Source organism: Euprymna scolopes, chromosome 28 (genome assembly GCF_053919585.1).
Source record: "Euprymna scolopes isolate OS-2025 chromosome 28, ASM5391958v1, whole genome shotgun sequence".
Classification (NCBI taxonomy): domain Eukaryota; kingdom Metazoa; phylum Mollusca; class Cephalopoda; order Sepiida; family Sepiolidae; genus Euprymna; species Euprymna scolopes.
Window position 1 is genome coordinate 6,635,172 of NC_136509.1, and position 72,089 is coordinate 6,707,260.

Here is a 72,089-nt window from a genome sequence, read left to right on the forward strand (position 1 = left end):
ATAACGAAAATAGTATTTTTTGACATAACAGAAACATTTCTATAAAAGTATATAAAAATGAAAAAAAGAATACAGATTTATTTCTATGAGTCGTTCTGTTTATTATAATTGATTATTTTTGAAAAAAGACTACAGTTACTAAATTATAAGTGGTTGGCCATACTTATGGGAAAATGTTCACTGAGCACATAACATAATACTCATTATAGTTTAATTCAAATTTTGATATATCTGGGCTCTTTTACATTGTTCATTTCTGTATTACGTTTAAGTTATTTTAAGCCCCCCTCTTCCCATGTGAAATAATACTTTCGAAATAATAATGTTAATATTTCAGCGTCCCAATTGATTTTTTTTTGTTTATTTTAAATCCCACTCTTCCGACGTAAAATAATAATTTCGAAATAATAACGTTAATATTTCAGCGTCCCAATTGTTCTTTTGGAGTTTTTTTTTTCGCGTTTAAATTATCCAAATAAATACTGTCTGCCGTTTTTTTTACATCGTTCATTTCTGTATTTTATTTCAGTAATTTTAAACCCAACTCTTCCCATGTCAAATAATAACGTTAATAATCCAGTGGGCAGGTCATGCGCGCATGCGCAACCGGATGTACCAAATCAGAAAGTGGGTTACATACATTGTTACAAGATCATTTGAGTTTTATGATTATATAGATTGTGTGATCTATAATGACTAAACTCACTTTATTTGTGGCATAATATTTTATCAATTAAAATATCAAAGGTAATATAATGTGGGTTATCGGGCTATATGCAAGTTATATTTAAATTTATGTACATGTGTAAATCTTGTAGAATTAACAACTGATTCCACGCTTTTGTTATATAAGGCATAATCACGTTGACACACCGGTTCTCGTCAGATCACCGAAGTTAAGCAACGTTGAGACTGGCTAATACCAGATGGGTGACTATTTGGGAATTCTAGGCGCTGTATGTGCTTTCCGCTTATCTCGGCATTGTTTCCAGTCGTCTTGTACCTCAATTTGCCACTGTTATGCAACAATGTTGACTCAGGAGAGGCGTGGTTGGAGATTGCGCACACATTTCACGCGCAGGCACCCTTACAGTGGGTATCCATAGTCTGTCAAGACTGAAGGAAGCCTTTCACACGCTTTTGTCACTAGGATGCTTTCGAAAAGAATCGTTATAAAAGCTGCAAACATGATATTTTCTTATTTCTTTTCAGTGTCTAATCGAAAAATCTTCTTCCACATACCGAAAGATCATCTTCAGCAATTGATTTGCTTTTCTTTTGTTGTTCAATATGAACTAATCTGAAAGCTTTCAGAAGACCATAGATTGAAGATAAAAAAATAATTTCTCTGTTTTCCCATGAACTCAAACCAATCTGCTTCGGTGTTCCGGCGAATATGTTTTATATATTTTATATTATTTTATTTCTTCCAATTTTGTTGCATATCTTATTTTCGAATATCGTTTCTAGTATTGTCTATTTCCCATGTTTAACTTTTTCATTATTTTATTTCGCCAAAAATCATTAGTGTGTTTTGCCTTCTCTTTTCGATACTCATCCACCTGTTATTTATGTTCTGCTCTCATTTACGGGTGTTTATATTACTGTTTAAATGCATACCATGTGCTTCTGTTTTATGTTTTAGGTTTATGTATTTCTTCCGCCCATTTCTATTATATTTACTATTTACTTTGTTCTTTTTATTTGCCAAGTTCTACTTAATTGTATTGTTTTGTATTGCCTTTTTAAGGATGTTTCCTTTTTCTTTCCTTTTTCAGTCTTTCCTTTTTCTATTTTATTTGTGCCGTCTTTTTCAACAGTCTATTTTTTTTTAATTTTTTTCTAGTTCTACTACCTCTGCATTTTCTATTCCTTTATGATTCTCTTTTTTTCTCTTAGTTTGTCCTCTTTCTTTTTCATTTTCTTTTGCTGATTATGTCATTTACATATTAATTAGGATGTCTCACGCAAGTAGATGCTATGGATTCTCACTGGGATAATTAGTTTCTCTTTTTTTATATCTCTAGTAAAAACAAATTATCAAAAGTTGCTAGTATTCATCCTCTGAATTCGTTTTACATTAAATTAAAAACGCTGACCAATTGAACATTGTATTTAATTGTCGATTGTGTCTTTTGCAATTTGCTTGATAATAGGTCTACTATGGTCTGAATAGCAAAACCCAACTCCAGACCAACCAGGGATATTGTTTTGGTTATTACCGTCGTTGCTCATCGTCTATAGTTACTCTTTGTGGTTTCGAGTAAAACGCCTGCAATTATCGAATTAGTTCAAAGAGATAATGATAATGATATGCCTCCTTATGTTTTCAAGGCATTAACACACATTTAATTGGCACGAAGCATGTGACATACACTTTTCACTCTGACGATGCAATTATAGAATATATTCTTCTCCTTCTCTTGTTCTTCTTCTTCTTCTTATTATTATTATTATTGTTTACTTATTAATAACATTTATACATGCCTTATTAATGACTATTCTTTGAGAGAATATTCGAGTAAACCAAATCCCTCCAAATTCCCCTTAGTCTCTGTGAGTTTTGATAACTGTTGCCAAATGATTTTCATTAGAGATACAGCCGTTATCTAGGAATTTCGCATAAGAACAAGCGCTGTTTTGAAATAATTAACTACAAAATTGGTTATTTTTATCGTCTTTGATTTTCCGTCAGCCTTTTACGCTTGAATGTTATGTTGTGCGCTAACAACGCTAGTGCGGTTCCTCCTTACCTGTGGGTTAATTTAGCAGACGTTTATTGCATGTCTGGTAGTTTTACGTTCTCTTTGGTCTCATGTGATGCTTTAATTCTATATATTTTGTTTTATTTTTCTTTAAACTTTCATGTTGCCAGTTAAAATTTGTACGTTTAAAACGAAAATGTGTCCACCAAAACATATGAAGATCTCTAAATATGTGCTTATATTTTGTTTTCCTTTATTATTATATGTTTTCTTTTTAATTCTTTTTTCAGTTAAAACTTTAAAATAATATTTTCATTAAGTTTCATTTTATGACTCAAAATTCATTTGATTCTCAATTTCCTCTTTTTATTTCATGTTTTCTTGATTATTCCTATTTTTACCACAATTAAGTGTATCACAATTATATTTGTTTGATAAATTATATTTCGTTACTGTTTGGAAATTCGAATGAATTTGCATCAGTTTCGCTCTCGTTTCTAACTTAATTAGAAAAGAAAAAAAGTCTTGTCTAGTTTGCTGTAACATCTCCCAGCCTTTCGCTACAATCTTTATATGAATATATTTTAAATACAACTATTTTCGTGATATGGAACGAATTCATATTAAAATACACCAAGCGCGCAAGACCCTAAAAGATCATCCGACAAAAACCATCATCCGACATCCGCACTCACACTTCCAAGGCTTTTTAGACACAGCTCGCACCCATTACGCAACTAGACTCAACCAAATCTCACTACATGACTAACAACAGCCAGAACTCACTACACGCGTACACACACATCTATCTCACATTATACGGCTGGAAAGTATAATTTCCCACAAGAGTAGACACACCTAGAACACATTACTCAGTTAAACACAAGTAGGTCTAAAACAAACGACTATACACAACTAGCTAATACAACACGGTTAGTCACAACACAACCACGTGCAACTAGCCAAAACAATACAACAACGGCAATTCTGCAAAAATATATCCGACACGAAATGTAACTTAATCTTCTCGATAACATAAGGACACACGCCTAAAATTCCGACTCGAATCGTATTTCACAACAACGGCGCTTTTCATAAAGTCCAATACAAATTGTATGTTTATTCTAACCACTTCTTGATGTCAAACTCGAATCATAATCTTGTTCTTCCATTTCCCGATGACGATGGGTTTCATAAAGTTCAACCTGAATAATAATTTGATCGCTCCATTTGATGGCAAAACATTTTTCTATATTTTAAACCCAGATCGTATTTTATTTCTCTATTTCAAGAATTTTCACAAAGCTGACTCTAGCTTCGATAGCATCAGCTTTGCAGTTCGGCCACAAATTAGCTTGTAATCTCATTAAGATAGAAATATTAGACAACATCCTCCCGACATTTTCATTTGTCTTTTTCTATCTGCTGCAAACAACTACCCCGTCCCATCACATACAGACTATTTTTATTGCAGCTGATTCATCTATATGCAAATTAATGCATATTAAACTACAAAAATATTGAAGATCTATAAATATATACATTTTTTAAATTATAATATTTTTTTAATTAATTTTTGTTCACTTTTTACTTCAAAATAACTTTTTCGTTAGTTGCCGTTATGTTTTTTTATATCAATTTTTCATTTTATTTCAAGTTTCATAATTTTTCTGGTGACAGTGCAGTTATGTGTACCACAAATATTTCATTATAGTCGCTGTTTTAAAAAATATCTGGCGATTTGAAAAAATTGCTATCAGTTAAGATTTCATCATATGATCTACTGTGACCACGAAATCTTCCCTCATGAGTCAAAAAATGGGGCAAGTGTGAAAGAAGGAAGAAATCGATTTTTCAATATTTTTCATTAATTTTATTTACTTTTAACTGAAAATTTCTATTTTGCAGATTTTTATTATTATAGCATATAATAATAAGTGAAAAAAATGTATCCTAAATATGAAAAGACCGCATCTTGGCGAGGATATAAAAATCCGAATAGCAGGATTAAGGCAGATATTGTCGGATGACTTCCTCATCTAGGTTGTTATCGTCACGATAATCTCAATCAATGAAAACACCTCATCTCAAAAATACAGACAATTACTAGGATTAAGACTGTCCAAAATAATTTTTGATATTTTAAGAAAACAAAATGTGAAAACATTTTTTCTGCAGTGAAGCGAATTGGTTAAAGATTTCAAATCGAACGCTGGGTAAAAGGGAAATCTGGAGCGGGTCGCCCTAGAGCATCCACTATGAAGGACGACCACAGGCTTTAATTTACTGGTTTATATGATCGAAAGAAAACTTATGTTGACCATAGCAAGGAATTCTAAAACAGCGGCTGAAAATGTTCTTTCTAGATATAAAATATCTTGACGAATGAAAGAATGTTTTGTCTAAATCTAAAAAGAACATTAATGATAGAATGATATTTTTTCTCGTGATATGGCAGGAAAGATATAGACTGGTTCAGGAATGTTTTCTGGTTAGATGAATCAAGATTTTAACTTGGTAGTGATGCCCTCGGTGCTCCCGAACGGTGCATTCGAAGGACTGGAGAATGATTTTCGACAAGTTGCACAAAAACCAGAGTTAAACAAAGGAATGGAGGGATAATGGTATGGGGAGCATTTACTGCAGCAAGAGTTGGGGAACGTATTAGATGTGAAAATCAATCAATGCAAAGGAATACATTCGAATATTAGAAAGTATTCAGAAGCTGGGAATATCCCAGCACCTTATTTTTCAACATGATTATGCCCCTGCACACACAGCTAAAGTCACAGAAAAATGGTTTTCTGTCAAGTCAATTGATGTGATATTTTGGCCTAGTCAAAGCCCTGATTTAAACCTTATCGAGAATATTTTGTTCGTAATATCTCATGCATTGACCGGAAAAACTTTTCTGAGCAATGACAAACTTTGAGAAGATGTTCAAAGCGAATGGAAAAGCGTTTCCTCTTAACAGTGGTCCACTTTAGTTGCGAGCATGTCTAAAAGGATTGATCTTTTAAAGAAATCAAAAGGGGATGCGATTCCAACCTAAGCATTTATTAAAGTAAATGTATTGTTCAATTTTCTTTGTTCAATATAGCTTCTGGTGCAATAAAATGTATAACATTTGTTTGGCCCACTTTTTGGAGTCATGACTGTAGTATGCACGACGTACAATCTTATTTTCCATATCTAATTTCAGTCCGTACTATTACCCTGCAGATATTTGCATAGTCTATGTTTCACGCAGTCGTTCGTGATATTATTAGCATTATTATTATTGGCCGACAAGAAGCTTTCACACAGGTTATCAAAGAGCTCCCCTTTAAAAAACGACCTGTTGTATTTCCTGGAAGCTGAGTGACAACAAGTCCGCCCAGGTTTTCAGTACTCTTCATCTCTTTCGATAAAATTTGCAAATAAATTTGCATTATCGCATCAGCTGTTTGCCATTGGTTTTTATTGGCAGCGGTTATTGGTCTTCACTGGAATTTGGGCAGCAACAAGCCTTCCTAATGTCCCAGCCCTCTTTGCACTCAGCCTGAAGAGGTTTGGTCAGTTCCTCGGTCGTTCCTTCCTCCTAAACTCTACTTGGTTATTTGGTCTCGAGGGAGGCAGTGATGTGGCAATGGGGGTAGGGTTGGGTTAGAGAACTTATAGATATGCGGCTTCAGCATTCTTGTTTCTATATAGTGTTTCAGGTTTTGCCTTTGCAGCGGTTTGTCTGGCCCCGCGCTTGTTTTTCCTATGTTACTGTTGTGTCGTGGAACAACAGTGAAAATAAGAACAATCAAGGCGAGGTAAAGTTAAGGAACAAGTGTATTAACAATAATTTACAAATATAACAAAACATGTATTTAAGCAGGCCAGTTGGCCAGCAGTTGAAGTCCAGTCGCATCTCTCTCACCGGTGTTGGAATTACTAGCGCAACTTATAGTGCTAATCGGTGTAAATTCCTCTGTTCAAGCAAGGCCGCTATAAGACCCTCCCCTTTGAAAATATCCCGTCTGGGATTAACAACGTTTTTGTTTTGGGGCAACCTAAATCAGTTCTGTTGATTTTCGTTTTCTGTTTGATCTTCTGTTCTCCGGAGCTGTCTCTGGTATGGGAACATGAAAAGTATCAAACACTGTGTCCATGATATCCTCCTCGGGCTGTTTGGTCACCTCACTGTTCGAGTATCTTTTCCGAATTCTGGTCCATTAATCATGTAGACCATGTTGCCTATTTGTTTCTCAACAATGCCGGACTCCCAGAAAGCCTTATTATATTTGGAATATTGTAGAAGACTCTTTCGTCAAATTATATATTTTTTCTCATCGTTGTTTTTAGGTTTCGCCTATCCTGGTTTGGTAACAACTTGTGAAAAAATCGATCTAACCTTGCGTCCGACCATAACCTCAGCATGTGTCTTCAACATTTCGATGTCTTTATTCGAAGTGACTCTGTAGACTTGTAAACACTGTTGGATTGACTTATCCGTCGGCGACTCACTAACTTTTGTCAGAGCTCTCTTGAACGTGGCAACGCATTTCTCTGCTTGCCCATTACTTCTTGGGTTGTTTGTCGGAATGAGATGGATACATCTGTGAGTATTTGTAAATGTCGGATTGGATCGCTGCTTTAATAAATTTCAAACTGCTTTGGAAGGGAGGAAAGCCGTATGTCCGTAGACAGGTCTGTACGCAGAAGCTTAGCGAGGGAGGCCTGGGGATGCCTGATCTGCGCAGCCACCAACACGCAGAAAGATTGGCGTTCCTGAGTCGGACACTGTTAGAGGAGGCACCCTGGGTACCGGCCGTGGAGCACGCTTTCCCACGGCTGTTAACCGACCCCGCCGCCGAAGGTCGCCGAAGACCAGCGGGGGAAGGGCGCTTTCTGACCGAATGCCGAGCCGCCCTTAGGGCATTGCCGGGGTCCAGTGACCTTGCACGGCCGAGGTGGAGGCTATATGAGGAGTTAGTGGAGGGTGCCGCGAACGATCCACTGGTGGAGCGGCTACATCTGCCGAGGGGGGAAGTTCTCTCGCTTTGGAGTTGGGCGCCTGCCAGTAGCTACATTAATAATGCAGAATTTTCGATAACGTGGAGGCTAGTCCGGGATGCGTTGCCTCTCTTCGACCGACTTGCCAGGGATTTAAGGGATGCGGATTATTACTATCCCCCGTGCCCACGCTGCAACGATGAGGACGAAGATGAAACGCGTGAACACGCGTTCTTTCTTTGCAGCGGGGTGCGGAGTCTCTGGAGGTATGTCGAAGGGGTAACGGCTCGCATCGACCCCGAGCGGTCGGTGCCACTTGATTTGGCGTACGTGGTTGACAATGTGGACCCGCCGTTTATCAGGGAGAAACGGGCGGTGTTTCTGGCGATACTGGCTGTAGCTAGGTTAGTGACGTGGGTTACACGTCTGGGCATTGTCTATGAGGGACGATCTGTTTCCGATCAGGATCTGGTTGTTTATTTTAAGCATCAACTTGAAATAAAAATCAGATGTGATTGGGAAGGATTGCCCCACATAGACTTTGATAGGAGATGGGTGCACAACACTAGTTTGTGCATCCGACGAGGAGCTAGGTATGAGCTTGTGTTTCCACCCTAGTATTATTCGTCTGGAGGTGCTGAAGTTTCGATTGTCGTGTACTCGGAACCCAGCCCCTCATATGTTAATACGGGGTTTACCCCGTAATCATGGGTAGGAGTAGGTTTGCTAGTTAGGCAGAGTAACCACCTAGAGTGGAAAGCATATACTTTATTTAGGGCTTAGACTAGGGTGTATGTGAGTTTGATCCTGTCCCCTATAGATCTTTGTATTTTGATAGATTGGCACTAGGAGAGCTTCCAATGATGCCCAAAGTCCACCAGTTTTATTTTGTCCTCGGCTTGCTTTTACCCCTAACGTACATTATCTTGGAAGACGCCATCCATCCCTGTTATCCTCGACCCCAAGTTATTTTTCTTACAAGTCCCTATTTCCTCCACTCCCCCCTAGGGAACGACCTGCTTGCTTTCACCCTTTCCCCCCGGGGAAAGTGGACCGGAAGACAGTGGGCGTTTCATACGACAGACCAGCCGTTAGGTAGGGAGGGCCCCTTACTAACCCGCCCCCATAGGCATTTTGTTGAGTTGTTTTCTTTTATTTCTTTTTGGGTGTATCTTAGTTTGCCCCCCTCCCCATCATCTCACCCCCATTTATATATATAAAAAAAATATATATTCTTAAGTTAGTACATAAAATTTTGTTTTGTTTTTTGTATATAATTTTCTTTTACAGTACGAGTGTCGCCCGCCATCCCGTTAAGCTGGGGAGCTGTCTTTTTAAGTAGATCCTGGTAAGCATGTAGGCGGATGTGTTATGATAGAAACTAGTATAGGTTTTATTTTTCTAAATAAAATACTTGCTTTCCAACGCAAGTCTAGTTAGCAAATTTAGCAAAGTCCCGTTTTCTTCCCCACCTCCCCCCTTACTGGCTTTGGTGCCTAAGTTGTATCGGACCCAAAATGAGGGCCTGGCAGTAGATAATGCCAGGTCCGGGCCCGATACGACTAGATAAAATCGCTGCTTTAATAATTGGTATCCGTAAATTAAACGTTTGTCCTAGATGTAAACAACATCTTCTCTTCAACCACGATTCCAGAAGTAGCACGGGTTATTTCAGGCCTATGTGCGGCAATGGATTGGTTGTTTTGGAGGAGTTCAACGTAAGCCAAACACCTTCCAAATATTGCATAAATAAAATACCAGATAGTTAACGATGTAGCCATACTCAAGCAATATTGATAATTCGTAGAAAAAAATTTCAGTAATAAGTATATATATATATATATATATATATATATATATATATATATATATATATATATATATATATATATATATACGAGTTTAGTGTGAGGGGGCTTTCGGCATTTTCCAGCGTATTGGCACTGACGTTCTAAATTCAGACACATGAAGTGTTGAATAAACGAAAATATTCATAGCATTTTGTTCGAAATTTCCTGTTGCCGATGTGCGGTCTTTAGGTAAGATATCGGTCAACGAATCTTATTCACGAGTATGAAAGAAAAAAAATGAAGTGATTAAAAAATAGATTGATATTTTTCCAATTAAAACAAAAATCAACACAAAACATTGTTTTGTATTTTTCTGAATATTCCGTTGAAGAAATTACAAGGAAACAGATGTCAATTCACTTACGCATTTTCTTTTCATTTTAAAAATAAACTATCAAAAAACAAAAACTTACGGTCTCCTTTCACAATGACTATTTTTTAATCATAAACAAAAAACGCCGGTTGAATAAATGCGCAAAAAATTAAGCAAAAAGCAATAAGAGATCCTATATACAGCAATTTAACAGACAAAATGATTATAAGAAAAGCAGAAAAAAATTTTAAGAAAGGAATAATTTAACGGAAACACTGGGGAGGCGCTATATGATAACGTATGTTTAAATGAAAACATGCTGCCTAAATCCACATACACTTATTCTATCTTTATTTATCTATGTATCTATCAATCTCTCTGTCTGTCTCTCTTTTAAGATGTACATTTGAGGATATTTTCTCTTCTGAAATCATAAACAGACAGGCATTTAAATAAACTTTGGAGGGGGGAATAATTTCAATGATTTTAAACTGATAAAGATCGACTATAAACGCGGAGTATTTTGTTAATTATTAATGTTTGCAATGGTGATGTTATTGAGACACTGGACGAATGGAGAAGTATATCATTTTTTAGGTAATCATTACAAGAAATATATATATATATATATATATATATATATATATATATATATATATATATATATATATATATATATATATATATATGCGTGTGTGTGTATGTGGGTACGTGTGTGTGTGCGCGCACTAGTGTGTGTACGTGTGTGTCCGTGTGCGCGCGCTGGTGAGTGTACGTGGGTGTGTGTGTGTGTGTGTGTGTGTGTGTGTGTGTGTGTGTGTGTGTGTGGTGTATGCTTTATCCGTAGTGTTTTTCAATAATATAAATATATTCCTTATTCATTATTGTTGCTTATCTCCACTCCTTATTTATGTTAAGTAAATGCCCCTCCCACTTCACTTTATCTTTTTTGAGATTGATTTTTTTCAAACAATGCCTAAGAGAGAATTGAACGTTTACTTATCATAACAACTGTTATTTACTTTTCTCGATTATACTTCCCGCCAATTTTGTGCTACCCATCTTTTTTTCTACTTGTTTACAATTAGCTTCATGTTACCGGCATATGCGCGCTTTTTTTTCTTCACATTTTCATATTCGATGTTTTAAACATTGTTTCACTATTTTTTTAAAGTCGTTTTGCCCTATGTCCGGCTTTCCATTCATATATCTCTTACTTTTCTGTTTTCTTTCGTTCGTCTCTCTCTCTCTCTCTCTCTCTCTCTCTCTCTCTCTCTCTCTCTCTCTCTATATATATATATATATATATATATATATATATATATATATATATATGCATATGCACGTACACACACACACACATATATATATATATATATATGCGTGTTTTAGGAAAATATAGCTTTCCAATTAATAAAACCCTTTGTGTATACCGCTCCTTTATTTTTGAAACTAAATGTATGGTTTATATACGAAAAGGAATATACGACTAATAGCGATATAGCTACATTCCAAGTTCCAAAGATTTTTATCATGCAGCATCACCATAAATTGCTGCTTTTTTATATATATGATGTTAATACTTCTAAAGACTTTTTCCGACATAACATGGTCACCTTTGTTTCTTTCAAATAATATTTTTTCGATAAATAAACGTTAATAGAACACCAGTATTAGCATATAATAAGCGATAGTTTCTGAGGAAGGAAATGCAACAATCTTCATGAATTGAAACAGCTAAATTCTAAGATTGATATTTATTTTTAATTGAAATGTATAGCGTTAGTGATATATATATATATATATATATATATATATATATTCATATATATATATACGTGTGTGTGTAGGAGATAGATAGATAGAGAGAGAGAGAGAGAGAGTGTGTGTGTGTGTGTGTGTGTGTGTGTGTGTGTGTGTGTGTGTGTGCGTGTGTGTGTGTGTGTGTGTGCGCGCGTGAAAGCCTGTATCGCCCAGGGGGAAGCCAATCCATATATGTGATATACGGTGGTTTTGGAACATCAGTACATATATTTCGTGGGTGGGCATAAATAATGTTGTGGTGTTAATGTTTGAATAATTGGCGTGAAGAAATTGTAACAATTAAATAAAGATGTCTTAACAAAAATGCAGAAAAGAGAAAATTGAGGAATATATTGACTCACTACTAGATTGGTAGTGATGACCGACCTCTCCGCATGTCTACCTCAGATTACTTTGGAAAAACGGTCCTCGTTCCCTGGAGTTGATGTCATGGACGAAATTGACGTTATAGAATAGTTCATCATGCCAAGTAGTAGGAGTGCACCCTCAACACTCCTTTCAAACTTTTTGTTTGTAAAAGCTGTAAATATTCTTACGTTTAGGATCGATTATTAGTGGATCGGCGACATTTCTTTTCCGAACCGTCGGTGTTTGTTCAGGTTCTGCCTGCGGTGGTTCCAGATTAAATGTATCAAAAATAGTGTCGATAGGTTCTTCCTCTAACTGTGGTGTCTGCGCGATATCTTCCTAATTGGTTTTGGTGACGTCTATAAGTATGTTGATACTTGATGTGCTCAAACTCCACCTGTCATTCCCAGGCATTTTCATTTGTATATAATTCTTTCAAAAAGACTTGGTTATATTTAGCCTGCCCCAGAAAGTTTGGGAATTATTGCATATTATCGGGAGAAGGCCTGTTCCTTACGACTTCTGCCTACTCAGAATCTGGATGTCTACCATTTTTATCAATTACTAGACTACGCTTAAACCGTTGGGTCAGTATGTTATATTAGTTATGGAGTTCATGTATGAGCGTGACACATGTGACGTAAAGAATATATATATATATATATATATTTTTTTTTTTTACATAACAGAAACATCTCTATGAAAGTATACTAAAATGAAAAATCACGGACAGATCACTCAAATCTGAAAAAAATCCTCCCTATTCGTGTAAAGTTACCTATTTTTCCGAATAATTGCTCCAAATCGAAAATTAAACATGATTTTCCTTCGAATCAAACGCCGACGAAAGTCATTTAGCAGCAAAAACGCACATAAACCTACCGATGAGAAATATAAGAATAGAAAACCTACATTTGAATCTTTTAACCAAGTTATAGATACTTAAAATCTAAAAAAATAATGAATAAAACCTGAAGCAAAAAAAAAACTAGATAAATAAAATAAAATAAAACTAATATTGAAACAAATCATTAAATGTGTAAACAATTTCACCGTTCTCACAAACATATTTTGTATCTAGAAAATGTAAACAAAAAATAAAAAAAAGGAAAGAAGGAACAAGGGGCGGAGAGACAGTAGTAGTATTATTAGTAGTAGTAGTAGTATTGATTTTACTACAATTGTTCTTTTGTTTGTCAACGGCTTAAAGTTGTTTAGTTGTAAGAAAATAGCGACAGTATAGTTGTAATAAAGAATAGTTGCAAAACACCCCCACTCTTCCCATGTAAAATAATTTCGAAATAATAACGTTAATATTTCAGTGCGCAGGTAAAAATCTGCAAAAGAAGCGATGTGCGTTTATGTGTTCACGTTATTATGGGTTAACGTTTATGCGCGCATGTGCAACCGGGTGTCGTAAACCGGAACGTGGGTTACCTCACTCGTTACAAGGTCATTTGTGTTTTATAATTATATAGATTTGAACTGGGTATTTTATCTAGTTAATGAAGAAGTTATACTTAGTGTATTTTTCTTTAAGGCGGAAGCTTTGAATTCTTTTAAAAAGCTCATGCATTTGCTTTTGATCATCGCCTGTAGATTTACTGGCTATTATGATGCCGCCCAAATAGGCGCAAGTCAAGGCCCTCCAGCATGCTGTCCATTACCTATTGAAAAATTGTGCTATCTTGACCCCGGAAACTAATCTCTCAAACTTGTAGAGTCCTCCGTGCGTATTGATGCATAGGAGTTTAGAACATTTCTAGTCGTCGGGGATCTGTAAGTACGCGCCCAGCAAATCCATTTAAAAAAAAAATGTTACCACCGTTTGGTGTGTTGAATACATCCACTGGTGTGGTGAGGGGATACTGCGCAACTTGAAGAGCTGCATTCAGACCCATTAGGAAATCCGTGCACACACGAATTTTATTGGTCTTTGTGGTCATATATACGGTAGTGGCTACCAAATCATTGGTGCTCACTTTGTGTAGTATTCCTTTTGCAGCCGATCGAGTTCGGAAGGTTTCGTTTTTTTTCTTGAAACTGGTTTTATTTTTTTACTCCGTTCGAATCTGGCGATAGCCTTGGTACATCCTCCGAGACCCGATGAGAAAACTTCTGGATTTTTTCCTTAAATCCGTCGTTCAGTTGTTGTGCCTCCGTATACGGGTCTCATACTTTATAGCAGACTTTGTTCATTGATTCATCCCACAATCTAACTCGCTATATCCAATCCGTTCTGAAGAGGTTTTCGGATGTCTTGTGCACATAAACTTTAATTTTTACGTCGCTAATTTTTTTTTTTTGTAGGGGGGTTCTGGTGTAATGTACACGTCGCCAAATTGTTTTTTGGGGTTTCTGGTGTAATTTTTACGTCGCCAAATTGTTCTTTTTGGGGGGGGGGGATTTCTGGTGTAATTTTTACGTTACCAAATTGATTTTGGTGGGGTCTATGGTGTAAAATTACACCAGAAACCCCAAATTGTTATTTGAGGTTTATGGTGTAAGTTCGAAATACTCGTTCGTCAGTGTTGTTGCGCTAGGGTTTTAATAATTGACGAGGAAAGCACATCAACAAATAAACATGTATCAACAAAAATTAAAAAATTAGGAAATTAAGCAATATTTTTGCTCACTTATGGACTAGTGGTGACGAGGACAATCTTCCTGTGTCTGTCTCTTAATACTTTGGTAAAACAGTTCTCGTTTCCCAAAATGTCGATATGGACAGAAGTGACGCCTAGGAGTTATTTCAAAGTATGTATAAAATTTAATTAGCCGTTCGCAATACATATATATTGCAAAACATTGAAGGATACAATATGTTCTCGTCGAATACTATAAACATTAAATTTCTAGTTTTTATTTATGTAAACATTTATTGTAACAAGACTTTTATTTCAATAACTTTTTTATCCTATGTTAGCAAGGTTATCTGGTATCGTTTGGCATTGCTTATGCTGCGCTGTTATCGTAAAGAATTACTAATGAAGAGTAGATCTTATGTCATTGTTTTGTTTTTTTAATTGAAAAACAAAAGTGTGACCTCTGACCCCGCCCAATCACGATGGTCGTGATCGTCTCCCTTCGGGAGTTCTCTACAGGATTGTTCCGCGGCGCAGGCCTCTTCTATGTGCTTGATATGTGGATTTATGGCAAAAGAAGACAAACTCAGATACCTTTATTCGAAGCAATTAATTCAAACGGAATTTACAAAGTGTGATATATACTAATATACAATTTTTCATTTCGATTTTATACAAAACACTTTGGAATCTTATTCTCCATTATCAACGGTGACGGCAGTCGAGGAGGGAGGTACTACAGCGTCTCTTTGATTAGTGTTAAATTATCTCGGGATCCAGCTCAGCTCTGAGATTTTGGGCGCGGACATTCGCTTATATTTCAAGGGTTGGAGCGGGGTAAGCCTTCGGACCAATCACCGATCAGCACGTAATTTCAGGGGCGGCCCCGATGCCTTACACGGCCTGAGAATCTGTGATCACAACTCAACTGCGTTTAGACGATCAGAGAGTTTAACCCGTGATCCCGGTCTGGCATTGTACCCAGAACCAGACGTCATTGAGTTGCGTTTCGTCAGGCCGAGATCGAAATTATATTTCGTACTAGCTTTAAAAATGACATCACTTGCCATTTTTTCCAGTCAACTGTTTTAACTGTCGGGTTCCATAAAAAAACAATACAATTCATTTTCATCAGCCGAGTCAACCGCCGCTGTCCGGGCACATAACTATACTTAATCATATATGCCCAGCATTCCTTCGCGTTTCGGGAGCCCAAATCATCGCCAATTGGGGAGCTCTGCCGCTCCTTTGGGCGGTCACGCCATAAGTTGAAGAAGTTCGTAAAAATTCAGAATCCACCGTTGTTTGTGAAGCATTAAGCATTATTTAGAAAGAATCTTACAATGTTTGTAATCTAATATATAAAATTCGATGTGCCTGCCCTTCTGTCTGTCTGTATGTCTGTCTGCCTGTCTATTCCATATTTTCAAACTATCTCTCCTGAAACTAAAAGCCACAGAACAAAGCTAGAGGCCTAACAAGACTGGATTTTTTTGAGCCGATTCTTTGATTATTTAGCCGGTTAAAACAGATGCAAAGGGCTCAAAAATAGGTCAAAAATGCAAAGTCGTAATACAGTGTGTACATTTATCTTAGTTTATTTTTAATGTTTAATTTTTATTCACTTCCTATGCGTCCTACGTTTGTACAGTATTAACGTCACCAGATTATCTGACTGCTGATGCAATTATCTACCTATGTAAAAACCAATTGAGTCCAAGACTGAAGTTCTGTTGAAACATCTGAGTAGGAGCTGTTAGAAAGACCTTATTCTGCCTTAACATAATAATAGCCTTCGTGGCCTTTTTACAGAAGAGATGTTGCAAACCTGTCTCTCCTTTATCGTTATTTGTCTGGCAAGTCTCATGTAAGCTCCAATCTATGGTCCACCCCGCTAAACTTTCACGAAAAGTGCTCGTCCAGCTGAAATTACTATCAATAATTTCCCCTCACTATTTATCCGTGCTTAAACCTAAACGCAACTTTCATGAACAAATCTTCTTTCTTAGAACTGCACGCCTGTGGAACTCTTTTCCGTTTGCCTTCTTTTCAGCTGGCCACCCTTTTCATTGATTGAGATTGTCGGACTGACTTCCTCATCTTGGTTGTTATTGTCACAACGTTTCGGCCGTTTTGCCCTCATGCCTTCGTCAGGTGTTTTGTATCGAACTGGGGAACCGTTTGTTAGAAGTCTCGAACCCAACCCTTTATTATTATTAAGATGGTACCGTGTTCGGACTCCAGCAAGGCTTTGGGACATAGTTGCTGATTCTCTGTTTTCAATGTTACTTTTTCACTGCCTTCGTTCAGGATTGAACTCAGCACCTTTGGGTAACTGTACACTTTGATACAACGTCTAGGACCACTCGGCCATATGTCACTAGGACATCCTAGTGACATATGACCTATTTGACATATTTACTTTTGAAATCACGGTTCAAATAATAAATACAAAATCTAAACTAATTAATATATTTTATTTCAGCGAATTGTAGGACAACCAAGTGCCCCACCCCCCTCGTAATGTATACGATACCTAAACGAATTAATATATTATATTTAAGCGGGTTTTACGAACAGAAAAGCTGAGCGCCCTCTCGCTAATTTTTTTTATATAAAACGCTGTCTTTCTGGATTTCGCTCTCTATATTTTCAAAGTCTATATTTCCCGAAACTAAAAATCGCAGAGCGGCACATGGGGCCTCAATTAATTAGATTTTACGAACCGTTATTTTATCGGTCATTAGTTGTTTAAAATAGATTTAAATATGTAAAAATGGGGCAGAATTGTAGAAAATCCTTACACTTTTCATTTTTAAACGGTTTGTATGCGTGTCACGTGGGTGCAGTTGTAACATCGCCAGCTTTTAATGCTACAGTTTCTATTTCGATTCTATCTGATAGCACGCAATTATATATTTTTTTATTGTTTTTGAAATCACGACTCTAATTATATTTACGAACCATGGGCAAGTAAATATATCATATGTTAGCGTAGTTGTAACGTAAACAGCTTTGAATGTTACAGTTTGGGTTTCGATTCCAGCTGATGGCACCCAGATTTCTTTCTTTGAAATCAGGAATCTATAATTATATATACTGCATCGGGACCAATAACAAAAATTTTAACCGCATTAAAAGGGCACATCTTTTTTCATTTCAACATTCAAATATTTTTGACTTTAATCTAAGGTATTAAACACTTTTAAGTAAAATCAAACCTGAATTTCACCCTCTTCTTAAGGCATTGGCTGATTAAAACATGATATCTATAATATAAATTTAACGTTTCTGTTTAAATGTGTGTATTATGTATGTATGTTTGTATGTCTGCCTAAAACTATAGACGGAGGCAACGGGTGTTCACATGATCGGTATCGGTTCAAAGGCTGCCCTTTCGGACGACAAATATTGAAAAATGAGCTAAACACATTATTCCTCCACGATCAACTGGGTACTTTTCTACCGGGAGGCGTCGCTTTTATCGCCGATATTTTCGAGGTTCATCCACTTTTTAGTTGATCTTCCAAGCCTACTTTATCTTTTTTTTTGCGCAATAAACACCACCAAATACCCGGGCAACGCCGGGCATCCAGACTAGTCTATAAAATATAACGCACCTATCTGTTAAAATGTATGTATGTATGTATGTATGTATATATGTATGCATGCATATATATATATATATATATATATATATATATATATGTGTGTGTGTATGTGTGTGTGTGTGTGTAAGTGTGGGTGTGTTTGGGTGTGTATATGGGTGTGATTTTAACAAGATCGAAAACATTTTGAAGTTCGACTTTCGAACGAAATATATCGAAAACTTTGTAAAAATCATTTAATTTCTTCACCCTAAACCGGAACTTTTCTACTTTTTTCACCGATATTTTCTAAAGTCATCGCCGTTTTTCGATTCTCTAGCTTGAATTAAAGCGTACGCCACTTCCGGTTTGGCGATGAGTGCAATAGCTGACGCGTCGCGTTTTTTTTTTTCTTTTTTTCTTTCGTTTGCGGTAAGGGTTCGCACCTGCTTGCCTACTACCACATTTTTTAGCTCACCACGCACCTACCAACACCCGGCAACGTCCGGCACTCAGGCTATTCTATAATTTAAAAGGCAAACATGTTTAAATATATGTATGTATATTTGTCTATTTCGCAAAAACTTTCGACAGATGCGATGGATGTTCACGAGGTCGGTTTCGTTTTAAAGCTCGACCCTTCCGACGAAAAATATCAAATAATTGGCTCAAACCTTAATTGCTTCACCCTCATTAAGCACTTTTCAACAGGGAAGGGACGGTTTTTTTCGCCGATATTTTCGACAGTCGTCGCCTCTTTCCATTTCGCATTCCTTTATTAAAACCTTCGTCAATTCTGGTTTTGCGATAAGCGCAACAGCTAAGCGCCACGCATTTTTTTTCACTTTCTTATCCTCCTTAGTGGTAGGGATTCGAGCCTGCCTGCCTGCCTGCCTACTGCCACTTCTTTTTACTACCGTTCTTCATTAAGTTTAGATCAACTGATGGCATTCAAATATTTTATTTTTACTTTAAAAATTATGATTCAATAATAATTAATTTACAAAATCTAGACAGAATATTATACAATATTTAAGCAAATGTTACCACCGGGCAAAGCCGGGGTCCCTCCATCTAATTTACAATACTCACTATATCTACCTGTCTGTTTTATCCCATATTTTAAAAATCTATCTCTACCGAAACAAAAATATTGAATTTTTATGAACTGTCCTTGTATTGGTCTTTAGCTGGTTATAATATTTTTAAGGTGTCAAAAATTGTTCTACATGTAAAAATCGTGATATATTTTTGCACATTCATCGTTGTCTATAGTTAATTCTCTATTTTAATCACTTTTTGTACGTGTCACGTTGGTACAGTTCTGAAGTCACCAGCTCTCAGTCCTACACTTTGGATTTAGGTTTCGATTTTAACTAATGACACCTAAATACTTTTTTTTTTTTTTGCTTTTGAAATCACGACTCTATAATAATATTTCAAAATCTAGACAAATAAAAATATTATAATTAAGCGTATCTTGCGAACGGTTGAAGCCGGATGCCCCCGGGTAGTCTAATTTATAAAGCTTACTATATTTGTCTGGCATTCTGTCTCAATGTTTTAAAACTCCATCTCTACTATAACTGAAAGTTGTAGAACCGTGCCAGGGACCTCAAATGATTAGGTTTAAAATGAACAGTTCTTTCATTGGTCTTTAGCCGGTTGAAATAGTTTTTAATTGATGAAAAACGGTTCGAAATTGAAAAAAAAATCATTATACGTTTTGTACATTTATCTTAGTTTATTTTTTAAGCAGTTCATGCACGTATTACGTTTGTAGAGTAGTAACGCCACTATCTTTGAGTGCTATCGTTTTGTTTTTGGTATAGATTCTTTGATTTAATCTAAACCCCATTTTTTTAATTTTACAATCTCGACTAAATAATAATATATACGAACCCATGACAGATTAAAATATATTCAAGCGTCTTTTCCGACCGCGCAAAGCCAGGCGCCCTACCACCGGTAATATCAAATATTTGATCATATGAACAAATTGAAGTATATGAACGTTTACTATAATTACCGGATTCGGCTTTACAAACAACGATTATAACTTAATAACAGTAAAACAGGACTTCATGAATAAACATTAAAGAGTATAACTACTTTGAAACGATAAAATGTTTTTCAAAATTTCTGGATTCGCCATAAAATGAGCTGGAAATTTTAATATGCTATGAAAAAAAATTCCAAACTAAATTAATATGTTCACATCCGTGGTATTGCTGGATTGTTTCCAAGCAATTTTATTTGCATAGTTATTCTTTAGTAGGCATGCATTTCGTACCCAGGTAGGTCACGTGTTATTTATTAAATACCATGTCAGAGCTAACATGGGAAAAATGAAAACTACAATTCAAACAAATTTATCTTTAATACATGAAATTTAAGATCATACTTTTGGACGTGTATATTATTCTGAAGAAACAATTCCTAAGATTTCTATTTGTTCTATTTACAGAAAATATATCTTATATACACACAAGCTATAAGTGTTTAGTAGTGACGTACTAAAAATACAAAATAATACAGAAAATAATATTTATGACAATTATGACGCATATAAGTCCTTTAATATCTTGATAATTTAAGATTCCCTTGCAACTTTAGTTTTTCATCTTCAATTGTTTTACAGATAAATGCACACCAATGTATTCCAAAATTAATTTTTGACTATGATGATTTCAATAAAATCTTCGGAATATGGTCTTGCAGCTCATGGAGATATTACGTAATCTTAATATCCATTATTTACAAAATCTACGCATTATTCTGACAACAACGCATCAAGGTAATGTGTTTGGTTTATCAGCATATCCACAGAATTTTACATATTTTATAAGAAAATAATCTAATAATCTAGTGATATTTAATCGCAGGAAAGGTTGACATGTCCATTTGATGAAATTATTCATGCATCAATTATTTTTCTCAGTAAATAGATTAGTACATTTAAAACATTCGAAAAAGAATGTGGGTTACATTATGGTTAATCGCCAAATAAAGCTAAACTCCAAATAACAACTAGTTTCCAAATCTGCAATTAAAAAAACAAAATTGTCAATTTAAATTTGTCGCTTCACACCAATAACTTCTATTTTACATAAATCAAATACGCGATACACTGTGTTACAAAATTCTTATGCTGTTGAGTATATGTAGATCGTAGAGTTCAATGTTTCATTTTCTTTGAAAGTCACATCAAGCAAAGAAAGGAAGTTTTCCGCGGTCTCTTGTGATCGCTTTATGCGTGCTACGTCTGATAACCGTACGCAAACGGTGAACATCTGTAGTTGAGTGGCACCTCGTTTTCTCAGTTGGACACAAGTATCCATAATTCATTAAATTAGCATGCACCTGGATTTACATTTTCAGAATTTTCAATGGAATGCATATTGAACGAGTAGTCATAAATGGTGTTTTTTATTGTCAATTCAAGGATGGTCAACCCTTTTTCTAGTCAGTTGGACGCCATTACTAGGTTTCTAACAATATGAAAAATGTATGAGTATTAGAAAATTTAATTACAAAATTAGCTTGTAAATAATTCTAGTTTAATTGAACTGGAAGAATAATTTAACAAAGATGATGCAAATAATTAGACATGGTAATAAGTCGACCCTAAAATATGTACATGATGTCATATTGTATTGCTGACATTGTATTTTTAATGCAAACCAAAATAGTATTTTAACAAGATATGTCGGATACGATCATCTAACACATTAATCTATGTTTCAATAGTATTTCTCAATTTTTCTAATTTATTGTCATAATAAGATTAAAAATTTACTATATAATTACTACATTATTTCAACATTAATTTTTTCAAATGATTCAAATTCGATTTTATCTGCATTAAATGACACCGGGTAAATATACACTTGTGTAACTCTTCTCTCGTTATTACTTAAAGTATTTCAGTAGATGTAAGATAAGTTGAAATGTGGCCAGGATTCAGTCAACAATAACACAACACGTTGTCTTCTTGTTTACGTAAACAATTACCGAATTTACTCATATGAAAAAAACGAAGTATAAAAATAAAAAATAAACTAAGCATTAAAACGATCACAATGTATCTTATTTACATTAATAAACAGATTTGTAATTTGTATCCATTTTTACAATAACTTACAGCTCCGCAGTCGGATCCAGTATCACGATCATCAAGAAGAACCACTTCGTATTTTCGACCTCTACCGCCCTTACTGCATTACTGAAGTAGAACCCCTATCCGACGATGTATTGTTGCTGGTATAGGCCAATTTTTCCTTTCATCGTTTTTTTTGTATGAGTCCTGCAGCTTGCCACGAAGTTATTTTTTCTTTAGTTTCTGTACAACAAAAAAGGATGCTGCAGTATGTTTCTTAGCTTTCGCTCGGCATATCCGCGACTACTCAAATCCAGATGATAGTATGTAATATAGCATGTATTTTCCTGACACGCAATCAGCAGATGACGATATCGGACACATTTTCTGTTCTGCAATTGCAATTGTCTCACCCATTTGCAATCATATCTTAATCCAGTCAAAATGTAAAAAAAATACTTTTCACATTTTTGTAGTAATATTTTTTATGATTTCAAATGACACAAACACGTATAACAATGCACAGGCAAATAAAAGAATTTAATTAAACAAACACAATATTATCACTTTTCTATCATTATGACAACGTAACGATTTTGACTTGCTATGCATTAAGCTCGTGAAGCTAAACATATTTTGTAAGTTTTTGAGAATGATCTGACACAGATGCATTATAATTCATCAGAAACAAATATTCACAATGTCTTAAGAAATAAATGGTCAATTTCAGCAAATATTCTTGATTTTAATAACAAAAATCTTGTTCTTGATAAAAATACGCTAAATAATTCAAAAATATTCATATTCATTGTATGATCAGAGTCAAATAGAAATTAGCTTGAAATTTTGTCCGCTTTTTATTTTATACTTTCTCACCTGATTTTTAAACATAAGCCTTTATACATTTTGATGATTTAATTTATCCCTATTTCTCAGGATCCCCCGTATTGAAATTTCAGTATGTTATACGAGAATACAGAATTAATTCTGTTAACTTTTGATTTAACTGCAAAATGAGCAGAATTCTAGATTTACATTCATAATTTGATTATGTCTACTTCTATATATATATATATATATATATATATATATATATATATATATATATATATATGTATATATATATAGTCAAAAATAAACAGATATATGCATAAATAGGTATATGAGCATGTGCACATTATATTTGCATATACACAGATGAAAAATCCAAGAAAATAGACGGACGTATAAACAGACATGTGTGTAAATATATATATATATATATATATATATATATATATATTTACACACATGTCTGTTTATACGTCCGTCTATTTTCTTGGATTTTTCATCTGTGTATATGCAAATATAATGTGCACATGCTCATATACCTATTTATGCATATATCTGTTTATTTTTGACTATATATATATATATATATACATATATATATTTATATATATGTATATATATAAATATATATATATATATATATACTTGTAAACATAGACTTTGCAAACAAACATATTTTGCAGCATATCATATGATAACAAATTCTTTTTCCAATGATACATTTCCGTGTATAAGACAAGAATATCAATGTTTTCCCTATAATCTATCTCTGCCAAATTAGATATCACTTTGATTTCTTTCGAGGGGCAAATAGTTTAAATTTGGTCTAAAATAAAACTTCTGACCGTCCTTAAATATCCATACCTTCTGCCATGATGTTTCTTCAGGATAATTCATCCTGAATTTTCTCGGTAGATGGGATCAGACAGATGTTCACTCTCATTTCGAGCTCGAGAATTTTTCACTTTTTCATTTAATATCTCTACGGTCGAAAATCTTTTACCCAATTAAAAAAGATGTCATTTTCGATTTTGGAACTTGCTCAGGTTTGTTTATCAGCAGCTGGGATTTTAATATATACTATTGCATTTTTTATTATATTCTTGTCAAACCAAAAAAAATGGCCTTTAGGTTTTCTTTAGATTGTAGCATTTTATCCACTTTTATTTACTTTTGGAAGATTTTGAAATATATACATTTCTTATTATCATCAGCTTTTAAATGCATTTGACTTTTCCTATGATTTATAGTTTTAAATTGATGTGCAAACCCAACGAAATTATATCATTTCTATGAATACGATTCCTCTTAGAATTAGTGACATTTTCGACACTCCAGGGAATAAGGTAAATGCTTAACTTATTAAAGTGTATATCCTGTCGAATCTCTTGTAAATTCTAATTTCCAGAGTTTAAATATAACACACACGCACACATATACATATATATATATATATATATATATATATATATATATATATATATATATATATATATATATATATGTAATATATATCTAAACGTCTGTGTGCGTGCCTGGTCACGAATAGGCTCCTATATGGTCGGCTATTATAGAAAACTGATCACATATAATGATAGATGTATCAAGACACAGGAATGGGTATGTTTGATATGGCATAATGATGAGTCATTAAAATTGTGGGGTCTGCGTACGCGCCTGGTCCACAAAGTATGGAAATAACAAAAAATTAAATTTAAAAAAGCGTTTCACAAACAAACAAATAAATAATATAACTTAAAAGTTTTAATTAAAAATAATGTCATCCATTTTAAAAGAAAAAAATCATTAATAAACAACAATCAGAACATTTTTACTGAAACTGATATCAAAATAGCCCGTTTACGATAAGGACCAATTTAACAGCTAAATCTGACTCCCAAGATCGCCATGGGCATGGAATATGTGCCTACATTAGAGATGGCTTCCCATGTGGCAGGGATATCTCTAGAGAAGATCCTAATTTACCCTATATGTGCTTCAGGGTTGCACTTGCTAACACCACTGTATTTATATTTGCCCTCTATAGGCCCCACAACAGCGGAGTTACTATCTTTAAGAGCATATCTGAGAAAATAGACCACATACTGTCTTCACATCCCTCGGCTAACATCCACATCTGTGGTGACTTCAACGTCCATAACGTGGAATGGCTAACCCATTCAAATAAGACAGATGATGAGGGGAGGTTTTGTCATGATTTTGCCATTGCTTATGACCTCACTCAGATTGTTCGCGAACCCACCCGTGTGCCCGATATACCCAATCAATATGCAAGCCTCTTAGACCTTTTTCTTTCAACTTCCCCTGAGCTATGTTCATGTACCGTTCATTCTCCTTTAGGATCCTCCGACCACTCCGTCGTATCAGTTAAGATAAAAACAAAATGTAAGAAGCCATCAGACGTACCCCTCCACCGTACTGTATACCGATACTCTATGGCTGACTGGGATAGCTTCCGTACATTCATATCTGATCTACCTCTGCACTCCATGTTTAAAAAGGAAGTGTCCTCTATAGTATCAGATCTGACCGAATGGTTAATTGTAGGCATAGACCAATTCATACCATCTAAAAAATTCCAACAAAAACCTAACAGCCAGCCATGGTTCTCCCCAGAATGTGCTGCTGCTATCGCGCACAGAAATCAATTTTCCATAACTACCAACGTAATAGATGCACTGAGACTAAAGCTGCTTTCAGGACTGCCAGCAACCACTGTAAAAGAGTAATAAAAAATGCAAGAGAGCTATATGCCCAGTCTGTTAAATCCAAGGTAGCTGATCAGCGGCTTGGTTCCCACCAGTTTTGGCAAATAACAAATAGGATCTTGAACAGAAGTGTGCGTTCTATCCCAACCATTATCAATGGACCAGAGGTTATCTCGTCAGCATCAGACAAGGCCAAACTATTTGCAAAGAACTTTGCAGCTAATTCTACCCTATGCGACGAAGGCCATCAACTCCCCATATTTCCTCCTATAACACAGAACAAGCTAGGTAACATACAAATATCCGTGCATGAGGTCGCCAAGCTAATAAAAAACCTAGATTCCAGTAAAGCAACTGGCCCTGATGGCATCCCAATTATAGTGTTAAAAAAGCTTCAACCAGAACTTGCTCCCATACTTACGAAACTATTTAAGCGCTGCCTTAAGGAGAAGTGCTTTCCGACCCCCTGGAAGACCTCCTCAGTTTGCCCTGTATTTAAGAATTCAGGTGATAAGTCATCTCCCTCTCAATACAGACCAATAAGTCTTCTCTGTGTTATGAGTAAGTTACTTGAATCAATATTAAATAGAGAAATAGTAAACCACCTCAGCAGGAATAACCTTCTTAGTGACACACAATATGGTTTCCGCTCTGCAAGATCTACCGCAGATGTGCTGACGGTTATATCCCACAGGATTAGTGAATCTCTTGACAAAGGCTTCCTTTCTAGGGCAATTGCTCTCGACATATCAAAGGCCTTTGACAAAGTATGGCATAAGGGTCTACTTCACAAGATTTCCAGCTACGGTATAACTGGAAATGTTTTCTCAATCATTAAATCATTTCTCTCTGATAGGCTCATAAGAGTAGTGGTAGATGGACAAAAATCGGAGGCCTGCAATATAAATGCTGGAGTCCCTCAGGGGTCAATCCTGGGCCCAACTCTCTTCCTGATCTACATCAATGACCTCCCTAAACACATACTTAAATCATTCGTTGACATCTATGCTGATGACACGACCATCTACGGCAACACATCAAAGGCTGTAAATGACGACGTTCTCTCGGATTCTCTCTCCTCTGATCTCGAGCGCGTGGTTCAGTGGGGGAAGATGTGGCTAGTTACCTTTAATGCATCCAAAACCAAACTCCTATCCTTACATCATCAACGCTCTGATCCCCAGCTGGCATCAATTGTGATGGATGGCTCTCGTCTGGGTGAGGCCCCGTGTTTTGACAAGCTTCTGGGTTTGACCTTTACTCCTGATCTGAAATGGAACACGTACATCAAGTCTGTGGCCAAGGTCGCAGGAAAGATGGTGGGATCCTTCTACCGCTCCAGAAGATATCTCACTACTGATGCAATTCTCTATCTATATAAAAGCCAAGTACGGCCAAGGATGGAATACTGTTGCCATATCTGGGCAGGAGCTGCCAAAAACAGCCTATCATGCCTTGACAGAGTACAAAATAGACTTCGTGGTTTAGTGGGGGATGCCCTTTTCTCTACCCTGCAACCCCTCTCCCACAGAAGAGACGTTGCGAGCCTATCCTTGTTTTATCGTTATTTTCATGGCAGGTGCTCGTCTGAACTCCAATCCCTGGTCCCCCCTCGCCAATCTTTCACGAAAAACACCCGTCTAGCTGAATCCACTGTGAAAAATGTCCCCCACTCTATATCTGTGCCTAAATTAAAACGCGGATTTCATGAGCAAAGCTTCTTTCTTAGAAATGCACGCCTGTGGAACTCTGTTCCGTCTGCCTGCTTCCCTCCGGACTACAACTTGGATGTCTTCAAGTCTAATGTTAACAAATTCCTAATGAACCGCCCCCCTAATTAAACACTTCATAAAATCTCCTCACTAACGTGATGTACTTACAATAACCCTTATCCCTGAGTGGCTTCCGGGCCTTGATAAGTGGTGATCACTGTGTAAAAAAAAAAAAAAAAAAAAAAAAAAAGGACTTCAGAATATTGAATAAGTAATTTGCCTATATTTAATACATTAAGATCATATGTAATAACCGATTATACATAATTGTTATTTTAGAATAGTGTGAATCTGTTTTTAGAATTATAACGCTGCATTAGTTTATGAAATATTTATTGTATATTCTTTATTTTTATTGTTTCTTCAAAACACGCATTAAAAAAAACCATGTGAAAAATTAATGTTTCCTATTTTTCTTATAACCCCCCCCAAAAAAAACGTTTATTTTAATTAATGTAAAAATTAAAGTTTAATCTTTTCTTGATGGGTTATTCTGTAGAATGCGTCTCCCTGACCAATTTTCGCTTGTTCTCTTTCACATGACTGTATTATGAATTCGTGGCACTGAGCCTATATAAGAGGAATTTTTTTTTCCGACCAAAACGGTAATTAACAATGTTTTTATTCATGTTGAACCTATTTTAAACTGAGATAAAAAGGATAACTATTATTAGGTGCAATATAATGCTTTAAGAAATGGCTGTTGTTTCTATAATAACGAAGGCAAAATATGCACGAATTAAAATATCATATTTAAGCGTTCGTAACGACTGGTGAACGTAGATTGCTAGTTATAAATATGTACCCCTTTTCTGTTTTATCTATATATGTATAAAAGTGTGAATGCCTTTGTGAGGATTTACTCAACGAATGTTTGATCTACAGACGTGAAATTTGGAATATAGTGTAATTTGCCATGTGAAAAACATTTAAACCAGTTTTTCATGCATAAAACCTTGTTCTAAATCGGAGTAAAATTGGTACTAAGGAGTCTTCTGCTTTTTATCTGTTTGTCAATTATTTCACGGCTGCCTATAAGCGAATCGTTTACATGCCAGCTTCGTTATGTTAAAAATAAGTAAGTTTTAAAACCAATATTTAATAGTGTGGTAAGCTGACTTAATGGTTATCGTACTTTACTCACTGTCGTTAAGTTTTGGTTTCGATCTCAGCACAAGTATTTATTTATACTTTCAACTAGTGAACTGTTTAGAAAAAAAAACATTATAGTCGGATGCAGATGTTTTTGTTCCTGTATTAATTATAAATATTTCCGAGTATTTTTTGACCGAACAACGCCGGGTGTCTTGCTAGTTTTAAAATAATCCTTCATTAAATATTTACTCACTGATATTAATTGCTTAAGGTTTCGTTGTTCTTGTCTGTTCAATTTGTGAAACAACAAATCCAACCGATATTGCCTCGAGGGAATATTCTCTAGTCGTTTTGATGAAATCAGTTGAAGTGAGGATAATTAAACGATTTCGAGTTTTAAAACGTGTTTTATCGATCAAATAACCGAAGAAGAAAAGTTAACGCATTTCATTTTCAAAGAATCAAGGAATCACTTTCTTTCACAAATATTAGCTATTTAGAACGTTTTTTGTTGTTTTTATAGTTCTTAGATTTTAGCCTTAAAATTATGTACAAAAATGAGATTTTTATTTTCAGAAGTTAACTGCTTAACGATAATGAGGTTTGAATGAATGTCATTGCATATTATATTTTATGATTCCATAAATCATAATTTAATATTTTACATGCACAACAACCTTCATGATAATTCGTAGATGTTTATGCAAATATAACAACTATCTATTGCAATGTCTCAAAATCGACAATGACAAAGATATATCTGATTCTTTATCTCTGAACATGAGTACGTGGTGCACAAGAAAAACAATTATGGCTTATGCATCGTACACCAGACTTCTCCGTGTTTTATCTCCACGTTCTGAGCATCATCTGGTTTCAATTTTAATGAATGCATCGCCTCTTGTCTAAGCGCCATATTTTGTAAAGTTGTTTAAACTGACCGTCACCCCTGCTCTGAAATGCATACATCGAATTCGTTGATCGCCGCTGAAATGATTGGATCATTCTATTGCTCCAGTAGCTCCCATTGCCGATAAAATACTCTACCTGTACAAGAGCAAAGTGCGCTCGAAAATGGTGAATTGTTGTCACATCATGGTAGGAACCTCATTATCGTGGCTTGAAAGCTAGTATGTGATGTCTTTTTCTCATTCTTTCAACCTCTTTTCCACAGAAGAGACGTTGCGAGCCTGTTATTGATCTATAGTTATTTTAATGGTAAATGTTCCTCCGAGCTTTAATTTACGAGCCTGCCAAACTTACACAAAATACTCGCCTACCTACAACTAATATTAATTATATCCGTCATGTATATCTCTACCCAAATCCAAATTCCAATTCATTAAAAAAAAATTGTTTCGTGGATTTTCTCGCCTATAGATAACTGCAGTTGATTGCTTTCTAGCTGATTACAATATGCTCGTCTTCAAGTTCAATGTAAACAAAGATTAGTACGCGGTTTTTCGATGGCCACTATAGACTCATTAATTGTTTTCTTCGAGTGGCATTTGGGACAGAATTGATTACCCAATGTTAAAAACACCACTTTAGTAGTGTTGTTCTCTGTGTTATTGTATCCACTGATATATTGTTGCTCATTTTCAATGTACAATTGTGCGATATTTTTGCTTGAATTATAAAGGATAATTTAGTATCTACAATGTTGTCATGATAGCATTCCCTATTTACGTTCTTTAAATTGTAGTGAGTATTTCTTACTATGTTATGTTTTCTTATTTTATGATAGCATTCTTTAAGGGTCTACCTCATTTTTAGAGGTTTTATGGAAGCTGTCTGTTGTCATGATAATACAACTTTATATTGAAAATATTTTGAAATCTAATTTGAAATGTGTCCGTCAGTTAGATATTTACTATCAATTATCTACTCATTAATTTTAGTATATATTTGTTTGTCATGATATATCTCGTGCAACACAAGCTTTCTTTTAATGTTAGTGCCGTGCGTTATTTGTTCGCATAATATGCGATCATACATTAATTTTCTTTATTTAAGTGTACTGATACGCGGGAAAAACCCTATATTTTCTTTTATAAGTGTAACGTTTAAATTAATATTATTTATAAAGTTGATATCTAGCGGCACAATTGGTGAAAATCACCAGATTCTTGTTAAAAAATAGAGTACTCCCAGTTGTAGAAACGCTTAAAATATACATTGCATTTCATATAAATTTTGAATTTTGCTTAATACGTAGGAATTCTGACTGCGTTAAAACGGCCGGGCTAATAGTCAGCTAATATAAATTATATGTCTATTCAGAGTGAAGAACTGAGTTATAGCATACTAGTTGATGGGTGCTGTTGAATATACATACACTCAGAGCATATGATTAGACAAACGCTACATTACACAATGTTTTATTTTAATCATACTAAAAACAAATAAGACGGTAGTTTGTATTTACATTAATATTTTGTTTAAAAATATATTTTACTCAATTTATTTAATCTTGCTATAATTTTCGATCATGCTAATTAAAAGTAAAAATATTACTTTCGATTGCAATCATCATCTATTAATCCTATTGTTTTACGATTACGCTCTTTGTTCACATATTGTATATACACTCGCATTGGACCCTCCCTTTCTTATCTGTTCCACTCTTTTAACCCCAGCCGCAGTAAAACAGAATATGACATACGGCATTTGAATATAGAGATAATAAGGAAAGGGGAGTATCCTATGCGGTGTTAGAAATATATGGTCTATAGCTAAAATAAATGGGATAGAAAAGTAGAGAGAAACAGAAAGATATAGGCCATTATATATAAGAAAATATACAATCTTTAAGTATTAATACCATACAGGTAGTTATAACACTAATTTTACTAAACACACCCGTATGTATATATATATATATATATATATATATTTTGTGTACAGAAAGTTGTTAGTTGAGACAGGTCATTGGTACCGTCGGTTTCAAGCCCGATAATAAGGCCCGTTTAAGGTATCCTTATCGAGCTCTCTTCAGCCAATATTCGTCTATCTTATAACCGGAAGTGTGAAGTATATATACCTCGCGAGTCCACGTTCAAATCTCGTTTTGTTTAATCCCCCCCCTTTTTTTTTTTTTTTTTTTTTTTTTTTTTTTTTTTTATCTATCTATATCTATATATATATATATATATATATATCGGGTAATGTAATACCTAATTTTCAACTTTGAATTATTTAAATTTAAGATCTAATTTCGAAAAAATGTTTTTTTTAATATATGAATCGATTTTAATTTGAACCCCATTTAATTTTAAAATCTCTTTCCTTATGTATAAAAACTTTAAAATCTGTATTGGTATCGGTTAAAAACTTAAAAATTCGTTTAATTATATCGAACATTTAAAAATTTCCAAAAATACGTTTAAAGTTTTAAAAAATATATTTTTAATTATATCGAATCACGTTTAAAAATTTCGAAATACGTTTAAAAATTATTTTTTAAAAACCTAAATCTTTCAAGGTTTGGGGAAGTGAGTATTTATCTATCCTAAGTGATTTCCCTAGTTTATTAACATTATTATATTTTTCTATAGTTTTAAATTCGAAATAGATTATAAATTACATTTATAAAATATTATATATATATATATGACATTAATTAAAAATCTATAATATAATTGCGATTAAAATCCAAGTTTACCGACTAATTATTTATGTATTTACAATTTTTTTTCCTTATATATATATATATATATATATATATAAAAACAACATCTAAGTGTTGTTCTTTTCATTGATCCAATTTATTAGGAGACCCTTCCTTCTATGTATGCAACTTTTCAAAGCTTCACTCCTCACATTTAAACATTTTATTTTTGGGTCATGAATGGACCGGAGGATGTAGTACTTCTCTGCGTTACAGAGTGAGCATTGACTTAATTCCGGGACGTAGGCCGGTCTATGCTCTATTTTTCTCCATTTTATGGAAAAGGGTGTATTTTTTTCTTTAAGCTCCCACACGCGGGTAGCTAATGCTGTATTCATCCTTGTTTTAGCTCTAAAGGAGCTCATATGTGCATAATACCTTTGTTTAAATTGGCCTTTTGTCATACCTATATATATTTCCGGTATATTTGTGGATTGTTCCGTTACTGTGGCCTCATAGACAAGGGATTCAGCTTTACAATTACCCTCCAATGGACAGCTATTTTTGGTCCTGCAAGAGCAGCCTGCGTTATCTATCTTTTTTGGTTCTTTGGATATTATCGACTTAATTGATGGAGCTGTCGAGTAACTAACTTTCACCGTGTTTCTATTAAAAAGTTTATGTAGTCTATGTGTTCTTGGAAAATGTTTGTCTAGAAGGCTAAGAAAACAATGCCCTACTCTAGTTTTAGTGTTCAATGAAAACGGAGGTAAGAACCAGATTATTTTCCGTTTCCTCTTTCGTTTTATATTTTCTTTATTCTGGGTTTGTTGAAATTTTATGTTTTCATTGAACCCACTTTGATGCAGTGCGTCATTATAATATGGTGCTGCTTTCTCGAACACTTCAGCGTTCGAAGAAAGCCGTGAAATCCTTTGGCTAATGTTCGCTACCATATTTTTAAACACTGTGGGTGGGTGGCATGAACCCTTATTTATATACATGAGTTTTTCATTTAGTTTGTGAAAGGGTTTGTGTATTTTCTTCTCGAGATCTAGAGTGGCATCTAAAAAATCTACTCTATCTAAATTTGTATGTATTATTATTTTAAAGCCTAGTTCCTTAAAAAATTCAGTTAGGTCTTTTCTAAGCCTGTCTAGTGCACATCCATTGTAGTCACGCGATAGGCAAAGTCCATCATCTCTATATAATCCAAAAAAGTGATCTGGGAATTTATATTTCATGGTCTCCAGTAGAAAAAGTCCAACCAGATCGCAGATATCAGCACTGTCATACGCCCCCATCGCGACGTCAAAGGGGTCTTCGGGGTTTGATTTTTTGACCCACGTTTTATCGTCAAAAAATAAAAGGGTCTGTCGAGCTTGCATGATTGTTTCCTTATCGAGCTCACTTATCTTTCTATATTTTGATGCGAAGATCAACGATTTTTCTAGGATTTCCTTAGTGATTGAAGGGTAAAAATCGACGATATCCAGTTGTGTAAACTTACATTTGTGTGGTTCAGTTATGTTTTTAAACCAGTCCAGTACCGCGCTAGTGTCTGCCCACAAATTAAGATTTGATTTTCTTTTTATCTCTTTTACTATTTCTCTAAGTATAGACTTGCTAGCTAGACCGATTTCGCTTTTAGCCGGGTTTATTAACCTGCAGGTTGGCCTATTATTAAAATTTTCCTTGTGGTCTTTTAAAGTTATAAACACATTTTTCTTTGCTAACCTATTTACTCTGTATTCTATACCTAATTTTGTGGCAACTTCTGTAGCCTCTTGGTTAATAGATTTATAAGTATCTTTTCTTGCTACCTGGTATTTTTCTGTAATTGAGTTTAGTACAAGTTGTTTTTTCTGTTCCTTTTCCATTTTATATAAATTTTTCGTTTTATCTGAGAAAACAATCGTCTCATTTTCTCTTTTTATTTTTTTGATATCAGCTGTCATTGTTTTTTGAAATTGATTTGATCTATGTTTAAATTCAAGCTTAGCGATAATGTCTAGTAAATCTTTTTCAAAATTTTCTAATTCTTCCACTTTACTCGGGTATTTTATAGATTTTAATCCAAAATTGTTTTTCACATTCTCTTGGATGTTTGTTTCTTTTATAACCTTCCATCTCATCCTCTGAATTACATCTTCAATTTTCGATAGTAGGATTCTTGTATACAGCTGGTTACTTGGTGTTGGTATATTTTTAGTGGAGTAATTTAAGGTATATTGTTCCATCTCCGGTTGTTTTTAAAGAAGGTGGTCTTTACTTCCTGTTTTGTGGTGTTCTTTCCCGATAGTGCTCAACCACTAGGCTATTGGTATTTACCGTAAATTCCTGGTGGGGGCGAATATGATTAGTTTTTTTGGAAAAAGAATTCCAGCAGAGTGCTCAATTAAAAGGAAAATCCAAATTTTAAGAGCGTACTTATATTTTACATACAAATTTAGATAGAGTAGATTTTTTAGATGCCACTCTAGATCTCGAGAAGAAAATACACAAACCCTTTCACAAACTAAATGAAAAACTCATGTATATAAATAAGGGTTCATGCCACCCACCCACAGTGTTTAAAAATATGGTAGCGAACATTAGCCAAAGGATTTCACGGCTTTCTTCGAACGCTGAAGTGTTCGAGAAAGCAGCACCATATTATAATGACGCACTGCATCAAAGTGGGTTCAATGAAAACATAAAATTTCAACAAACCCAGAATAAAGAAAATATAAAACGAAAGAGGAAACGGAAAATAATCTGGTTCTTACCTCCGTTTTCATTGAACACTAAAACTAGAGTAGGGCATTGTTTTCTTAGCCTTCTAGACAAACATTTTCCAAGAACACATAGACTACATAAACTTTTTAATAGAAACACGGTGAAAGTTAGTTACTCGACAGCTCCATCAATTAAGTCGATAATATCCAAAGAACCAAAAAAGATAGATAACGCAGGCTGCTCTTGCAGGACCAAAAATAGCTGTCCATTGGAGGGTAATTGTAAAGCTGAATCCCTTGTCTATGAGGCCACAGTAACGGAACAATCCACAAATATACCGGAAATATATATAGGTATGACAAAAGGCCAATTTAAACAAAGGTATTATGCACATATGAGCTCCTTTAGAGCTAAAACAAGGATGAATACAGCATTAGCTACCCGCGTGTGGGAGCTTAAAGAAAAAAATACACCCTTTTCCATAAAATGGAGAAAAATAGAGCATAGACCGGCCTACGTCCCGGAATTAAGTCAATGCTCACTCTGTAACGCAGAGAAGTACTACATCCTCCGGTCCATTCATGACCCAAAAATAAAATGTTTAAATGTGAGGAGTGAAGCTTTGAAAAGTTGCATACATAGAAGGAAGGGTCTCCTAATAAATTGGATCAATGAAAAGAACAACACTTAGATGTTGTTTTTATATATATATATATATATATATATATATAAGGAAAAAAAATTGTAAATACATAAATAATTAGTCGGTAAACTTGGATTTTAATCGCAATTATATTATAGATTTTTAATTAATGTCATATATATATATATAATATTTTATAAATGTAATTTATAATCTATTTCGAATTTAAAACTATAGAAAAATATAATAATGTTAATAAACTAGGGAAATCACTTAGGATAGATAAATACTCACTTCCCCAAACCTTGAAAGATTTAGGTTTTTAAAAAATAATTTTTAAACGTATTTCGAAATTTTTAAACGTGATTCGATATAATTAAAAATATATTTTTTAAAACTTTAAACGTATTTTTGGAAATTTTTAAATGTTCGATATAATTAAACGAATTTTTAAGTTTTTAACCGATACCAATACAGATTTTAAAGTTTTTATACATAAGGAAAGAGATTTTAAAATTAAATGGGGTTCAAATTAAAATCGATTCATATATTAAAAAAAACATTTTTTCGAAATTAGATCTTAAATTTAAATAATTCAAAGTTGAAAATTAGGTATTACATTACCCGATATATATATATATATATATATATAGATATAGATAGATAAAAAAAAAAAAAAAAAAAAAAAAAAAAAAAAAAAAAAGGGGGGGGATTAAACAAAACGAGATTTGAACGTGGACTCGCGAGGTATATATACTTCACACTTCCGGTTATAAGATAGACGAATATTGGCTGAAGAGAGCTCGATAAGGATACCTTAAACGGGCCTTATTATCGGGCTTGAAACCGACGGTACCAATGACCTGTCTCAACTAACAACTTTCTGTACACAAAATATAAGTACGCTCTTAAAATTTGGATTTTCCTTTTAATTGAGCACTCTGCTGGAATTCTTTTTCCAAAAAAAACTAATCATATATATATATATATATATATATATATATATATATATATATATATATATATATATATGTGGGTGAGTGTGGGGGGTGTTTGGGTGGGGGTGCGTGTGTCCGTGTGTGTGTTGTGTATGTGTGCGTATGTGTATGTGTGTGCGTGTGTGTGTGTGTAAAAGTAGTTGGCAAGTGTCTATTTTTAAACCATTTCATGTGTAAATGGCAAACACATAGTTCTATAACTTGTGTCTGGGATTCGATGGAAATGGCATTCTTTGATCTCATTTAGGGAAATCTGAAATCTAATTGATTTCAGCGTATAATCTTAATGGTTAAATGTACGATGAGACGGCAGTGACATTGAAGACACGTGTCTGCAAAATAAACATTTATGTACAAAGGAAGTAGTAAAAAACGCATATATATATATATATATATATATATATATATATATATATAAAATTTCTTTTATAAATCCGACAGTATAAAGCTGTTTATAAATATTTGTAATCGTTTTTCTATTACGTATTGTACAAGTAACAATATTTAAAATCATGAATTACGTAAGTTAATCAACGCATACATCAATTTAACAATTGTTTTTTAGTTCGAAACGATAACAAATATCGTCAGCACTCTCTTTTATATTTTTTCAAACTCTATAAAATATGTATTACTGGTTTTCACTTATTTTTCAAAATCTATAATATATGTGTTACTTGTTTTCACTTATTTTCAATTTTGTATGCTACTTGGAACATAACGTGCCGCTATTCTGGTCTGTGTCTAACACCAAAGGAGGTCAGTTAAGATGTATGTTCAAGAAAGCAGGAAACAAGAAGTGAATTATAAAGTTTCGCTTTTTGAAGAGAAAAAATAGAGGAATATTTTGCGATAGTGTAATAGCTGTTTGAAGACAAATTAAGAGAAAAAGTCTTTCCGTATCTAGCGATCTTAACTATATTTAGCCGGTTGTCATGGTTAGGGGAAATAGATACGTAGAGTGTGCACAAGTGCTAAGAGTTATTCAGAGTGCATTCTATGGAGGTGGCATTGCGATGATTAGGCTTGCCAATAATACAGGACTGATTAGTTTTTAGAGACATTTTGGTTTCTACCAAGCCTAATGAATATAGATGCTTCAATTGAGGTAACAATACGTTATGCATGGATGAACTGTAAATTAATAAAAATGTATGATTCTATCTAGTGTAAATAAATGTTCTAGCCCGATAGATGGGTCACTACTTTCCTTGCATCGTTGAGCATATCCGCAATGTATTTGTCTAAATAAATGTTGCTTGTAAATTTTAAACTAAGTAGTCTAAAAGATGGGTTTAAAGGTAGATTGTTATTTCTCATTGAATTGGTTGGTTCAGGAGTCATTTGTACTTGTTTTAAGAAAGAACCTAGCTATATTAAAAACACATGATAACCTTCACATTTGGCTCTAGTCTACCACGTACTAAAACCCGTTTTCTAAAGTGTAAGCTATTTCCCAGAATATGTGGATATTTATTTTCCCATAATATAAAGCGCGGTGTCCGCCAAAAATACACCTACAAAGGCATACTTTAACCAGTGACTCATGAATTTATTTCAGTAAAAAAACGGGTCCGAACTGCGACCACTGGGGCACATATGCATTAAAATTATGTTGTTTATAATAACGACTATCGAGTATTTTTTTGTCAGACATTGTATGAAACATTGCCAAAGATATTGTATAAGACATTGACTATATTAAAATGTACGCTGCCTTATTCAGTGTATGACACTTGTGTTCAGAGATGAGCGACAAAATATCTGCATAAAATATTCTTGCCTAAAGTCTCAGGGTTGTTTCTAGGACGGAGAAGCATACGCATTTTATATAAATGCACAAACATACACCCATATATATATATATATATATATATATATATATATATATATATATATATATATATACATATTGCGTGGGTTTAGATTCATGGGGGACGGAATCCATCTTATGTATATATATATATATATATATATATATATATATATATATATATATATATATATATATATACATATATATATATATATATATTTATACATATATATACACATATATATACATATATATATATACATATATATACATATATATACATATATATATATATATATATATATATATATATATATATACTCTAGGACTCTTCAGGGTTATGCGCATAAGCCTGAAGAGTCCTAGAGTGGATGAAACGCGGAATATTCAATGAAGCTTAATCGGCATATATATATATATATATATATATATATATATATATTATATATATATGTATATATATGTGCATGTGTGTATATATATATGTATATATATATATACATATATATACATATATATATATACATATATATATATATTATTTTGTGGTCGTCCAAAACTTTATTATAGCTAATAGAAAGGTAAGTGTTTTTCGTATTTATGGTAAAATGATTGACGAAGGGAAAACATTCAATGGAGGTTGAAAAATTAAAGTCGGCACATAAGTGGGTAGAGTCGCCGACCAGGTTTCGTTCTCATTTTTCGAAGCCGAATGGAAGGGTTTGTTTTTTGCTTTTTGTTTTTAATTGAATATGGATACGAATGTAAACGGGATGAACGACTAAACTAAACTAAAATTATCGGAATGCATGAAAGAACGGAGCGAATGCATGAAAAAGGAATGACTAAAACATATCTATCTTTATGATAATTGTACAACTTTCGACCATCAGTGGTTTTGGCTTATATATATATATATATATATTTATATATATATATATATATATATATATATATATATATATAGATATATAGATATATAGATAGATAGATATAAATAGATTGATAGATAGATAGATATTGCTGACATAATAAATCGGTAAGATAACAACTTTTTTTGAATATTGACATTTTGCCATTAAATGGTGTACTAACGGGGGTGTCAGGCATTACCGGGTGTTTAGAGGTTTGTTGGGGGAGATATTTAAAACAAAGCGAAGTAATACTCCCATTCGTATATATATATAAAAAAAAACAATGTATATATATATATATATATATATATATATTATAAATAAAACAATGTTTATATATTATAAAAACAATGTTTATATATTATAAAAAAGGTTTATATATTATAAAAACAATGTTTATATTTATAAAAACATGGTTATATGTTATAAAAACAACGTTTATATATTATAAAAAATGGTTATATATTATAAAAACAAATTTTTATATGTTATAAAAACAAAGGTGTATATATTATAAAATACAATGTTTATATATTATTAAAAAGTGTTTATATATTATAAAAAAGCAATGTTTACATATAATAAAAACAATGTTTACATATTATAAAAAAAGTTTTATTTATTATAAAAACAATGTCTATATATTATAAAAAGCAATGATATATACAATAAAAAACAATGTTTAAATATTATAAAATTATTTATGTATTATAAAACCAATGTTTATAGATTATAAAAAAAACTATGTGTATATATGATAAAAACAATGTTTATATATTATGAAAACCAATGTTTATACATCATAACAAATGGTCATATATTATAAAAATGTTTATATATTATAAAAACAATATTTATATATTATAAAAATAATGTTTATATATTATAAAACACAAGGTTTATATATTAAAAATCTATGTTTTATATTATAAAAACACAATGTTTATATATTATGAAAAAAACAACGTTTATATATTAGAAAAAACAAAGTTTATATATTATACAACCAATGTTTATATATTATAAAAAAACAATATTTAAATATTATAAAAAGCGATGTTTATATTATAAAATAACAATTTTATATATTATAAATACAATATTTATATATTATAAAAACAATATTTATATATTATATAAACAATGTTCGTATATTATAAAAATGTTTATATATTATAATAGACAATGTGTATATATATTAAAAAAACAATATTATATACTATAAAAACAATGTGTATATATTATAAAAACAACGGTTATGTATTATAATAACACGATGTTTTTATATTATTAAAAACAATGTTTTTATATTATAAAAAACAATGTTTATATATTTATAAAAAATATGTTTATATATTATAAAAACACAATTTTAAACCTACTTACAAAATCGGAAAAAAACACAAAAAAATAGCGAACGTGATGGAAATAAAAATAAATATAAACGAGCGTGTTGCAAAACAAACGATGTAAAACTCCTTAGCCAACGTTGCTCTGGTGTTTTAACGTGTAAAAGAAAAAAACAGTTCTCGTGAGACGGTAAACTCAAACCCGACCCTTGAGAGCAATAGGCTGATTACTGACCTCCACGCTACGCAGGCAAAGAACGGAAGATTGGTGAAATTAAATGTATAAGAATTGTTTGTTGATCTTCATTATACCTTAAAATGAGGTTTTGGGGGGTTAATTATTCTCTAATAAAGTCCATTGAGGGCATTAAAATTTAATCTATGAGTAATTGACGATGAGACTCTAACTAACGTGTAGTTAATTACGTCATATAAGTCGATAGGTTCGTTCATCATCATCACCAGCTGTCCGCCGTATTTCTACGATCGCACACTGGGGAGTATGCTTAAGACCCGTCGCGTCAATTTGAGACCAACGTAACATCTCTTTGAAAAGTGCTACTGCAAGTGACACATATATGGGTTGCCTCACCTGATAGGGTAACTGTCGCCCGCTTGGGCGATATCGTGTCCGTCAACCACTGCACATTTCTCTTTTTAACGGCGTTTACTCCATCATCCATCACTTTTTCGCATGCAAAGTCTTTGGACCTTTCTCCCTTGTTAGTGTTCTCATTGATTTTCTTTAACACGCATTTGTGGTCTAGTTAAGGTTCTCCAGCTTTGTTTGTTTGTTTTAGCCTTCTGAATAATAAAAATAAAACCTGTGGTACTCTACTGCGCTCCATACGTATGACATATCTTTTTACTATTAGATAACACGTGGTCATTTGATACATGGTATTTTCACCGACGTGTACAATATTTGGTGAAACTATCTCTGTTATAACATGTTAAGTGTCTTTATGTGGTGTCAGTGGAGGCTACATATTTTCAAACTGTAGAACGATTGGGAATTAAAATCGCTCTGAAAACTTTTATCCTGGTTTTCAGATGGATTCGTTCGGTCCAGTTTCCCAAGATATTGCAACTGAAGATTGATTTATTTCCTACATTTCACCTTCGATGTTTGAGATGGTACTGTCAAAGTAAGTGAACGTATCCATATCGGTAAGTGTCGTGCCATTTAGGAAAAGAAAGATCTTGAGCACTACACCTTATATTATAGGATGGTGTATTAGGAGTTTTGTGTTTCTAATGTTGATCCTTCATTCGACGTGTCCTGATGCTAAAGCAAACGCTGTCAGTTTATTTTCGAATCACAAGCACTGAATTATTCTTAAAGTTAATCTATTTTATCACATTTTCTTTGCTTTCAGGTTCCTGAAGTTGAGATAGTGTCTGTTATTTCTAATTGTAGCATTATAATTATAAAATTTCCCCTGGAATGCTTGAACTGCCTCAAAAGAAATAGTGAATAACGTGTACACAATGACGTATTTTTTATTTAGGTCGTGTCTGATACTAAATTGTTCGGAACATTCACCGTCACCGTAAATGCTTGTGAGCAAGCCGTCGTGGAAGCTACATAGCGGTTTGATGAAATTTGCTGGGGATTCGTAGTGACTCATTATTTTCCAAAGCACTATGAAAAGCCTTACTGAATCTACAAAGGTGACTAGAATTTATTAACATTGTTTAGCAGATTATTTTTGTCGTTGCTCCAGGGTAAATATCATATTTTGAGTAGATCTGTCTGCTCAGAATCTGGTCTGTCTCTCAGGAAGAATTTGTTTCGCCAAATTGTAGAATATTTGCTATAATCTTCATTAATATCGATAAAAATGAAACCTGACTATGTTTTACACATTCTCCGGAGTCCTTTTCTTTTGTCATAGTTGTTGTTTCTTTAAAATCCTGAGTGGCTTCTGCTCTCGATTACTATATGTTGTAGTTTAGTACAAATTATTTATTTCTTAACGTTAGTCCGTTTGTTTATTACTAGATCAGCCGGTCACTGATGTGATTGACCCACGTGTTACATCAAATGTCTTGAAAACGGTCCGCATATGAAGATCTGTCGATTAGACGTCTTTTTTCAAGATGAAGAGAAAAGCATACCTAAGATGTTGAGTCTAGATAGCTGCTTCCACATGGTTTGAATCGTCGTCTCCAGGTTAACTTTGTTTATGAATGTAGACATTTAAGGTACGACACAATGGTAATAAATGAGAAATATAATGAATTATTTATTTAAAATAAAATATTACAATATTTTACAAAAACATTTACAAGTGACAATTTACAATTAAAACTACTTAACGTTAATTAATGTACAGAAAAGGGAAAATCATGTGCTCATCCGACGCTGTCCAGACGAAAAAGATATCGAGAAAAAGGAGGGAATCCTGGGATTGCATTCTGATTGCTGGTGTATCCCCCCTACTGCCTAATCAATCCCTGCCCATGCAGAGGGGGGGGCAATCACATAATCGCTGTACTAAGAAATAGTTCCACCGTTTAGAGATTGCTTACTGCGGTTTCACAAGGATTCTGGGTGACACACGTCTGCCGATATTTTCAGTACATTCCGCTTATCTCTAACATTTACAAAAGAGTTTCCATCGGAATAGACGCTTTACATAAACGTCTCGCTTTCAATGGTCATTTCTTATCACCTGAATGTGGGTGGCAATAAGCATCGCCAAGGTTATTGTTTCTCGTACACCCATCCAGTAGATGTCTTGTTGGCGCTTTCTCTCCTCGGTCTTTCAATCCTCTACAAATTGTCTCTCCTATTTCATAAGTTACCAAGTTATACAGGTGTATACTTTATTTTAAGAGAGATAATGTTCTTCATCTTCTTCTTTCTCTGTTCCTTTTTATTATCCTTCTGTTATTATTATTATTATTATTATTATTATTATTATTATTATTATCATTATCATTATTATTATTAGTAGTAGTAGTGGTAGTAGTAGTAACATTTTATTATAATTAAAATTAGTAATCTTATTATTACATTAAAGTAAAATTTCTCACATTTATTGATTTTTTGTTTTTCTTCTTTTCATTCTTATTTAATTATAAGCATATCTCGATTAGAAAAAAATATTGTGCTAATTCTGGTCGTCCTTTATAGTTCTGATATAATAATACATAATTAAAACAATATGCAAAATAACATACAATTTTTCCCTTTCATTCATAAACCACGGATAAAAACTGCTCCTGGATATGCCCTTAACATATATTCGATTGTGAGGCTCCAGCTTGCGGATTTTGGGGAGTGTCGAGCCACCCTTAAATTGGCCTTGCTCTCAGTTCCACTCTGACCCAGAATGGTACTACCCTTTATGGTCCCAACTATGTGTTTCAATGGTTCTCAACCTTTTTTTAATCATGACTTTCTTTTATTTTTAATATATTTTGGTGAATCCTTATAGCTTCTTGTATTTTTCAGTAATGTCAAATAAACCAAAGAACATATATCAACAGTTTATCTTGAAGGAAGACTGTACCGATATTCACGTTGCATGTACCATGGCGGGTCCACATTGTCCCAGGTGGAGAACCATTACGTTAAATAGAAACCGACTTTAAAAAAATATCCTCTATTAAATAATTGTTGTTTAAAATCACTGAATTCGGCATTAAATAATCTGGAAAGCGTTGATATTTCTTAAAACAAAAACTACCAACAAAGCACAGAAACACTAATAATAAAACGTGTGATGTTTTACTTTTAGATTGCATACCAGATATTCGATTATGCTCTATATGAAAAACAAATGCACATATTCTTTTGTTCTGCATAATCACCATTTAACTGAATATTAAATCTTATATGGGGGCCTTCAATAAGGAAACGGTGCTTATATGAGGGGGGAACTTCGTGGCGACACTTTCTGCTCATTAATCTTAATTGATGAACAGGCAAGCAAAACGTATCTTGGAAACACATATAAAGAAACGAAAATAATGCTGATATAATGGAAATGGATTTTGTTAATACGCTTTTTTTCTGCGAGTTAATTATTTCAAAATACTTTATTCTGCTGATCTTGTAAGTAACTTTAGGTATTTTAGTAGTAGGTAATATTAACAAGCACAAAAGCTAATGCACTAAATAGCAGCCGTGGAATATTTACGAAAAATTTTCTCTCTAGACTTAAGAACTTAAAGTATGGTGATGTATTTCACGCGTCAGCATCTAACTTAAGAAAGCGTACCAGGCGTAAAATAGCAATAATACAATTTTCACAACTATATAATGCACAATTCAAGGAGCTAATTTTTCGTTTTCTAATATCTTTGTTGTCCTTGGGGATATTAAACATCAATTAATTATATTATCGCAGATGGTTTTCGATCACGGAGCGACTTTGTAACATTAGAGTATAGGTTTAAATAATAGCCGGATAAACATGGCAGTATTAGGGAGATTTATAATTTCATCCTCACTATAAACTACATTATGAATGCAGATTCGAATCACTTCATAATCTAACACTTGTTATTTTCTTTTGCATAAATTAAACTGACACAATATATGTCCCCTATTTCCTCCAGTTTTTAAGTTAATGCTATAGCTAAACATATACAAACATATACACGTATATATTTTATAATATAGGTTACTAACCAATATGTAGCCGTGGATCACTAGGTATGTCAGAAAATTCGTGAAAATAGTGAGTAATTCCACAACATATTTCCAAACTTATAACTCCTCGAAAAATGTAATTCAAGCCCTATTTTTTCAATTAAAGGAGCAAGGACCAAGGTTTCATTAAAAAAAAACAAAAAAAAACAACGTGTTTTTTTTAAAGGTTTTAAACTTCGGACTTTACAGGTAAATCTAAAAAAACAGTACTTTTCTTTGTTTTAAATTTGAATATATTATTTATTGACCTTTTCTCTTCAATTTGTGATATATAAGACTTTGGCACATGAATTAATTATTTACTTTTAAATAGACATTTCAACATGGGAGGCGTGAATTATTCTACACCCTGTCTTTCCAAGCTTATAACTCCTCGACAAATGTAATTCAAGCTCGAATGTTTTTTCAATTAAAGGAGCAAGGATCAAAGCTCAATAAAAAAAAAAGGGAAAAGAAAAAACAAATAACGTGGTTTAAAAAAAAAGGTTTTAAACTTCAAACTTTACAGGTAAAATTCTAAAATTTTTTTTTTTGTTTTAAATTTGAATATATTATTTATTGACCTTTCCTCTTCAATTTGTTAGTAAATTAATTATTTACTTTTCGGTGAGTAAATTAATTATTTACTTTTTAATAGACACTTGAAAATGGGGGGGCGTGAATTAAAAAACAAACTTTTGTCTAAAATATTATATTCAATTAATTTGAAAGAACATAAAATTTCACATTGACCCTGAAAATATCATAAAACTAGAATCAATAGAAACATTTTGATAGATTTTTTTAAGTTTAAAAATTGAAAAATATTGAGTTCGGAAAATTGATTACTGTTTAAAAAATATTTCTTTTACTTTTAAAACAACTTTAATAGTTTATTTTGGAAGTATCATTCATAAAAAATAAACAACCCACTTTTAACAGAGAAATTACGAGATTTTTATATTTTATTCGCAGTTTCGTGATAGGGGTGTCAAAGATTCCTACAGAAATTCTGATACCCCTAGTGAATCACTATTACATAGTTGATTATCCAATTTATTTATTAAGATGTGTTTGCTTATTCGTTAAAAGCTTTGTATTAATTATATTGAGTGAACGTTATCATATACACTCATGAGCAAAAATAATGAGCAAAACAAAGTCTATACATTTTATTGCACTAAAAGCCATATTGAACAATTGAACAAGGAAACTTAAACGAGACTAATAACACAGAACAAGACATTTACTTCAATATATGCTTAGGATCGAATTGCATTCCCTTATACTTTCTTTAACAGATCAATCCTTTTAGACATGCTCTCAACCAACGTGGAACACTGTGAAGTAAAGATACTATTCCATTCGCTTTGAACATCTTCCCACAGTTTGTTATTGTTCGAAAAAGTTCATCCATCCAAAGCACGAAATATAATCGGCCAAATATTCTCGATTAGGTTTAAATCGGGGCTTTGACCTAGCCAAAGTATCACATTAATTGAATTATCAAAAAAACATTTTTGTGGCATTAGCAATGTGTGCAGGGGCATTATCGTGTTGAAAAATAATCTTCTGAGATTTTCCCGTTTCAGGATACTTGGTAACAGTTCTGTGTCTTATATTCGAATGTATTCCTTTGCATTGATTGACTTCTCACATATAATAAAATCCCCAACTCCTGTTGAAGTAAAAGTTCCCCGAATCATTTTCCCTCCATTCCCGTGTTTAACTGTCGTTTTTTATGCAACTTTCTTACATTTCTACTCCATTTCTATGATTGCATGATTTGGGAGAATCGAGACAATCACTAACAAGGCAAAATCTTGATTCATCTGACCAGAAATCCTTCCTGAACCAGTGCGTATCTTCCTTACCTTATACAGGAAAATCTCTTTCTATTATTGATGTTCTTAGATGAAAATGCCTTCTCTGCACATTTTTTAATCTTTTGGAAGAAAATCCCATTTCTTTTATTCGTCTAGATAATGTATATCTCGAAAGAGAATTTCCAGCCACTGTTTTGAATTCTTTGCTATGGTCAACTTAAGTTTTCTTTGAATCCTTCAAAATAGTTAATTAAAGCCTGTGGTTGTCCTTCAAAGTGAATTTTCTAGGGTGACAAGATCCAGATTTCCCTTTCACCAAGCATTCGACTTCGAGCCTTTGACCAATTTGCTTCTCTTCAGAAAGACATGTTTTCACATTTTCTTTTCTTAAAATATAAAAAAATATGTGTGTAAGTCATTTTGGGCTGTCTTAATCCTGCAATTCGGTTTTTTATATCCTCGACAGGATGGGGTATTACCATATTTAGGATTTAGTTTTCCACTCATTATTATATGCTATAAGAATAATGATCTTCAAAATAAAATTTTTTAGTAAACATTAAAAAAAATTAATGGAGAAATATAGAAAAAATCGATTTCTTCCTTCTTTCACACTTGACCAATTTGTTATGCTCAAACGTGTATGCCATACAGTGTTTAGCGAAGTAAAATCTTTTAAGAAATTAATTGCACATTGTACTTGGCATATTCATTTCAAGCAAACATATATACTAATTAGTCTGCTAATCTCTCACGCTTGTATCTATTGAGTTGATGTAAAAAATAATGTTGTTTTTATATAGAACGTCAAAAAACGACGATATTTTTTCATGTATAATTTGAAAATATAAATGGTGTCAAAAGGTAAAACGAAAAACAGTATTTTACTTAAAAGTTAAAGCGTTTTCTAATAAACTATTAATAATTTTACCGTAGTTGGAATAATTAAGCCTTAATAACTGTTCACAAGGTCCGTTTTAGTCCATGGCCGTCTACTAAAATATCGCTTTTTGTCATGAGATCCCAATATCATATTCAATTTTTTCTATGCTCGGTCATAAAAAGAGTATATCAAGACATGTTTAATTTTTCACAACGAATAAGGCATCATTCAAGGAGCTGGCTTTTCGTTTTATTAAAACTGCCTACATTTCTATCGCTATTTTTCGGAAGAGACAAGCAAATATAAAAATGCTCTAAGACAACATTTGTGTGTGAGAAAGAATTATCACTTTAGCACGTAAATATAATTGAAATACTTTTGTAAAGTAGAGTACGAAACAACTCATTGCATTCTAAAAACCTAGACGTTTGTAACAACGGAAATGCAATACGCATGCGTGATATTCTCTTTATTTACAAAAAAACAACAACGATTTTTTTTTCAAAACAAATCGATATTTTCTTAACGAAGCTTCAAATTATCACGAGCCAAAAAAAAAAAAAAGAAAAAAGAATTTTAGAGATAGGAAAAAGTCAAAACAAAACGAAAATAATTGAAAGGCGGGAAACGTAGCTGAAGAATCTGCCAACGTTAATTAGCGTTTTGTTTGACCAATCACTTAAGAGATGGGCGACAAATAGAAAGGGGCGGAAAATATGTTGAAAAATATAAATTAATCGAGAGGCTGGAAAAAGGCGAGCAGCGTGCAAATTTTGTAATTATTTTTGTTATTTTTTTTTAATGCCTTATGATTTTAAAGTTACATTGTTCGGTTTTCGAAATGTAAGCTTGAAAATGTATAATTAATAAACACATACTTGTGGAAGGTGAATGCAGTAAAGAAAATTGTATATTTGAGTTTTTCTTGTATTTCATACAAAACGTGTCATTTTCTAACAAGTTACAAGTAATTGAATTTGAAACTATGCACGACACTTGTGAGTTTTTTTCAGTGGTGCATCCTACATCTTTTAACATATATATTTATTATTATGCAAAATCTAAATTAATCAAGGTTTTGTTTTATTATTATGCAAAATGAAAATTTAAACAAGTTTTTTTTTTAATTATTAAGCAGAATGTAAATTAATCAAAGTTTTGTTTTCTTGATAATATTTAATATATTTCGTTAGAAGAGAAAATATATAAAACTCAGTCTTATATTGTAGCTGACCTTGTTAGAAAACAGTTCGTTATTGGACCAATTTATCGAAGACTATACACAACTGAACAACCAATTTGTTCTTGTTATCGCGACATTTATATTATATTTTCTTTCTTCTGTCGACTCGAACACTGATGTAAAAATTAAATAAAATGTGCGATGTTGAAGGAATTATAACTCCCGTTAGGAAGCAACATCGTTTAATATGAATTCATCTGCCTGTAAATACCGCAAGAACTAGGGGGAATCCGGGCTCTGGTCATATCAATGATTTAGTTGCCCTCTGTATTTTTAAGAGTAAGCGAACAAGGAGACAAATATAAGTGAGGGGATGTATATAAATGATGCACTATTTGTCATCAAGTCTGAAAGTAAACATCTGGAAAGATATTGCCTTTAACATAACCATTGATACAATTATGAAATATTAAATTTCTTTAGCCGCCACTTTAAATCGTATTAATAATACCCATGAACCTTATAATAACCTAACAAAACGTTACTATACATCACACCATCCAATCTCAATGAAAAAAGTAATTATCCCTAGCATTTAAAATGAATTTCCAGATTATTCCATAACCAAAATACATTTAATAACAAGAAAGAATATTACAATTAAGCATTACAGAATATTACAGTGAAACAAAATATGTTAGAAATGTAAATAAAATATTAATGGAAGGGACAGTATAAAACCCAACCCCATTTCATGTCATTTAATAAGAAATAGCAATAGGTACATCGAATTGAAACAAATAGTATTAAAATATAACTTGTTTAACTAATTTTGTAGATAATAATATCAGAACGTCTCAAAAGAATAACGGTAATCTATATATCTATAAAAGTGAACGTGTCTGTGTGTGTTTGTGTGTGTCTGTGTGCGTGTACGTCTGTGTACATTTCCCTAACCAATATCTTTGTCAATATTTAGTCTACGGACTCGAAATTTGATATACAGGGTACTGAGATTTGGGAAAATCGATATGATCGGTTTTTGGCCAGAAATCTGGGGATTAAGGGGTGAAATTTCAACGATTAGACCTTTGAGAACTCTATCAAACTCCTCCGACAATTTTGTGTCTACGCACTTGAAATGATACATATAGGTTCCTTTGACATGGATCTAACTTAATAACTTGATTTGAGCCCAAAACAATAACTTTTAAGGGGTCATAACAGGGGTCAAAGTTTAAAAAAAAATTACCTCTGCGGTCTCTTCCAAATTACTCAGACAATTTCTAGTCTAAATATTTGAAATTTTACATAAAGTGTATTCAGAGATAGGGCAAACTTTTTCATCAGTTTGGGTCGAAAATGTTTAGTTACCAATATATGTATGTATGTATGTATGTATGTATGTATGTTTACATGTCTGCCTTAAACTTTCAATAAAGCGACGGATTTTACCAAGTCCAGTATCATTTAAAAATTCGACCTTTCATACGAAAAATATCGAAAAATTGACTAAACTGATTAATATTTCCCCTTCGACTAGGCACTTTTCTACAGGGGAGGGGTCACTTTTTTCACCGATATTTTTTAACGTTATTCTCTCCTTTAGAGTGTCTAGCCATAATTTTTAAAAATGTCGCTTCCGGTTTGGCGGTGGTCGTAACAGCATAAACGTTAGGTTTTACACTGTCCTATTCGTCCTTTGCGGTACGGGCTCGAGCCTGCCTTCCTCCTACCGCTTTTCTTTTTTTGCTCAACATATAAACCCAAACACCCGGGCAACGCCGGGCTGAAATGCTAGTATAAATAAAAAAGAGGAATGCACGTAGAAATTGCATTTGATTTAACCCGCCTTACAGTGCATACAAAAAAATAATTTGCGGAAGGATTTCTTTTAAATTAGTGATAGGCATTCTCCTAATAGAACTAGTCTAAGTAAAATTATAAACCGAAGGAATATTAAATTATCTGCTTCGACTACGACTTTCTTAGTGACAAATATAATGTTCTAACACGTAAAAAATAGCCAAAGAAACACATTTATGAATATTTTAAATAATCACATATTGAAGGGTATTCACCGCAGAAATGTTAATGACTGCCTGTTAGAAGGTAAATATAACATTTTCAGTACAGCATATGAATTTGAAGTAATAGATAAAAATAGAATCAGAACATATAGATTAAGCAATCATACACCATCCTTATACATACTACTAAGTAATTATTATAAGAAAATCGCACAATTAGAAAATTTTATTAGGGGATTGTGAAAAAGTTAAATTGAATACAAACTGAAATTGTCGATAGTATAAAGTGCTAGTAAATACCTATCAAATAAGTCTGGTTCATGAAACCTTTGCAATATAGAAACGTATCATATAATAATATCCAAAGTAAACCTGCTTACCAAACGCTAGGAAGTAATTAAAAACTGTTTGCATAGATATTCGTATATATTGTCTCGACTAAAATCTTATTACAAGTAGAATAAATGTTGTTTTAACCTAAACTCACAAAGCACGGGAGAGTAATTATTCTTTATAGAGATTTATTAGAGAGTAATATATACATGAATAAAAATAAATATAAAAATACATTCAAAATAAAGAACCAATAATTTTTAGTTGAATAAATAAATCTAAAATGAATAAAACACATTTTATAATAAATTAAATAAAAAGTAAATAGAAAGTAAATATGTATATTAGATGTTATTGAGACATTTAACATTACCATGATAATATATTGTAAGAATATTATTAAGTACTCGAATCTTAATTTATAACTCATTAAAATTATTGAAAGGAGTCATTATATGATAGATAAAAAGTCAATTATTTATGGAATTAAAATCCAAACATTGATAAAATAATCCGATTTTTATCTTAAGATAAGCTAATACCGTAGGATCGATGTGATGAGTCAACAAATTAAGTCAAAGTTCTTAATTGTCACAATATATGAAAAAACACTTGTTGTCATAAGGTAAATAAATTGAACATTACTTAAGGTAAACTATTTGTATATATATATATATATATATATATATATATATATATATATATATATATATATATATATATATATATAATATATATATGTACTAAACTTTGATAATTATATTTCGGAAAAAGGAATTACAATTTGTAAGAAGAATTTTTGAAAACGAAAAACGAAAAATGCATACGAAGCGGTGAGTGCAAAGATCGAAATGTTCTAAGTCTTATTGTAATTAAAATACTAAAACTTTATGCATAAGTTTAATTAATTTTAAATGTAGAAAAATAAATAGCGAGTAACTTGACTATATAATATTATGTCAAAATAACACTCCTCTACTAATTAAAAAAGCAAAACAAAACTGAAATTTTATTTAAATATTACCTCAATTAATTGAAATCAATTAATATTATGTGATTAATGTACTTTTAAATCAAATTAGAAGGGAAATAAAGATTTATACAATGTTAAACAGATGGTATACTTTACTACATTACTAGTTTGCGAAATGTGTGAAGAGTAGAAAGATATTTGAAATATGAATTTTGAAGTATTACTTTCAAAACAACAACAATAATAATAATAATAATAATAATAATAATAATAATGATAATAATAATAACAATAATATAAAGTATAGATTAATGAATATACGAGTAGTAACTACATTATTTTTTCCGTATTAAGAGGAAATGAATTATAATATGTTTAATAACAAATTATAGTAGAAATTACAATTGGACTTAAATCTAATGATTATAAGTTAATTTACACTATCGATAAATAAAATTCTTAAATATATAATATTGTATATTGAAATGGCGTTTATGCTAACATTTTATATCCAACGTATAAGTTAATTAATTTATATTATACATTGAATTAATTAATGAAAAATATAAAATCAATAGCATTGAAACTATATTAATAGTATATATTACAAAAAGTGGACGTGGTAGAAAAATGGGAAGAAAAACGATAAACATAAACATTTATATTAACAGTTTACATATAAAATTCGTATATTGCATCGAAATAAAATCATAGTTTTTTTAAATAAAAGAATATAAAGAATTAGAATGTATGAAATATTAAATTTCATTATAATAGTAATAACAACTAAATTATGTATAGATGTAGATTCAGGTTCATAAAAAGTTAATACAACCGGAAATTGAAAGAAAAGTTATTTTTAAACGTTTCCTATGAATTAAACGGGCATGCAAACGTATGTAATAGATTATAATTATTGATGTTATTTGGGAAAACATTGATATATTAAGAATGAGTCATAAATTAACTTATTAATAAATAGAACGTCACTGGCAGAATATAAATTAATGTAATTTGTTAATACGAATATGTGGGCTTTAGTGACTTTATTTTATGTACAATGACGTAATATAAACAAACTGCAGTTTCTGTTTAATTTTCGAATTTGTTAAACATGGAAAACGCATTTAATTTCCTTTTGGTTGAGTGATTTTTACTATTTTTACTAATGAGTTATGGGCAAAATAAATTCAATGATTGATATAATAATTAAGTAAAAATATTTTTGCACCAAAACAGATACTGCCAATAATGTTAAGTGTCAACTTAACTAAAGGAATAAATCGGAAGATGGCCAACATCATGCTAATTGAAAGATATAGTTTCATCATTTATTTATTATATGCGCTGTAATTATATTAAACTTCTTAAATAAGCATTGGTATATATAAAAATGAAATATAAGCGAATAAAGTATATTTCAACAGAGAGACATCCAAATGCGTAAATACGTTTTTAGCATCCAAACCTACCAGTGCAATTACTCTTCCAGCAAACTTCAATAAAGTTTTGGTGTATCTGACTGAATAAATAGAAATCCATGGACATAATTTTCATTGATGAAGTCCATGTAACCAAAAATGATATTAACAGAAAAAACAAAGCTAAGAGAAAATGTTTAAACTATTGCAACATTAAATCTGTTATTTTGATCCTCTAGTTTCTAAATAGTTCTAAATATTTGTTCGTAAAATATATTTTAAGTTTTCAAATGTGTTTAATCAATATAGATTTGCTTTTATTACTTGATAATAGATTACATGTTTTATCGACTTTATTTTTAGCACTCCTATATCATATAGGAGGGGCGTGCAATAAGTAATGTCCCTGACCCACTTCCCATAGCAGTAGAGCAACGAGATTTGGCACAGTTATTAGTCTTTCTCTATATAAGAACCACCCGGAGTAATGCATTTCTCCCATCGTTTGATGCAGCCCTGGAGACAGTTTTTGTAGAAAATCCAGGTTGGTCCTCCAACTACGACGTGACTTCAGAAATCAAGGCTGCTTCATCTGAGAAACGCTTTCCTTTAAAAAAACAACTTCATGAGGTGAAAGTCAGAGGGTGCAAGGTCAGGAGTGTAGGGGGTTGGGGAGGATTTCATAACCACACGTCCGTGCTTCTGATCTGGTGACATGCGAATTGTCCTGCAGGAGGAGGGTACCTTTGCTGAACTTGATCCGCCTCTTGATTTTGATAGCATCCCTTAATTTCCTAAAAATAAACATAATAAGCTCCTGTAATTGTGGTACCCTTTACCATGAAATCTGTCACCACTACACCGTCCTGGTCCCAGAAGACTGTGAGCATGACCTTGCCAGCGGCTGCTGCAAACTTGCCTTCTTTGGACAGTGTAAGTCCATGTGCTTCCACTGCATTGACTGGCCTTTGGTATCTGGATCATAGTGATGAACCCAGGTTTCATCCTGTGTAATCAGTCTTTTGAAAAAACTTGGTCATAAATGATAGTTTCCACAGACCTTGAACTAATCTTGATATCCTGGGCTATTTGGCGAATAGTAATGCGCCGATCTTCCAAAATGACGGACAGATGCCTCATCAATCACAGAAGGTGGGCGGGCAGGTCTGGGAACTGTTTCTACAGACTTCCGGCCATGTTTGAATTCACGATGCCAGTGTTTTTTACAAGGCCATGTGATGGGGCATTATCACCATAAGTGTCTTTTATTTCATCAAAAGTCCTTTCGAATACAAACACCGGATCACTGCTCGACATTCAACAGGCTCCTTATTACACCTGACTTAGTTCAAACACCTGTAAGACAGAAACCACAATTAGGTCAGAGCTGTAATTTGCCACATAACTAGTAAAGATATAAAACATTGCACATGCAAAATTTCAGCTAGATCAGATAACGTGAACTGTGTCATGTCCATTACTTATTGCATGCCCCTCGTAGAATGAATTTCCCGTAAAGCAAAGCTTTTAACGGTTAATGTTTCAATTTTCACTACAAGCAAGGTGCATTATAAGATTACAACTTTCATCAAATTTGTCGTAGATTTTCCAAGGATGTAACGATAACAAGTTACCCTTGTCAATAAAATCCGTCATTAATGCTTTAGAAATTCCAGGGTTTTACAAAATGATTCCCAATTACGACAAAGTGTACATCAGCAGAAGGTTTATAAAATTAGATACGAGATTAAAACAATCGTCTGAATAACTGAATTTATGAAAATATTTATTTTCATTTATATTCTAATGTTTATGACGAATTTCTATATTTGATTTGATAACTAATAGCTTGAATGTTGTTTGGAAAGAAACTCATTTTAGAAACAAATGGAATAGAAAACAATGTTTTGTGCGAAGTACAATTTTCAATCATTTGAAGAGAAATTATTCATGTAATGAGTCAAGGCTTTTATAAATACTACAGAATTTTTTTTCCATTACTTCATTTTTTTGATTCTCTTCATTAAGAGTGGCACGAATATGGATATACATAGCAAAAACCTTCTAAACAATGAGTCCAACACAGACAGAGAAACTATTCTACTATTGGATTCTCTCTTTCAGATGAAATTTGTAAATTGCATACTGAATGAGACACTTCCTCCAGGGAAATCGGAAGGACCTCTGACGCCTATTCAAAAAGGGTCCTTATTCTAAATCCTGGGTTTGTCCTTATTTCCTACACACCATGTTTTACTTTTTTGCGCAGGGCAGATATAAAGGACGGATCGAATATTCGCTTAGATCTTTAGGTGTATATTCAACAACATACAATTTTAATTATGACGCTGTCCGACAAATCATACTTTAAGAAATTCTGAATTCTATTTTACAACCTCATACGATTATTGGTTTCCTCTGATCATTTTTTTGTAAAAATGTAACAACATTCGTTTGAACATTTCTGAAAATAACTATTATATTTCTATAGCAGGTCTGTATACTTTGTAAACTTTATTGATTAACAAAATTCTTGATTTATTACTGTAAATTATTCTACCTCTTTGCATAATAATACCAGTGTGAAGTATACTTCATTTCACACTTTGGAGGTCGCTGTATATTTTCAGATGATTAGAAGTTAATTATGATGCTGATATTTCCATCCTAGTGGAAGGCGTGCAAACATTGCGAAAACCAGTCCACATTCAGAAAGAAAAATATCAGAGTCGATTTATTTGGATTCGAGGATAGGTGAGTTCCTTATAGTTAATAGGGTCACGCCATATTATATAAAATTTGCTTCCGTTCGAAGACGTTTCTTTAGGTAAATATTCTCGTTTATTCTCGCATGTAATTAATAGGTATCACGTCGCTATTAGAAATACAAAAAACAGGCCAGTAGAATATTATGAAACATGACATTTTTACCAGAAATATTAACACGATAATAAATTCCAGACATTTTTTTTTTTAGAATATTAAACCGTGTTCTTAAATTTATTTAAGAACTTGTAACATCGAAACTTGACAGCGGGTATAAATTATAAAAAGTTGTGTCCAGTGTATTCGATTTCTCTTGTGAACTTGTGAACCAATCTCTCTCTCTCTCTCTCTCTCTCTCTCTCTCTCTCTATGTATGTATATATATAGATAGATGGATATGTATATATATACAATCACACACATATACATATATATATATACACTCACACACATATACATATATATATATATATATATATATATATATATATATATATATATATATATATATATATATATATATATGAGAAAGAATTGAACCATATCCGCATGTTATAAAGTCGATTAAAATATCAGGATACGTCTGTAAGAAGAAAAAAGAAACGTTTTTGTTTTAATCGACTTGTTTAATTTAGAAAATCGTATAATTTTAAAATGTTGCTAATCTAATACAGATATTTTTTATTTATTTTTTTTACACAGTGATCACCACTTATCAAGGCCCGGAAACCAGTCAGGGATAAGAGTTATTGCAAGTACATTACGTTAGTGTGGAGATTTGATGAAGTGTTTACTTAAGGGGGCAGTTAATTAGGAATTTGTTAACATTGGACTTGAACACATCCAAGGTGTAGTCCGGAGGGAAGCAGGCAGACGGAACAGAGTTCCACATGCGTGCAGTTCTAAGAAAGAAGCTTTGTTCATGGAATCCGCGTTTTGATTTAGGCACAGATAAAGAGTGGGGGAAATTTTTCACAGTGGATTCAGCTAGACGGGTGTTTTTCGTGAAAGATTGGTGAGGGGGGACCAGAGATTGGAGTTCAGACGAGCACCTGCCATGGAAATAACGATAAAATAAGGATAGGCTCGCAACGTCTCTTCTGTGGGAGAGAGGTTGCAGGGTAGAGAAAAGGGCATCCCCCACTAAGCCACGAAGTCTATTTTGTACTCTGTCAAGGCAGAATAGGTTGTTTTTAGCAGCTCCTGCCCAGATATGGCAACAGTATTCCATCCTTGGACGTACTTGGCTTTTATATAGATAGATAATTGCATCAGTAGTGAGATATCTTCTGGAGCGGTATAAGGATCCCACCATCTTTCCAGCGACCTTGGCAACAGACTTGATGTACGTGTTCCATTTCAGATCAGGAGTAAAGGTCAAACCCAGAAGCTTGTCAAAACACGGGGCCTCACCAGACGAGAGCCATCCATCACAATTGATGCCAGCTGGGGATCAGCGCGTTGATGATGTAAGGATAGGAGTTTGGTTTTGGATGCATTAAAGATATGCCCCATATATCCATAATATAAAGCTGAATGTGTGGGTGTGTGTCTGGCCACGATTAGGCTCCTATATGGTTGACTATTTTAAAAAACTGATCACATATAATGATAGAAGATAATCAAGACACAGGAATTGACATGTTTGATCTGACAGAACCGTGGTTCATCAAAATTGTGGGGTCTGCCTTCGTGCCTGGTCCATAAAGTATGGAAATAAAAAAAATTAAAATTAAAAAAAAAAAAAGCTTACAAGTGTTTTTGATATAGATGTACATAAGAACATTTTGATAAGTATGTTTTAACTTAAATAGGGATGGTATAATAAAATTGTGGGGTCTGCGTTCGCGCCTGGCCTCCATAGAATGGAAATAGGCACACACTTTAATAAAGTCTTTTCATATCTATCTGCGTAAGTATATTTTGATAATTGTGTTTCAGTTTTAAGAAATATGGTAGAATAAAATTATGGCGTGTTCGTTCGTACCTGAGCTCCATAGAATGGAAATATGTACCAAAGTTTAACTTTTTTTTTTTTAATATAGATCCACAGTATATTGTGATAAGTGTTTTAGTGTGAACAGGTATAGTATAATGAATTATGGGGTTTATCTATTTTTACTTTTTCCATATTTTGCGTTGGTTTTGATGCCCCCAAATTCAAACCAAATTTACAATCCTTCCTTTTCATAACCTATCATACTTTCATAAATCAGTCCATTTTCTGTAGGCTGATTTTGAACCCAATCAACGACGGGTACTTTTGCTAGTATATATATATATACATCTACATATATATACACATGCATATATATATATATATATATATATATATATATATATATATATATATATATATATATATACTAGGGGAGGTGTGGTTGGAGGTTGCGCGACCTAGCCACACAATTACACACGCACCTTCCCGTACAGGGGTATCCTTTGTCTTTCGAGAGTGAACTGAGGCATCGATATACACACGCACATGCACACGCACACACACCCACACACGAACACACACACATATATATATATATGTGTGTGTGTGTGTGTGTATGAAGAGAGAGCAAAGCACTGTTATAGATTAATGAGTAAAGTACTATTAATATTTCGATTCTCGTATATTTTCGCTGGCGTCGAATCTGATCCTTAAATGGTGGTCACGTCCTTGTCTTTATTTGCACAGCTGTTACTATTAGCTTTTGTCAGGAAATGTTCTGATAAATGAAACTATTATCCAGTATTACCGTCTCCCACAAATAATATCCACGAATTCGTTTTCAAGCCGAATATTTTTTCCATAACCATTAATCACATTTCTCCTATTTATTCGGGTCACAATGGAGACTATATCGTATTTAGATGCCTTGCATCAACACTTCTTCGTAGTGATTTCGTCTAATTCAATCACTTGTTGGTAAAACTGTTGTTTAGCCTTCTCGTAAAATATTAAAATTCAAGTCTCCTACATGTGTTTAAAAATGACGCATTGGTAGTGGTTTAACAAAGCCACTAACGCGAATAAGCACTATGTTGTTGTTTAGAAACACATAGAGGGCCCTAGCAGGTTGTAATGTACGGTTCAATATATTTTAATTCATGATTACCTTGTGTTTCCTATAACACAGCCAATTCATTGTGGAATATTATATTGTAATATGTAGATAGTAAATTATTTCAAATAGAAAAGGAATGACTTTGTTGTAATCAGATAGAATCGATTCAAAGTATGTTACCTTGCAGGGTTTCCTGCTTTTCCCTACCGACATAAAGTTTTACGATAAAGTTTTACGATTAAACTAATTTTAGGCATGATTAGTTTTACGCCTTCGCAATCTAATACAGTTATATTTACAAGTTGACATAGGCATTTCACATTTCGAAATGTCGTTTTCTTATTCATCCAGCAACACAAATATTTTACTCGTTTTAAAACAACCTTGCTGTATGCTTACTATTTTCTGTTCATTCTAGTGTTATGTAATCAACACTTTAATCGATTATCGGCTAAATATTTTTATACAGAAAGACACGGACACATACAATTAAGTTTAGTTGTTTTTAAATAAACGTTCTCAAGTGTCGTATTGACAGATATCAGTTTTCTGTGTGCTCTTGACGCGTAGTGAACTATTGGGTTACAATTTATAGTAATATTTACAAAACCGATTGCATACGCTTGTAAGCAAAGGTATAACTTGTATCCGCATAAGCTTACACACGGAATAAACACGTCGTTGTAGCAATGAACGTCGCAAAGTGGCCCAGAAAAGAACAACTCAATGTTACACTTTTGTGAAGCCACGATACTTCCTTTATTTTTCCTTATGCTCCCTCCACGGATGACTTCTCCTTCCGACTGTGGCGTCTCTCACGAGATCGTCTCTCTTACGTGCTGTCTCTCGTTTTTATAATCTGTTTCCTTGGAGTATTTTGTACTTCTTGTGCGCTTTCATATGCGAGCCTGCCCTCTTTTACACCTATTTATATTCAAAAATAATAATACAAAGTTTTCGTACTGCTCCGATCTAAATAAAAAAAATTATGAAAAGAAAAAATCCAAAAGTCTACATAATAACTGAATGCATATAAAATGTCCCTTTCACTTTATCATTTTTCTGTTCCCTTTTAGAAATGGATTTAATTATTTGTATATATATATATATATATATATATATATATATATATATATATATATATATATATATATATGTATATATATATATATATATATATATATATATATATATATAAATGAATATAAAATAAAAAGTACAATTAACTTTACCGAAATGATCCAAGATGTTTACACTAAAGTATATTATAAATATTAAAGAATTAATATTTATAAAGTAATCTCCACCAGATGTAACAGCTCGATAAACCCAAATAGGATAGAGCTTATAGTAAGAGCAAATACTTAATAAAACATGTTAATAAACACTTAGGAAAAGTTTCGAAGAAATACTTTCCTTCTAATCAGAGAGTAGGAATTAGCAAAATGCGGGATCGGATTTTGCGTACAAAAAAATTTGATGAAACTGCAAGTAAGTCAAATAAGTTTTGCAGTTTCATCAAATACATTTGTATGCAAAATCCGATCCCACATTTTGCTACTTCCTACTCTCTGATGAGAAGGAAAGTGTTTCTTCGAGACTTCGCGGATTAATGACTATGCATTTATTAAGTGTTTTCTTTTCAGATTAAATATGTCTTTAACTCTTTTTCAAAGTGTTTAGAAAATGTTTTATTAACTATATATATATATATAAAGCTGAATGTATGTGTGTGTGTCTGGCCACGAACATGCTCCTATATTCTTGACTATTAAAAAAAAACTGTTTAACTTGTTACATATCATGATAGAAGATGTATCGAGACACGGGAATGCGTATGTTTGATCTGGCAGAACAGTGGTTTATTAAGATTGTGGGGTCTATGTTCGCGCCTGGTCCACAAAGTATGGAAATAAAAAAAATTAAAAATTACAAAAATCCGTTTACAAGTGTTTCATATAGATGTACATAACAATACTTTGCTAAGTATGTTTTAACTTAAATAGGGATGGTATAATACAATTGTGTGGTCTACGTTCGCGCCTGGCCTCCATAGATTTGAAATAGGCACAGACGTTAATAAATACTTTTCATATCTATCTGCGTAAGTATAATTTTGGTAATTATTTATTTGAAGAAATATGGTATAATAAAATTATGGGGTGTTCGTCCGCGTCTGGCCTCCGTAGAATGGAAATATATCACAAAGTTTAACAACGTTTTTAATATAGATCGGCAGAATATTGTGATCAGTGTTTCAGTGTGAACAGGTATGATATTATAAATTATGGGGTTTATCTATTTTCTTTTTACTTTCATCATATTTAACTTTGGTTTTGATACCCCCAAATTACAAACCAAATTTACAACCCTTCCTTTTCATAACCTATCATACTTTCATAAACCAGAGTCCATTTTCTGTAGTCTGTTTTTGACCCAGTCAACCACGTGTACTTTTGTTAGTATATATATATATATATATATATATATATATATATATATATATATATATATATCTTTGTGTGTAAACGTATGGGTTTGAATTTTGTGTTGCTAATCGTAATGCATGCCTTATATTTCCCCTGATTTTTTTAGTATGCTATGTATGTGTGCGTGTATTGTTTTGTTTTTTTTCTCTTGTCTGTTTATTCATTTGAAATCAAATACATTCAGGTCAAGTCTAATTGCATCGATTCTGTATTCATTATTACTATCATTAATGTTGCAGTTATTTAAGGGTCCGAAACAAACACTCAACTCAATAACTAGTGTGAACAGGTATGATATTATAAATTATGGAGTTTATCTATTTTCTTTTTACTTTCATAATATTTTTCTTTGGTTTTGATACCCCCAACATCGAAGCTATCTCTTTACAACTCTTCCTTTCCATAACCTATCATACTTTCCTAAATCAGAGTCCATTTTCTGTAGGCTGTTTTGGAACCCAGTCAACGTGGGATACTTTTGGTAGTATATATATATATATATATATATATATATATATATATATATATATATATATATATATATATATATATATATATTCATTTGTAAAAAGAGCATACCAACGTAATTCTCTACATGTTTAAATACTAAGGTGTTATACGTTGAACGGAGAAAACTCGTTTATCTGTTTATATAGTGAGAGTGTATTTTTTAATTGCGTGATCTGTGACAACCATCATTTCACTTTGCTGTCTGCGGTATAATTTTTTAATGTTACAATATGTTACAAAGCCATGCAAATAGAAGACAATACCCATGTGCCATTAGATAGTCTTATATGTTTGCTGGTATAGCGTCTTGAATTTCACTTAAGTGAGACAATTTATTCTATTAACCTTTTTTGGATAATGTTCCTTAAATGGAACATAGTTTTCAACATAGTATAGAAATTGTAATTTTGCTTTAAATTCAATTTTTATCAGTTATTTCTATTAAAGTAGCTTCATTTTACTCCAGATTTATGAAAACTTTTATAAATTATTCTTATAGTTAAAATAAATGGAATTTAAAATAGAGCTATAATCAGTGTTTTTTCTGGATGAGAATTGGAAGGCCTGAAATAACCATCAAGCAACCTGAGAGAAGTTTTGTATCAAGAGGATATCCTTCAGCAGCAATCAAGGTTTGTATGTATGCTGTTAAAAATATAATACACCTAACAAAAAAATTGATATGAGAAATATTAAAAAAGGTTCCATTTATAAAACATTGGGAGGTTACTATTCCAAACGTAGCAACATATATTTTGTTTTGCATTACATAATACTATACGTTTTATAAGGTATGCACTAAATATTTTAAAAATGGTTGATATAAATTTTACATTTCTGACAATATTCATCCTTTTTTTCATAGATGGATCCTCATAAATGTTATGGAAGAAAGACGACAAGAGTTTCTACACTTGCTGAAGCTCGTGAGGTAATTGAGCAATCATCAGATCCTGCAGCCATTGTTTTGCTACCTCCTACTGCAGGAGATGCAGCAGATCAAGAAAGTGATATCGAGGAAATTCCCGAAGACCCGGAAGTTGAGTATGAGCCGGCTGGAGAAATTGAAATAGAAGAAAATATGGAAAGCGAGTCTGATCACGAAATCCTGCCACTTCAAAAAAAAAACAACAAAAAAAAAACAGAATAGTAACATTGTTTGGAAGAAGACTGCTATATTTAGCAAGCCAATGCAAGTTGAAAATTCCGATATAGATCAGAAGCTTGAAAAACTTGAAGGAATGACACCTTATGAAATTTGGAAGCTAATATTATCTACCGAAATGTTGCAACATATAGTTTTTCAAACTAACCTGTATGCTAATAGGGATAAAAACGTTGAAAAATTCATAATATTAGAACATGAAATGGAACAATTTTTAGGGATCATCTTGTTATCAGGATATCATCTTGTACCACAAGAGAAGCTGGATTGGTCAACCCAGCCTTATTTTCGTGTAGAAATTGTTGCTAAACCTATGAGTAGAAACAGGTATCTTGAAATAAAAAAGTACTCGCACTTTGCTGATAATCTGAAGCTTACTGCAGGTAATAAAATGAGTAAAATTTCACCATTATATGATATGATGAATGAAAATCTTGTGCAATTTGGTGTTTTTCACAAACTGCTCAGTATAGATGAGTCACTGGTTCCATATTATGGACGTCACAGTGCTAAAATGTTCATCAGAGGGAAGCCAATACGTTTCGGATAAAAAATCTGGTGTTTTTCCGGCAATGATGGCTTTCCTTATCATATGAAAGTCTACCAGGGAAAGGAGGATAACCCTGAAAACTTGCCCCTTGGTACTAGGGTAATCAATGGCATGGTAGATGTTATAATGTCGAATACGGATATTACTTGCCACGAATTGTACTTTGATAACTTTTTTACAAGCTACAACCTACTGTCTGAACTAGGTGATAAAAGTGTTAGAGCAACTGGAACAGTAAGAGAAACAAGAACATCTAATGCAACGAAAAAGCTCATCTGCAGCAAAATTATCAAGAAAAAGGAAAGGGGAGCTTTTGATTATTGTTCTGATGGAAAAGTGTATGTTGCAAAATGGCATGACAACTCAATTGTAACAATCGCAAGCAATTGGGAAAACCATAAGTCTGTTCATAAGGTAAGACATCGTGTCAAATGGGGAGAAAAGCAGGTTCCGCAGCCGCATCTCGTCCACTCTTACAATAAAGGAATGGGTGGTGTCGACCTAATGGATAGACTAGCTGAATCTTATCGACCGAGTATACGGGGTAAAATGTGGTACTGGCCACTCTTCATCAATGTAGTAAATTTGACAGTGATAGCAGCATGGAGGCTTCACTGCAAAACCGATCAAAAAATACTATCTCATTTGGAATTTCGCAGTCAAATCACACTGTGTTTGCTAAAGGCAGGACCACAACGTGGAAGAATATCTATGCCGGCTGGAACATTGCCCGCCAATGTAAGATTTGATGGAATGGATCATACATTAGGGTCCACAACACAAGGGAGATGCAAAGTGTGCAGCAAAAATACTAAAACTACGTGCAGAAAGTGTAATATTCGGTTACATGCGGAGAGGGGAAAATCGTGGTTTGAAAAATATTATAAGAAACAATGAAAACATATAAAATAAACACTTCTTTTCTTATCTTCTTGATGTAGTATATTATACATGGAATTTTATTTTATAGCTTTATAAGAGATCACTTATTTTACAAAGGAATGAATTGTCAGAATTTCAATGTCGTTCACCTGTAACCTCCCAATGTTCCTTAAATGGAACACACAATAAAATAAAAAAATTGATATCGTATAAAGTTCAAATTTTATATATAAAGTCATTAAGCTATGGTGAACTCATATTTTAAAAATGAACGAAATCGTAAAGCAAATGCTATGGTCGGTCCGAAAAAGGTTAAGCAATAAAACACTAACACATACGACATTAAGACAAAGTATGAGTCAAACTCATATTTTGGTTCAAAGACGATATACATTGCCCCATTCTGTTTTCACGCGTGACTTCTCGTCATATCTAGCACGTTTCTCTCGTAACTTTCTCTCTAAAATTATCACTCATATTATAATCACTTTACTTAAAGTGGCGTAATTTTGCATTTCGTATGCATTTGCGTACGCGCGTTCGCACGCTGTATATACATTTCTCACATAAAAGTAGTCACTGGTCTTTAACTTTGTAGTTATTTCTCTGGAAGCTGTGCGATTGAGTTTTATTTTTGCTTCTCTCTCTATCTCTCTCTCTCTCTCTCTCTCTCGCTTTCTCTCTCTGGAATATATTTATCGCAGAAACTCATTATACTCCTAATACTGCTAAGAACATTTCTTAACATGGAATTGTTTTTTCTACAAGAATATAATCCGTTAAACATATATGGTGTTGAATATATTTTTACAGATTAGCAATATAGATTACAATTAATTTTTAATCAGATCATTACGTGTACATCTTTAGAGTGGATTCATTTCAGTGACCATTTTTTTTACTGTTCATATTCTTTTTTTCTTGAAAAATCCATATTATCAAACATAGCGTAAATACTATAATGCACAATTGCAACTACTTTTTCTGATTTTTCAAGATTTTTGCAAGCATGCCTATATTACTTTGAATTTTAAAAAGTTAATGAGTTACTATTCTTCTGATGTGCCAGGGAAGAATAGATTAAAAGATTGGCATAATAATAACAGAAATGAGTCTGCGCTACAGAAACAGGTTCCTCCAAGTATTGATCATGTTAACATGCTGAAAGAAATAAAAGATGAAACTGACAACATTTTGAATTTTGAAATATAACCTTTGTCATTTATTAGTCTATTCATTAAAGATATATCGTGAGTCATTAATTAAAAGGATAAGTATAAAAAAGGTGAATTATAATTGTGACTCAACCTGCCACAATTGTCAGAGATTAACTTAGACAAGGGAATAGGAAGAGCTGAATTAGAGTTATGGTTGAAAATCTACCAAAATCGAGCCAACAACTGATGAATAAACATGTTTATTATAATGGAAGAGCACAGAGCACTGTCAGGTGAAGTTGCTAGTTAAAAAGAGAGACGGCTTGGTCGCCGATGTGAAATACATTTTCTTTGGAACGGGAAAAATACAAAGTCGAAAACATCAAACAATATCCCTGTAAAATGATTAGTTAGAAGTATTTAGAAATTATTTGGACCATAGAGTTGACCTTGAAGTCAGGGTAAAAAATCAACCGGTTTGTGAGAATCTTCGGGCTGAGGAAGTTACCGGATTGGCTATGTGAAAGAGGTGGCTAATTATACAATCAGGGTGGACAAGATTATGACGGATTGGACGGGGATGTGCTAGTTGAGAACCCTACGTCCGCTCGGATGGCATACATACAAAGCACTGCAGACTAAAAAAAGACACTTAAAGTCAATCTTAGTGTATGTTTGACCTATGGAGAAGATACTGTCCACGACTGCACCCACGTGAAATCACTCGTCTTTTGACTGATCGATAAGGTTGTTTAAAACAAGAAGAATGCACTGTTTAAATTATATCAAAGCCTACCAGAAAAGGGGAAATTCAATCGATATGTAATTTAATTTAATTTTACTTCTTCTGTGAAGAACTGTACATAATAATAATAATTATTTTCTCTCCTCGTGAATAATTAATCCTCATAGAAAAAAAATACAACTAGAATCAGCGTCGATTAATTATTATTGTTACTTGTAATTTGACTTCAAGTAAAACAACTAAGTAAAGTGATATGTTTCAGCGGGTGACCAAGAGCGACGGATCCTCAACCACTGTATCCAACATTATATCAATCCTGTCTTTGTGGAGACGAGTGGGGCTGAGTCGTAGGACTTTTGTTGACGTTCGCGCCCAACCACTTAAGACTACACTTGTTACTGTGTGGACGTTACCGTCATCTTCGCGTTGCATCATAACAAAGAGAGGTCGGGTCTTCGCATAACGTTATAAACTAGATAAGCGTATTTCTCTCATGAAATATATATAATATATTACTGCCTATCGTAAACAATAATATATAATATGTTTATATTTTGTACGTATTTAAAACATCAGTTGTGTCGTTTAATGAAAGACGCTCAGCCCACCCCTCTACTTAGGTCATATCAATTATGGAATGAGACTTTACCCCCAATGAACCGTAAAATTGGAACAACATTTATAGTCGCAAACAAGTGCGTTCAAATTCCATTTCTCTAGTCCAAGCAGACAGAACTTATTATCCGGAGGCCGAGATCAAGAGGATTCATGTCAGAAAATATTTTCTAATCCATTTTTAGCGACCACATCAAATTCACGAGAAATATCTTCTCGCTCTCGCTGTTTTGCTGTTTTTCTATGTATTTGCTTTCTATCCTCCAACTATTTTCCCTCTCTCAACATTTGTTTTATTATTTGTGGTTTTGGCAACCCGATAACACTCTGGTCGTCCGTGATGATCGCCGTCCTAATCTCTTCGTTGGCTTCCGTTTTAAATTGCTTTCCAAGATAATTGTCATTTAACCTGGGAGCAAGGATATCTCGAAAGCCGGGGTTCGTTTTAGAATAGCGCAAAACAAGTGTACATACATTCTAGCATTTAATATTATTTCTATTTTACTTCGACCCTCGAACAAACCTAACTTCGACCTTCGTAATGTAAGACTGTTTCCAAGAGTGACACCTATAAATAATTTACAGGTAATACTTCGCAATTTTTATATACATTAACGAATATTGGCTTCATACAAAACCCATCAACAACAAACTAAATCAAACAAAATCTCATAGTCCTAGCCGTATTCCCGTTACTTATTAATGATTCTAACTGGTTTATATCATAATGAGTTTTATATCCAAAATGTTTTTAATATGGAATTGCCCAGTAATTTAGGTCATGTTAATGTAGTTATTTTGCTTTGAATAAAACACCAACCAACCAAGACAGACACACACATACCCATATATATATATATATATATATATATATATATATATATATATATATATATATATATATATATATATATATAATATCTCTATATATATATACATATAATATCTATATATATAGTATATATATATGTATATATATATAATATCCATATTTGATATGTATATGTATATATAATACATATATATATATTATATATAATACATATATATATATATATATATATATATATATATATATATCGAATACTTTTTCGAGAGTAACCAGTTACATATTATTGCTACCAACAGCCATCTGTTTCAGTTAATAAGACTTCGTCAGGAAACTCTGGAGCATTCGATACTATAGAAAAAAGGAAAAAACGAAGCTCTTCAAAAAACAGAAAGTGAAGCAGAGGGAATATGGTGACGAAAAAGCTGATTACTCGTGAATGGATTGTCTTGGGGTTATATTTTGGGATTTTACCGTCATTGGAATATTTACCTTTCACCAGACTGTCCATTCACGTGTAATCAGCTTTTTCTTCACCATATTCCCTCTGCTTCATTTTCTGTTATCAAGTAAGATCTTTGAGTTACTTGTAGTTTCATCAAATATTTTTCTATGCAAAATCCGATTCCGCATTTTGCTACTTCCTACGCTCTGATGAGAAAGAAAGTATTTCTTCGAAACTCCGCGGATTAAGAACTATCCACTTATCAAGTGTGTCCTTTCAGATTAAATATGTTTTTAATTCTTTTTTAATGTGTTTTAACATGTTTTATTAACTGTTTGTTCTTATATATATATATATATATATATATATATATATATATATATATATATATATATATATATATATATATATAATAGAATGGCAGTATAGTTACATTAAACATTCGAATGCATATTTTTCGTAATACTCAGTTAATCCAGCATGTTTAAATTTCGGTACATTTTTCACGACTATTCGTTATGCAGAAGCAAAAGGTCATTATTATGTTAATACCGCTTATTTTCGTGCCAAAACCAAAACTTAGATCCCATGATCAAAGCTTCTTTATAGAAGTGCTCGCCAGTGGAATGCTCTTCCGTTTGCCTGTTTCCCACCTGACTACAACTTAGATGCCTTCAAGTTTAACATAAACAAATTCCTGATAAATAGCCTCCTTAAGTAAGACACTTTATCAAATCTCCAATACTAACGATTACTACGATAATATCCCATTGATTACTGGACACGTAATAGCCCTTATCCCCGAGTGTCTTCCGGGCCTTTATAAGGTGTGACTTCCATGGTAAAAAACAAACAAAACAACATCCTCGGGGTGTTTTTTATCCCCCGAGACTTTGTGTTGTTCCAGTCGACGCTAACATTACATATTATATTTTTATTTTCAATGAATGGTGGAATTTATCATTTCATGACTTCTTGGCTACGTAAGATGTTTCTGAATATTTATTTTTGTTTCACCTTCATTTAGCTGTTTCGCGTTGGCAGTTACTGCTGTGTAGTTTCCTCGTTCGAGGATCTTCTAAAAACGTTTGTTAATTTATTTTTTATTGGTAGTCGTGTGCAAGAAATTCATAAGGGGGTCATGGTAAACACACACACACACACACACACACACACACACACATATATATATATATATATATATATATATATATAAAATTGTACAGAAGTTCAGATAAACATTGGTACCGTCGGTGTCAATCCGAACATAAGGGGGGGGCCAGTCAATTGTAAATAGTAAATGATATTTACCATTATATACTATTTACCATAAACTGGTCCCCCTTATGTTAGGCTTGAAACCGACGGTACCAATATTTTTCTGACCTTCTGTAATTTTAATAAATAAATATTACGAGTAAATTATTATATTAGAAAAGTGTTTTCTTTGTAATCGAGCATTTTGTTGGAATTCTTTCCCAAAAAATAGGAAACACACACACACACACACACACCCACACACACACACACACATATATATATATATTCTAATTTATCTCATATATATATATATATGTATATATATATATATATATATATATATATATAGAGAGAGAGAGAGAGAGAGATGAGATAAACTATAAAATTTTAAACATTAGGAAAGTGATAAAATCATTTTTTTTTAATATTTATTTACTTTTGTTGGTTTGAATGTCTAATATTTGGTTAAAAATAGCCTCATCAGCGTAATAATTCCAATCCGTAGGGTTTTTCTCTTCATTTTGTTGGTATGAAGGAGGTAATTCATTGGAGAAGAAAAATTTAAATGTACGTGCTGTACAGTATTTAACATGTGCGTTCGCTCCAGTTAGGAGCAGGAATATGGAGTAAAAAAAGCAGTTACCCCGTTCAGAAGATATTTATTTTCAATAGAATTAAAAGATAAATTATGAAATTTTAAATATCAGGAAAATGATAAAATCATTTTTTTATTTATTTACTTTTGTTGGTGCTGGAAAAAAATCTACGGACTGGACTTATTCACTGATGAGGTTCTTTTTAGCGAAATATTGGGCTTTCAACCCCCACCAAAGTAAATAAATATATAAACATGATGTTATAATTTTTCTGATATTTAAATTCTCTAATTTATCTTTAAATTCTATTGAAAATAAATATTTCCTTAAAGTATTCTTGTTCGAAACTTGAGCGAACGCACACGTTTAATAATGGACAACACGTACATTTTAACTTTTTCTTCACCAAGGAATTACCTCCTTCATTCAAACAAAATGCGGAAAAAACTGTGGATTGGACTTATTACTCTTATTATTATTTAGCAAAATATTGGACCTTCAACACCAACAAAAGTTAAAAAAAAATGATTTTGTAGTTTTCCTGATAGTTAAAGATGTCTAACTTTTAAAAAAAATTCTATTCAAAATTAATATCTTCTTAAAGTGTATAACTACTTTTTTTACTTCATATATATATATATATATATATATATATATATATATATATATATATATTTATGTGTGTATATGTGTGTGTGTGTGTGTGTGTGTGAATTTGTATATTTTGGCAGCAAGCCATTATTAAATGAACACGACACCGTTCTACTTGTTTTCGATATTTTTAGTTATCATTTCCATTCTGCGAGCGGTCTTTTTATTTAAGCTATCATGTTGCATAAAATGACCCCAACAGTTGTTGTTCAGCCATATTCTTCTATAGCGGATTCTATCGGTGCATCCGATATTCATCAGGAGTGATTGTTGTTATCGTTTATTTTATTTTCTGCTGAAGCTTGATGTA